The sequence below is a fragment of the Pinus tabuliformis genome, chromosome 6, assembly GCF_031772625.1.
Source record: "Pinus tabuliformis cultivar Carrire ecotype Pingquan chromosome 6, CPIR1, whole genome shotgun sequence".
NCBI classification, from domain to species: domain Eukaryota; kingdom Viridiplantae; phylum Streptophyta; class Pinopsida; order Pinales; family Pinaceae; genus Pinus; species Pinus tabuliformis.
The window spans coordinates 487,887,625-487,959,713 of NC_142292.1; the positions used below are offsets into that span (position 1 = coordinate 487,887,625).

General features: G+C 39.9%; 2 non-coding genes across 2 annotated transcripts; one reads left to right on the forward strand and one right to left on the reverse strand.

Annotated features, from left to right (window-relative positions):
• Positions 1-38,081: 38,081 nt before the first annotated feature.
• TRNAN-GUU (transfer RNA asparagine (anticodon GUU)) lies at positions 38,082-38,155 on the reverse strand. The gene has a single exon. It is a non-coding gene; the product is annotated as a tRNA-Asn (tRNA).
• Positions 38,156-39,116: 961 nt separating this feature from the next.
• TRNAE-UUC (transfer RNA glutamic acid (anticodon UUC)) lies at positions 39,117-39,190 on the forward strand. The gene has a single exon. It is a non-coding gene; the product is annotated as a tRNA-Glu (tRNA).
• The last annotated feature ends 32,899 nt before the right edge of the window (positions 39,191-72,089 follow it).

Sequence of the window (72,089 nt, forward strand, 5' to 3'; positions counted from 1 at the left end):
ATGAAAAACTAATGAAGCTACAAGAACAAAAAATCATGTTGTACCTAGGGTAGGTCATTTTCAAATGGAAGGTCTTGTCTATGATGAATGCAGAGAAGATTTGATCGATAAGTTTGCCACAACTTTGTAGATGAAAACAATTGATCAAAGGCATTATTGCATCTATTTCATTCTTGCAAAACAAAGTCTAGAAAATGCAAGAATGGGGCATCGTGTGTATATCAAGTGATGTTTGTAAGGTTTAAATATGATATACTTGGTGTAATATACTTGTTAGTGAGGTTGATTAGGTTGTGATAGCAATATAGGGAACTCACTTTTGCAAATGCATCATATTGTGTAGTCAAGAAACATTTGATTCTTTCACTACTTGACTTCATTTTATTCTTCATGCCCCTTTGGTATAGTGTTGATTAAGCAAAGGAAAATATTGATTGATTTTATTCACTAGAAGAGAAACAAAAATTTCATCTTTGACATTCTTACAAATAGTATTCAATGTGGTGTGAAGCCTATATGGCCATGGGTTTTCACTAAAAATAGGTTATCTTGATCTTAGATCCAAGACTACGTTCGAAAAATATTTCATCCTTTTATGAAAGGACACTAAAAGTTTAGACATAAATCTCCAAATAAGTTAAAACTAAATTTTTATTGATGTTACCGAAAACAAAAATGATGCAGGGACTAAAATAAAAGACAAATCAACATGGACGTACAACTAATGTGTGATAATTCATGGTTTTGTTCTTTTGGTAGCTATTCAGTGAGTTGTTTGGTTCTGTGTAACTATCTTGATTTGGTTTTTCATAGTTTATGGAGAATTCCTTTATAAATATGATTTCTTACATTAAAAGGTATAATGTTCCCAATGTTTGGATTGCTTTGTGGTGAGATTAGGAGGGATTTCCAAAGCTTATGTTAGCCAGGTCACAGGAGAAGGATTACATTATTGGAGGGTCTGAAGGTTTTGAGGATTTTTATGGGGGTTGATTGGGATCGTTTACCATTTTTTATCATTAGGATCATTTCCACACAATTTGATTTTGGTTCTGCTGCATTTTGATGATTTCAATAAAATACAGTTATTAATGAGCATATTTTAATTAATTATGCTTAAGGTGTTGTTTCAGGCTAGAGAAGCACTTCAGTGTAATAGCTCATTGGAATTGGGGCAAAAAGATATCCAAGACAAAGTGATGAAAAGGGGTTTGAGAGGTCAGTGTGATCATGGTGTAGTTTAAGCATTTTCTAGAGATCAAAGTGACTTTAATTCATAACAAAAAGTCACTTATTAAATGAAAAGTGAAAACAAATGTTTTTATCTAAGGGGTAAATAAAAGGGGGCAAAAGTCACTTCGAAAATGCACTAAGTGGATATTAATAAAATAATAAAATGATATTTCTAGAAGATTAAAGACCCGATAAAATATTATAAAAGGGGAGAAAAGGCAATTTCTCATTCATTTGGTTTATGATTATTTATTGGTGTTTGGTTTGGGAGCTCAAGCAAGTTTCTCTCGAGGATTTCAGGGGAGACTGTCAAACTAGTTTTGATGGACTTTCATTGCCACCATAGCTAGTAATTATCCAATTTCGGTGGACAACATTGTCACCCTAGTTAGCATTGTGGGGAAATTATTGAGATTTCTATTTGTGCTTAAATTGCAGGTTAATTTGTAGTTATCTCTCAAGGAGCCGAATTTATCTATATTTGCAGGTGATCGAGTTGTTGTTGTTGTGATCAAATTTATTAAGAAGGTCGAGTTTATCTCTTGTCATTATCTTCAGTGGGCCAAATTCGTCTCAACTACTAGGTCAAATTTCATTAGTTATTCAGTGGACCAAATTTGTTTGCAAATATTATTTACTGGAGTTGTGTTATTTGTTGGAGTTCTAACCATTTTGCCAGAGCTTATATTTATTTGTTGGGGACGAGATTATTTGTCAGATATCTTTATTTGTTGGCACCGAGATTATTTTTCGGAGATCTTTAATTGTTGCACCCGAGATTATTTGTCAGATATCCTTATTTTTTGGGGCCGAGACACTACAACAAAACAGGCAATTTGCGCCAGATTTCGCACCAGATTTTAGTGCATTTTTTTCTCAATTGGGATGATCAGCCTGACGCTAAATCTGGCTCTATTGTACAATTTTTAAAGTGTCCTTTTTTGCACCAAATTTTGCATCTTTTTTATGCCAAATTTTCCATCATTTTTTGCATCATATTTTGCACCAAGATTTTCATTTGATTTTATAACAGGTTTTGCTTCTAGTTTTGTGCCATTTTTGCATCTATTTTTGCATCATTTTTTGCTTCCTCTTTTGTGGCATTCTTTGCTTCTAGTTTTGTGTCATAATTTGTATCGATTTTTACACCATCTTTGGCATCTGATTTAGTGCCGTTTTTTACATCCAGTTTGTGTCAATTTTTGCATCTAGTCTTATGCCATTTTTTGCTTCTAATTTTGTACTTATTTTTACATCTATTTTTGTGCCAGTTTTTCTCCCTTTTTTTACACCATTTTTTCCATCCAATTTTCCACCATATGTTGAATCTGATTTAGTGTCAAATTTTGCATGCATTTTTGCACAATTTTTTGCATCCACTTTTGCATTTTATTTATCTCGCTTTTTTGCATCCTATTTTGCACCATATTCTGCATTTAATTTTGCATCATTTGTTTCATCCAATTTAGCATCATTTTTAACACCATTTCTTGCATCCAATTTTGCATCCTTTTTAGCATCTAAATTTGCATCCTATGTTGAACCATATGTTGCATCCACCTTTGCATCCCATTTTGTGTCTATTGTTATGTTCAATTTTCAGCCATTTTTTCATCTACTTTTGCATTTGTTTTTGTTCCAAGTTTTGAATGATTTGTTGCACCTCATTTTACATCCAATTTTGCATCTCAAATTGTCAAATTTGAGCAATTTTTATGCCCATTTTTGCACCATTTTTCTTCTTTTGTGTTCAATTTTGCACCATTTTTTATGTCCAAATTTGCATCCTTTTTGGCATCTAATTTTTCATCCTTTTTGGTTTCCAAATTTTCATCCTTTTTTCTGCCACATTTTGTGTCCACATTTGCATCTCATTTTGCACCTAGATTTTAGTTTGAATTTTCATCTAATTATGCATCATTTTTAACATCCTTGGTTTCACCCTTTTTTAGTCCCATTTTGCATCTTGTTTTGTGTCTTTTCTTACATCATTTTTTCATCCTAATTTTACACCATTCTTTGAATCCTCATTTTGGTGTCCATTTTTGCATCCTTGTTTGTGCCCAATTCAGTATCTTTTCATATGCCCTATTTTTTCCCTCCTTTGTGTCTAGTGTTGCACCAGTTTTTGATTTTACTTTAAAACCCTTTTTATGTCATTGTTTGCATCTTGTTTTGATGGCTAGTTTAACATCCAATTCTACTCCCAATTTTGCATCCATGGTTAAATTCACTTTTGGCTTCTTGTTTAGAGTTTTACTTTTATTTCTATTTATGACCCCCTCTATGGGTTCATTTTACTAAGTTCATTTACATAGTGAAATATATTAAAGTTTCTAAATATCATTTTGTTGTAGGATTAATGGCACGGTTAGATGAAAATAAAACCCTCTCAGTTTATCTCGGAAACCTAGGACAAAAAAATTAAGAGAAAAGTTGTTCTATGGCTTAAGATTCTTAGTAGATCAAGATGTAGAGTATAGATTAAGAAAAAGAGAATGAATTCTTGTAAGTCCTCGCATGCAGGTCTTCTTGGAGTTTTTAGTATAGCTAAGAGGCATTCCTAGCTAGCTCCAAAGCTTGGTGCTACACATGAGAGAGAATAAAGCAACCTTCACAGCATAATATCTTGATAATCGAAACTATCATAAACATATAAATATTATTGAATAAACAAATACAAACCAAAATTCCATACATCCATTAGTTAAATAGAAGAAGTAAAGAATGAATAGAAACATATGGAAGGAAGAACAATTGATCTATATGAATAAAGGAGTTGGAGGAAAGTTACAACAATCAGATGTAGTTGCAACAACACCTCCCCCAACTCATAGCTCCAAAACTCTCCCTCTCAAGATAGATCTCAGCAGCGTGACAATACAAGAATTCCCATCATTTTTTCAATGGCCAAGCCTCCAATATATAGGAAAGTGAAGGCTATGAAGATTTCCCAAATTCCTCATTAGTTCAATTTGGGAAAAATATTTTGGGTGAATAATGTTTCCTCATATAAAAATGGCTTTTTCCACATTTTAAATGCTTTTGTGCTTAGGAAAAAGCTTCCTGATGCTTTATGGCTCTTTCCCGCTTTTGTATGCTTTTATTTTTTAGGAAAATGCTAAAGATGAGGATAAAGAGATCACATTCCACGATATGAGTTTCCAAACGTTAACAAGAGTGTCGAATTCAAATTCTAGTTTGCTTATGTTCTAGTTTTTTTTTAATATATATTTAGTTTTAATATTCTATTATTTTCTAAAAAAATATATTTAGTTTATGGTATTTTTTTTCTATAAGAAAAATTATATTTTGTTTTTATAAAAATGGATTTTAAACATTCCATTCATGCTAAATTTGTGATTTTATGATAGGAGTTTAAATTATATATAAAAAAGTAACTCAATGCCATGTGTTGTGTTGCTGACATGGACGTTATACATCTCTTGCTTGCTAGGTTATAGAATGTGCTTGGGTTTTCTTAATGTAATAAAACTAATTATGTTCTTCATGATATCTTGAAATGTTAATCTTGAACCAAGCTAAAAAAACAATAAAGTTAAAATAGGTTTGCCTTTGTCCTTTAGATATTTGTCCCCATTAATCTTGATCTTAATAGATTAATTGTCTTATGGTGGCCTTGAGTGGTCACTTCCATTAGTTGCATGCTTTATAGTTTTCTGTTAGTGACATTTTTTAGGCTTGATAATATGTTATTCAATTTATCAAAATGTGTTATTGTCCATATTATTGTTAATATGTTGGTTTTTGAACATGTTTTAGCAAAACGTTCCCAAAATGTTTATAGATTGTATTTTATAATGCAATGATTCATTGCTTGATGAAATTGTTTTGGATATCTTTTTTAATGATTCATTGATTGATGAAATTGTTATGGATATTTTTTTAGTATATTAAATTGTATGTGATAAAGTCAAAAGTCACCTCTTTTTTAGATTTTCATTGGTCAATTTCCCTTAAGGCCATCAAGTTCACCATTTGGTCCCAGGTTAAGGAAATATAGGAGTCATGAAGTGGAATTGTCCAAGCACTTAAATCTTGAGACATGTTTTTTTTTAGTCACATTATACTTCCTTTCTATGTAAATTCTCGATGAAAATAGTCTCATGGAACATGAGGGGCCTCAATAGTAAAGGAAAACAAAGACTCCTAAAAGAAAAATGGTACGCAAAGCACCCATCAATAATGTTGATATAAGAAGCAAAAATATTAAGTGAGGTTCTACCTCATATAATTAGAAAATGGGGGAGGAATTTCCAAGTAGTAGTGATTGATGCGTAGAGATACTTGGGTGGAATGGTTATTATTTGAAATGATCAAGACATCAAGGTTACCAATATGTTTACCTCTTTTCGCATTATGACAATACAATTTTAGTTAATTGACATCGATGACTACTACCATGTATTCAATGTCTATGACTCCAATATCGCAAATGGAAAACCTCTATTTCTCAATTCTATTTCTAGCACAAGTAATTTATACTCCCGATCTCCATGGATTATTGGGAGTGACTTCAATATTATCAAGTGTCTCGAGGAAAAGAAAGGATGAATCGCAATGTTTAACAGGATATTTTGTAAGCTATACCATTAAAGCCATAAAGTAGTCTCCATTAAAGTTGTCGAGCAATGAGTCTCCAACCCACACATGTGGATCAATGAGATGTAATACATGTGTGTGTGGTGACTAACTTAATACACCACTCTAATAACTCCACAAACTTATGTATTTCACTCCATCACATAAATTGACAGTAGTGTGACATAAGTAAACCAAGAGTAGACATGAAAGCCTTAGGCAACAAACATTCCCTACATCCTCAATTAGGTGCTTAAATGATGAAGTGAAAATGCAAGGAGAAAAGAGGAATTCATGATTTAACCATCACAAACATGTGATCAAGTGTGACTAGGAGTGTATATATTCATATATTTTCCAAAGAGGGAGTGAATACATGAGTTACCATTCATTGGCCCTTATTTTTCTTTCTTTTTCATTTTCTTAAATATAGGACTTAGGGAATAAGGTTTTCATAAGTTTGGCACAACTCGTAGATATAAGATTTACATGAATTTTCACTTCAACCTTAGAGTTTAGACTTAGATAAATCAATATAGTGTATCTTTAATGATTTTGGCTTTCACTTTTTTATTTTATTTCATCAAAAATGACAAAAGGGGAAATATTTTGCCACAAATCTATGAATGCTTAATCATAAAGGCGTCATGTGATGAAAACAAATTAATGATGTTATTCTCTATGAAAATGATGGGTATTCTTGAGAAAATCTTATGCTTGTGGATGTCTCCTCTCTAGTTGAGAGGGAGTGAGGGTAGACACTATATTATCCTTGTGTCATGTACTATGGCCAGGACTAACAATCGTAAGCCTAGTAAAGACACTAGTAGGGAGAATGGAGGATTGGATAAACATCTGGGACCGATATTCTTTGAGAATTTGGACTTTGACTAGGACTAATCGCCATAAGTCAAGTACATTAATCCAAGTTAAGAATAGTCATGAGGATTGACGTTTCTTGGTGTCAAATATTATGATAGAGGACATACCTGGTGAACATCCTGGTGGGGTAAGTGCTTAGAGAGGCAATGGTGTCCAAATTTATGCGTCCCAACATTGTGCTCTGACCTAATGGAGAGATAAACTTGTTAGTCAAGGCCTTACTATTTTGACAATGTTGGGTATGATGATGTAAATCATCATTGATGCTTATCAATCCAGATCCCTTCTTATATGAATATTTCAACTTGAGAGTACTTTTTTGTCTCATTATGAGTACCTCCCTAGTTTAGAGGGAGGGTCATCATCTTCATTATCGCCATCATCACCACCATCAATGTCATCATTATTGTCATCATTTCATTATCATCATAATCACCATTCATGTCTTCATCATCATCATCATCATGATTATGGATATTGTCATCAATTGTTCATAATTATAGGCATCATAAGAAATATCATCAACCTAAAAAATGTTACGAGTGCTCAAAAAGGGTTGTTAGGACACATGATATATGCAAGAAAAATAACAATTTTACTTTTTATAGATGATCGATGATCATCATCATTACTACCATTATCATCGTCATTATAATTGTCATCATCCCCATCATCATAACTAATATAATTTTTATCATAATTGTTGTCATCTTCATCATGAACATCATAATCATCATTCATGCCATTATTGTTCTTGATGATGACCAAGATGAAAATAATGATAATGATGATCAGCTGATGATGACTTGGAAGATGACGCCAAAGATAATTATTATGATTTTGAGTCTTGACCATGACAACATTTAAAAATTGGGAAGAATGGCGAAGGTCATTAGCATCATCATCATTGTCATTGTAACTCTCATCATCTTTATCATCATTGTCATTATCATAACAATCACAATTCATGTCATCGTCATCATCTTCATTATCATCATCGTTATAATTATTGACATTGTCATCAGTGGTTCATAATTTTCAATGTCATAAGAAATATCATCAATGCAAAAAATATGATGTGTGTTGGAAAAAGGATGCAAAAGTGAACAAAAAAAATAGGGGTAAAAATAGACGTAAATTTGGATGAAGAGTGGACACAACATGAGTAGATGCAGAACAAGACAGAAAAATTGACACAAAAGTGGATGAAAAAATAGATGCAATATTTGATGCAAACTTGAACACAAAATAGGATTCAAACATGGATGAAAAAGTGGAAGAAAACATGGGCACGATAGTAGGCATAAAACTTAGCATGAATTGTGGTGAAACAAATGTGAATACTACAATGAATGTAAAAAAAAAGACACAAACTTGAATGAAAAAAGGAGGAATAATTGGATGAAAAAAGGGATGTAAACATGGGCCAAACATGGGTGCAATAGTGAACACAAAATTAGTTGCAAAATTGGACGAATCAAAAGTGGATGTAAAAGTAGATTCGAAATGGGATGCAAAAAACATGAACAATATTTGATGCAAACTTGGACACAAAAGAGGATGCAAATGTGGATGCAATAGTGGAAGAAAATGTGGGTTGCAATAATAGGCATAAGATATGGCACAAATAATAGCACCAAAAAAGTGGATGAGAAAGTGGATGTAATAATAGACACAAAAAAAGATGCAAACTTAGATGCAAGACAAGATGCTATAAGGGATGTAAAAGTGGATGCAAACATGGGTGCAACATGAGAAACAAAATTGGATGCAAAATATGGATGCAATGGAAGTACATGCAAAAGAAGATACAAAATGAGATGAAAAACCCAACACAAAAGTGGATGCAAAAATAGATGCAATGTTTTATGCAAAAGAGGATGCGAAGATGGATGCAAATTGGAAGAAAACGTGGGTACAATAGTAAGTACAAAACATGGCACAAATTGTGTCACAACAAAAGTGGATGTAATGATAGATACAAAAAAAGAAGCAAATGAAGATGAAAAATAGGATGCAAAAAGGGATGTAAAAGTGGGCGTAAACATGGGTGCAACAATGGATGTAAAATATGATGCAAAAGTTGATGCAACAAAATTCTATGCAAAAGTAGATGTGATACAAGACACAAAATTTGATGCAAATATTGACACAAAAGTGGATATAAAAAGGGATTAAAAATAGATGTAAAAGTCGATGAAAACCTAGATGTATATGAGGATGCAATCGTGGATGCAAATTTAGAAACAAAAAATGGTGCAAAGGGAGGTGTCAAACTAGGTGCAAATTATGGCACAAGAAAAATGGATGCAACAGTGGACACAAGAACAGATGAAAAAGAGGATGTAAATATGGCTGCAAAACAAGATGTAAAAGTTAATGCAACAAAAGTAGATGCAAAATTAGATGCAAAAACTAGACACAAACCTCAATTCCAAACTTGGAACAAAGGGGATGCAAAAAATATGCAAAAATGGATGCAAAAAATGATTTTAAAAATGATGCAAAAGAGGATGCAAGAGATGATGCAAAAGTTGATGCAAGCGTAGGTGCAAAAAGTGGATGGAATAGAGGATGAAAAAGATGGTGAAACAAAATTAGATGCCAAACTTGATGCAAAACATGGTGCAAAGGATGGCACAAAACTTGGCATAAAACGTGGCATAAAACTTGGTGTAAAATCTGGTGCAAAACCTATTACAATACCTAGTGCTAAACTTGATGTAAGACTTGGTGCAAAACTCAGTGAAAACTTTGCATCAAGTTTTGCACCATATTTGATAAATGGACACAAATAGCACCAAAAATGGTCTCTAGATGCAAAAAAGGAAGCAAAAAGGGATGCTAATCACAGGGTTTTGTTGTAGTGGAGATTATTTTTCGCGGATATTTAATTTGTTGGGGCTGATATTATTTGTCGAAGTTGATATTTATTTATTGCGGGTTCCATCAATTTTTCCGGATATGATATTTGTTGTAAATGCAGCAAGAAAAACTCTGCTTGACTTTGCCTTGGTTAAACTAGAGAAAATTTGAATTTCTATTTCGACAAAAATCATGGAGGTAGTTAATTGAGATGACATGGCACTTGTCACTCAATTAATTCGAGTTGGGGAAGATTGAGTTTAGTTTAGTATGATTGATTGCTAATTTATAGCAATATATTTTAGTTAATTTGAGTTATTGTCAGTTAAATTAGTTCTAACTGTCATAAGAACTAATGAAGTTCAAATTGTGAAAGTGGAACTTCAACCACACTCAGTGATCAACCAATTAACTAATCAATCAACCCAAAATAATTATTGCATGCAGAGAATTCGAGTTACCCAGTTGGCATGGAGATTCCAAGGCAGTGTACTATCAGTTGTAGCATATTCCCATGTGTACAAGTGGTGCATGTAGTCAGAGGAATGACCTAGAGTAATTTCACAATTCAATAGTGGAAAATTACTAAATAATAGGGGCTAATTTCTTGGAGGAACAATGCAAGAAAATAGGAGCTTGGAGGGCTTGAAAATTGGCTAAAATTGGCTAAGTTTTGGCTAGAGTTAGTCAGTCAGGTAGAGTGATAGACTATACACTTGCAGGTTGTGCTTAGGCTTGAGAAATCATATGTATTTCATCTCTATTATTTGATTAATGTAATACAGATAGGAAGGGGTTTTGAGCAGTTGCTTTCCCCGAGATAAAAATTGTGCATGTGTGATGTTTCCTTTTGCATGTCTATGATTTTTGTTCTAGATGATGAATTAACTTTTGCATATTAGTAGAGTAGCTTCAAGTATTGTGATTTAGTAAATTCCATGAGCAGTTCTGAATCTACACATTAATTTCTATATGGTATTGGAGTTGGATTCACTGTAGAGCAGAAATTTTGAAGTTTTCATTGTAGGAGGTTCGAATTTGAATATCAATGTAACAAGATTTCTTCGGAGCTGAGAAGATGGATTTCAATGGGCTAAGGCTAGAGTATGCCTTTGAAGGTACCTCAAATTTTGTTGCATGGAAGGACCACATGGAGGCAGTGTTGGATGACAATGGGTTGCTAGAATACATCAAGACAGATGTTGCAAAACCTCAAGCATCTTATGCCAAAAACCTTTCTCAGTGGAAGAAAGATGTGGCCAAGACAAGGATAATCATATTGGAGGGAGTACGGGATCATATTGTCTCGAATCTCCACAGAAAATAAACCTTGTTCGCGAAGTGGAAAGCACTGGAAAAATTGTTCGAGAATAGTAGTGACCACAAGAAGCTGGAAATCAAGGACAAACTTCGAAGTATTCAGATGCAGAAGAATGGCACAATTTTGTAGTATATGAGAAACATTACACAGTGTCGTGATGAACTCGGCAGGGTCGGTGTTAATGTCCCTGAAGAATACTTGGTAGCTCTAGCCCTTCTGGGTATTCCCAAGAGATGGCATAGCTATCAAGATTCAGTGAATGGGAGGGAGAAACTACCGAGTTGGGAGCAGCTATGGTCTGACCTGGTACAGGAGGAAATAAGGTGGAATAATAGAGACGGGACTTAATCCAAGGGAGAGGATGAAGATAATTGTGCTTTGGATGGAAAGGAAAAGAAGGGGAAAGGGAAGAAATCCCAATCCAAAGCAGAATCTAGTCAAGGGGGCAAGAACAAAGACTTGTCCAGAATCAAATGCTTTCACTTTCATGAATTCGGGAACTATGCCACAAAGTGTCCACATAAAAGACAAGAAAAAATACCTCATAAGGAATAGCAGGTGAAGTTTTGGCTTCACAGTTTGAGCTTGATTTTACTCTCATTGCATGCATGGCCAACACAACGATGGGGAATGTGTGGTACTTTGATAGTAGTGCCTCATTCCATATGACAGGGAATATATATTTTTTCAGTGATTTGGAGGAGAAAGATCTCTGGATGCACATCGAAATGGAAGATGACGGAAGGTACAACACGACCAGGATTAGTACAGTCACCTTCCAGAGCGTGTCGGGCTCCCCTCTCAGACTCAAGGATCTGATGTTTGTTCCGGGTCTAAAGAAGAATTGTTTTTTTTGCAGTTTTGGAAGAATGTGGTTATGATGTGATCTTCAACAAAGGAAAGGAATTATTGAGACACATAGCTATGGGACAGGTGAAGCAGATCGAGGTTCATGTGAAGAACCTCTACAAGCTAGATGTGGAGGATTGTGTTGCATTGAGCACAAAGTTGGAGAAGGTGCAGAGCCACGATGTTGGTGAACTTTTACATAGAAGACTTGGCCATTTGCATCATGGCGCTTTGAAGATCATGCACCAGATAACCATAAGCCTCCCCAAAGGAGCACTAGATCAGTAGGATAGATAGAAAGGGTGTACCTTGGGGAAGTACACAAAAGCCACTTTCCATGATCAGAACAATTGAGCACATGTATTCTTTGAAAGGATCCACTCTGATGTTTGTGGACCTTTCTCGACAACCTCTACTGTCAGGAACAAATATTTTTTCGTTTTTATTGATGAATTCTGGCGAAAATGTTGTATCTTCTTCATGTGAAAGAAGGATGATACTTTCTCCAAGTTCATAGAATTCGAAGCACTAGTCAAGAAATGGGCAAGAAGGTGAAGGCTCTCAAGAGAGATAATGGAGGTGAGTACTTGTCGAATGAGTTTAAAATTTTTTGTACAAAAGAAGGCATTCGATGAGAATTGACAACACCCACAACCCACAACAGAATGGGGTGGCTGAGAGGAAAAACCGTAGCATTGTGGGAGAAACAAGGGAGATGTTGCATGGCCAAAACCTACCTTTGCACTTATGGGCTGAAGCATTCAACACAACAGTCTATTTGCAGAACAGGAGTCCTCATCAAATTCTTGGCATGATTACGATGAAGGAGGTTTTCTTAGGAGGAAGTTGGATGTGTCACGCTTCAGGATTTTTGGAGCCTCTGTTTACTGCCATGTCTCCAAAGAATCAAGGAAGAAGCTAGAGGTGACAACATAGTAGGGGGTATTTGTGGGTTACAAAGATACTCCCCATAACTACCGTCTACACTTACCATTTCTCGAAATGACATTTGTGCAAAGGGATGTAAAATTTGATGAAGACAAAGCCATGAGGTGCTCTCTTGAGAGGGAGCTTTAGATCCCACCAGGAGAAGAGCTTTTAGCTCCAAAGGAGGAACCTTTGGATGTTGTGGAGCAGCCACAAGTTGAGGAGCAACGAGTGGAGACAACCACTCAAGAAGAACCATCCAGAGAAGGTAGGAAGAGAACCATGGAAATTGAGAGACTTTTGCATGATGCGAGGGAGATTGTGGGTGCTCCTTCAAATCAGCATAGATAAAGAAGCTAACCAAATTGGTACATTGGTTACATGGCTCTAATGACTAAGCTAGTAGAGACTGGGCCATCCTCTTTCGAGGAAGCAATAGAGAAACTTGTATGGGTTGATGCAATGGTGGAGGAGTATGAATCCATTGTAAACAATAGTGTTTCGGTAGTGGTCCCAAGACCAGCAGAAAATCAGTTGTGGGTTCGAGATGGATCTTCAAGGTGAAGCATGCAACATGCGATAGCATAGAAAAGTACAAGGCCAGATTTGTGGCCTAGGGGTACTTTCAGGTTGAGGGGAATGACTATGGCGAGACCTTTTCTCCTATAGCAAGGTACTCATCCATCAGATAAATCCTTGGTATGACTACACAGATGGGGTGGAAGATCCACCAGATGGATGTGAAAACAACATTTCTCAATGGAGTTATTGAGGAGGAGGTGTATATCGAGCAACTAGAAGGCTTTGAGACTTTTGATCGAGAGTCTGATGTGTGTAGACTCAAGCAAGTGTTGTACGGTCTCAAGCAAGCACCCCATGCTTGGTACACTAGGATCGATAGCTATCTCACAAGTTTGGGCTTCACCGAAAGTGAAGCGGATCCAAATCTTTATCACATTTTTGTAGAAGGTAAATTGTTGATTATTGTCTTATATGTTGATGACTTGATTTTGATTAGTAATGAGTAGCTGATCAGATCTTGCAAGGAGGACCTTGCAAGACAGTTTGAGATGAAGGATATGGGTCTCATGCACTACTTCCTTGGATTGGGAGTATGGCAAGGTGACGGTGAATTATTTCTCTCAGGGAGAGTATGCCAACAAGATACTTCAGAAGTTTCACAAGGACAAGTGCAAACCCATGGAGACTCCTCTAGAAACCAACTAGAGGAAAGAGGATGCCACTTCAGGTGAGGAAGTGGATGCTACTATTTATCGACAGTTGGTCGGTTCACTAATGTATCTTGTGAAAACATGACTAAACATGTGCTTTGCAGTCAACCAATTGAAACAAGCTATGGTTAGGCCAATCAAATTTTTTTGGAGGGAAGCTAAGCATGTTCTACGGTACCTCAAAGGAACTACCCAGTTTGGACTATGGTACAAACAGATAGAGGGAGTGAAATTGTGTGGCTTCTCAGATGTAGATTGGGCAGCAAGTCCATCAGACCGAAAGAGTACATCAAGTGGAATTTTCAGTGTTGGGTCTGCAATGGCTTCTTGGTACAGAGGGAAGCAAATATCTTTAGCACTCAGCTCGATAAAAGCAGAATACATGGCTACAAGTCAAGCAACACGTGAGGCTATCTGGATGATAAATATACTTGTTGGCTTGTTTAGTCAGATGATGGATCCAACTATGATTTACTCTGATAATCAAAGTTGTATCAAACTCTCTGAAAATCTTGTTTACCACAATCGATCCAAGCATATTGATATCTAGTATCACCATTTACGGATTGTGTACAAAGGCAGATTATGTTGTTTTAGTACATTCCGACAAAGGAACAAGATGATGATATTTTGACAAAGGCCTTGTCAAGAGGGAAGTTCAAGTTCCACAGGTGCAGGATAGGGGTGGTTGATAATCCCTTTCTTGTTGAGAGGGAGTGTTGAAAATGCAGTAAGAAAATCTCAGTTTGACTTTTCCTTGGTCAAACTAGAGAAAATTTGAATTTCTATTTCAGCAGAAATCTTGGAGGTAGTTAACTGAGGTGACATGGCACTTGTCACTTAGTTAACTTAGTTAATTCAAGTTGGGGAAGCTTGAGTTTATTTCAGTATGATTGATTGCTAATTTGTAGCAATCTATTTCAGTTAATTTGAGTTATTGTAAGTTAAACTAATTGTAACTGTCAAAAGAACTAGTGGAGGTCAAGTTGTGGAAGTGGAACTTCAACCACACTCAATGATCAACCAGGTAATTAATTAATCAACCCAAAATAATTGTTTCATGTAGATAATTCGAGTTACAGAGTTGAGGTGGAGATTATAGGGTAGTGTACTATCAATTGTAGCATATTCCTGTGTTTGCAAGTGGTGCATGCAGTAAGAGGAAGGACCTAGAGGAATTGTACAATTCAATAGTGGGAAATTCCTAAATAGTAGGGGCTAATTTCCTGGAGGAAAAACGTAAGGAAATGAGAGCTTGGAGGGCTTGAAAATTGGCTAAGTGTTGGCCAGAGTCAGTCAATCAGGCAGAGGGATAGACTATACACTTGCATGTTGTGCTCAGGCTTGAGCAAGCATATGTATTTCATATCTATTCTCTGATTAATGCAATACAAATATGAAGGGGTTTTGAGTAGTTTATTTCCCCTAGATAAGTCTCTATGCATGTATGATTTTCCTTTTGCATGTCTATGATATGTGTTCTAGATGGTGAATTAACTTATGCATATCATTAGAGTAGCTTCGAGCCTTTCACTTCTTATGTTTAAACTTTTTCTCGATCTTGATGGCATATCGGTATGCCATGCCGAGCGAGGAGATGTCCATGAATTCCATCTCGTCCTGGATGTACCTATGTAGGCAGCCGCGGTACTTGAGAACCAAATGCTTCTCAGAATCCTTGATACCCAACTTCATGCGAAGGGTATGAAAAACATTGGTAAACTTCAACACAACTTGGTCTCTTCCCTGTCACAGTGTTGTCCACTTTATGTATTTATCCTCATAGCTCCCAACAGGGTAGTACTGCTCCTTGATGGCATCTTGGAACGATTTTCAAGTGGGTGCAGCTGAAAACAGTGAGTTCGTACTTTCATCCTTCTGCTCACAGTAGGTTTCCCACCAGTCCTTGACGTGGGGGGCTGCTTTGAGAAGTGAAAAAGTGATATTTTCCCGGCTGGAAAAATCATGAACAGAAAAATATCCTTCTAGCAGATTTAACCATTTATCTACAGCGTCTGCATCTATTTAACCCTCAAATATGGGAATGTCAAAGTTAACTTGTACCTTAAAGGGTGTGGCGCTTCTAAAGTAGCTGGCAAAAGTATATGTGTCACCCTTGGGTAGCCGTTGAAGGATCTAGGCAAAGTTTTCCATCATTGCGTTCCTTTGTCGCTTCAGGGCTTCTTCAAGCAATATTTTGATATGATCTCCTACCCCCTCGTCTTTCTTTTCATTCTCCATGGGAGGCCGTTGGGATTTGCAAGGCTGGTCTTGCAAAGGTTCGACTAGTTCAAGCCCTAACTCCTTATATCCCGACGACATGCAAAGAAAAACAAAGAAAGAGCAGACCGCTTTGATACCATTGATCCAGATTTAAACAGGAACGCAACAAATTATTGATATAAACATAAATACAAAGATGCAGTAGAAATAACACTTCATTTCATTAATATCAAATACTGAAATATGCTTACAAACAAAATGGAAATAAGACTAGCTTGGGCGATGGTAGCTTATCTCTGAGAAGAGATGTGGTGGCTACATGCCTCTGAACTACGTTACAATGAGGCTCAAGGGCCTTTTTATTATTGAACAATAAGAGAAAACCCTAAACAACTAAAACCCTAACCCGAGGAGATGTAACATCAAGATTTTATGGGCCCCGTTGGGGTTAGTTGGACAGCCAACTTCCCAGGGTCGCGACTTGGTCATATTATCTCTGTTTAGCGCGCATGATACCCCGTAGGAAATATCTCTTTGAGGACTACGACGGAAAAGACAATTTTAGTTAGAAAATCGATGGTGGTAGATTGCCAAAAAAATGTCATTAGGGCCTCAAAAAGGATCCGAAAGTTTAGGACTCGAAAAACAACTAAAAATAGTAAATTATGCTACAATTAAGGAAACTAAAAAACTAAAAGAAACAATGGTGGGGGTCCAAGTGGAATTGGCGGGTGGTCACCAATATCCACCTGGATCATTTATCCATCGATTGAACTTCATGTAATGTCAGAGGACGTCGATGCAATCCCAGAATATTCCAATGATATGGAGTTAGATATGGATGCATTGAATTTACCATAAATAGAAAAAGCATGGAAAGATAAGGATATGTTCACCCTACCTAAACAACAAGTGTCCATGTTAGGTCAAGCATATCTTAAGTGCAAATATATAGCTACCAAAATAATCTTAGGATCTAGATCATTAGGGGTTCAAGCAAAATCACCGGAGGAATCAAGAAAACCACATAAAGAGGAAAAGAGGTGGGGCCAAAAGAGAAAATTACAAATGTTGGATGAAATAGGAAGAAACCTATTAAATTATAGGTGGGATAGGGTCATCATAGAGGTATTCCATGGTGACATCATAGAGGGACCTGAATAGCCACGACAAACAAAGGATCTAGAAAGAGAAATGGGAAGAAGGAAAACCCACTATTATGTTGATCCAGGAAACTAAGATCTCAAGGGAGGCCTTGACGAACATAACAAACATTTGGAGAAGACAATGTCAGTCAATTGCAATAGATGCTCAGGGACACCCAAGAGGAATAACGAAAGTATGGGATGAGCAAGAAGTAAGAGTGACAAATATGTTTGCTACATTATGAGTTCTAACAGTGTGGATCCAACTTATTGGATTGAGAGAGATGTTATGTTTCGAACATATATGGACTGAATATACTACATGATAAGGCCCTATTTCTTTAGTCAATCACCCAGACTAGTGCACTGATCTCCCCCAATCCATGGAGACTTGGCGGAGAATTTAACCTAATTAAGTACTTGGATGAGAAAAAAGGGGGCATTTGACAATTGGATGTAAAGACCGATGTGTTCCAAGAAACCACAAAAGGCTTAGGACTTAAAGAGATTAATACATCAAATGGTGTGTATATGTGGAATAATAGGCAGGGTGGTCAACACCAAATTGTCTCAAAGTTGGAGTGATTCCTTATCTCTGAAAACATTTTGGCCCGGGACATACTCATAGAAGCATCTATACTCCTTAGCCATGGTTCAGATCATTGGGAAATCAGTTTTAATGTATATCTAAAGGCTCACCCCTACAATCACCCTTCAAGTTTGAAAATTTGTGGGTTAGGCATCAGGAGTTTCTCCCAAATATTCAAAACTAGTGGGGGGGAATAGAAACTATTGAAGGCTCAACAATGTTCTCTCTATATAAAAAAATGAAATATATCAAATGGAAATTAAAAGGATGGAACAAAGGGTGGTTCGCGGATATTATAGAAGGAAAAAAAGAGCTAGATATTAAAATGTCAGAGATACAATAGAAGGCAATAACAAATGGTCAACTAGAGGACCTGATAAAGGCAGAGGCAGAGACTCTTCAGGCATTAGAAGAATGCAAGAAGTAGGAAGAAATACTATGGAGGAAAAAATCATGGATCCAGTGGCTAAAAGAGGGTGAGAGAACACAACCTTTTTCGACAGATCTATGTTACAACATAGAGACCATAATCAAATTGCCTCTCTAAAAGGATCAGCTGGTCAAAAGCTCGAAACACATAAGGAGATATCCTAGTAATTGATCCAATATTTTCAACATATCCTCTCGGAACCTAGAGTGGATAGACAAGAGGCCATTATGTAGGTAACCAATCACATTCCCTTAATCATAACTACTGAGAAGAATGATGCACTTCTTCAAGAAATTAACCAAGAGGAGGTTGAATCAACTATTAAGGCGGTGTCTTACAATAAGGCCCCTGGCCCAGATGGGTTCACATTGAATTATTTCAATTTTGTTGGTCGATAATCGGGGAGGAGGTCTTGAGGGTTGTGAAGGAGGCATGGTAAGCAAGAACGATACTTAAAGCATTGGATTCCACATTCTTAACCTTTATCCCAAATAAGGAGAATGTAGAAGATCCTAGTGAATATCGGTCGTTTTCCTAATGCAATGTTGTTTATAAAATAATAACCCAGGTCATAGCCAACCAGTTGAAATCTCTCCTTTCCAAACTTATTTCTCCAGAGTAGATAGGATTTGTGGAAGGAAGACATTCTAGATAGAATCATGGTGGCCCATGAGGCCATCCACTCATTGATGAGTACCAAAAACCAGGTATAATGCTCAAGATATACTTGTCTAAGGCCTATGACAAACTAAATTGGGACTTCTTATGCGGTACTTTAAGATCCTTTGAATTAAACGATTATTAGATTACCTGGGTATACAACCTGGTATCCTCGACATCCTTTTCAATTACGATCAATGGTTCACCATCCACACCTTTATATTCTTTGGGGTGGATTTGATTTCCCCTTTTCTATTTGTTTTGGAAGTGGAAGGACTGGGGCACGTTTTTAAGATATAAACTATTATGCATTGGATGAAAGGACTTTGCTTATATGGAAAATATTTGCCCCTAACCCATCAATATTTTTTTCATGACACGAAGGGTTTAGGCATACCAATGGTGCAGGTAGCGTGAACCTTCAACCAAACCCTGAAAGTTTTTTCGACAACCTCAGGTATGGAAATAAATAGAATCAAATCCTAAGTTTTGTTCTTTAATACTCATATGAATGTGTAGAGACATGTTGCTAGGGTCCTGGAAATTTAGATTAGCAACCTTCCTTCAAAATATCTTGGGGCCCCTTTAATAGGCAACTCTCTCCACAAGAGTGTGTGGGAGGAATTGATAAAAAAATTTAAGAAGAAACTAATGAGCTGGACCTTTAGATCTCTAAATATTGCAGACCCTTTAGTACTTCTCAAAGTTGTATTAGAATATCTACCTGTATATCTTTTCTCTGCATTGGTGGCTCCTATGGGGTGGATCAAGATTTGAAAATAAATGGCCCCTAGTAGCCTAGGATAAAATGTGTAGGCCAAAAATGAAGGGTGGTTTGGATTTGAGGGACCTTGCAACAAAGGCCATAATGCTTGGGGTCAAAATTTGGTGGAGATGGCTTCAAGGATAGACAGATTTGTGGAAAAATATATGTACCTGTAAATATACTCCTACAATCCCCATCAACAACTGATTAGATTGACTGATTTTGCCCCCAGATCATCAATCTAGAATCTAACAAAGAAGGGCATGGGACTTATTCAAAAGTATTTCTTCTCGGAAGTCAAGAATGGAAGCTCGACACTATTTTGGGAGGATTAATGGAAACAATTGCCTAAACTGGGAAATTAAGGGAGCTTGAACAACTCAAAATACATATGAAAGCCTAGGGCAAAGTCAAAATAGAGGATTATTGGATGGATGATACACATGATCAACACTGGTGTAAATGGATTTCCCCAAAAAATTGGAACCCTAAACCACTTGAAGAAATATAGCAAAAATTCTAGAAAGACCTACAACACAGGCGTATCCTTATCTCATTTCAAGATGATAGGCTCAGATGGGGTGATGGTTCCAACGGTACCTTCTCAGTTAAGGAAGCCTATCGGTTAAAAGCAAGTCATCATGACAAACTATAGAGGAGGTATGGTTAAAAATTTGGAAACAACATCTATGGCCCAGAGTCTGAATATTTTTATGGTTGTTAGTACAAAATAAACCCCTCACATGGGACAATATTGAGAAGTGAAATTTCTAGGGACCCTCTCATAGCCCTCTATGTCTACTAAATTGTGAAACTTTGGACCATTTATTTAGCCTCTATTCGTTCTCTAGGGGATTTTCGAAGAAGTTGGGGAATTTCCTCTCTAAATCGGATTGGATTCGAGAAAGTCCTTAGAATCTGTTGATGGTGTTGGACCCGCCAACATGTCAAGGGGATCTCCCCGATAAGAATTCTCAATCAGACCTCAGACCATTTGGTGTAGGAGTCCCAACAGTGGGTCGTAAGGTAATGCCTTGACCGCGATGTCGCACAGAGGCAAGTAAGATAACTCTGTCAATAGCAAGGGTGTGACTGGTGCAGTCAGTCAAGGTGTGTGTATGAGAGGTTCTAACACTTCGAAGGGGGAAGGAGGTGAAGGTGAGTTCCAGGTTGAAAGGGATTAGTCCCAACTCGGCTAGGAACACAACACAAAGGACATGCACAACTTCCGGCGGAGCAATCCACTCGGATGTGGCAGTCACATCATACAAGGTAGGATAACATTTACAGCATTCACGGATCAATCCGAGACGACTGTGACGGTTGTTATAGCAAGGTTCAAGTGAAAGGTCTGTCTGATGTCTGGTAGAGCAGTCGACACAGACGGTGACAACATTAACAACATATGCAACACATTAACAACAAGATTCATATAATTTCATGTGAATCAGTTCATACACAAGTACGTAAGTTAAACAACACATATCATTAAAACAACCGGAGCAGTCCAACTACAATAACAACACATGCATGAAAATGTGTTGGCTCTTATTATATAAAGAAGTGTAAGTCACAATCATACAATACGTCCATGTAAACTTGCTAGCCCCAATAGTGGAACGTTACAACCACATTCGCCTTCTCCTCCAAAGAGATGTACTAGCTCCGTGCAGTGGATAATCCAAGGCACGTTACAATACTGTCCAAGCCTTCTTCAAAATAGTCTTAGTAGAAGCTTGGTTGACCAAAATCCTATACAATGAGTTATGAGGGACTATTTATAGCAAAAGGTGGGGTGACCCTTGACATTCCTATTTGTGACAGCTCAACTACCTGGTGGGCTCCAGTATTGTAGCAATAATGCTACAACTCCTGGGGCTTCCTATCTCTAATTTTATCAACCCGGTAGTTCGTACAAACTTGGAAGCGACGGTGTTGTATGCACAAGTACTAGCTCTTGTCGCAGCTGTCACTTGGTCAGCTGGCACAAGTCCGCTAGGGCTCAAGCCAACTTCTATATGCTCTCAGAAGAAGCTTTCTAAATGATGGACGAAGGCTATCTCAAAGGAAATTAATCTACTTTGCAAAAATGAACTGAAAGCCAACCAAAACATGGAAACCCTAGTAAACCCTAACCTGAATAGCTTAATCTCTATGATGCGATGGTGGGAGTGCAAATGTCTAAGAATGATGCCATTAATTCTAGTGATATGAAATGCATGAAATTAAACTACTTTCATTGAAGAGAACATTGTTTTTATATTTTTGCTTAAGTGGTGGAAGTGATTATGACAGTGTTTCTTATTAGGGTTTGACTGTGCAGGGGTAGTGTGAAGGGAAGAAAGCTTGGGAAAGGTCAGGGAGGCTAGGAGAGGTTCCAGGGGACCTCTAACATCTTCCCACAGAAGTCTACAACGTTCAGATGCTCAGCAACCGAGTTTGCAGGCTTCTACAGGATGTCTGCAGGGGATCCTACAGGAAATCTCGGGATTTCTATAGGAAGGTCTGTGGTTGGAGTTTTGGGTGATGGAGGAGTGGAGGAAGTGTATGGGTGAATAGGTAGGATGGAAATGAGGCTTGTGATGGCTCAGGAACAGAGAACTAAAGTGGAGAAAGAGTGCATGCATGGATCTATAATTAAAATAACCATGTGGCAGCTTGCATGAAAGCATAAGACTGCGTTTTTTTTGGTGGTTGGTACAGACTGCACCCCAATCTCTAAACAGAGATGGCAGCGAGTGCACTATCAACCCTTTTTTGACTCTAATGAATTACAAACCTCCTACTCTAATCTAAACAACTAAAAACACTTGAACTGTAAACTAACTCAATCACATAAAAGAAATCAAATCAGCAGACTGTAAATTCTAAATGCATACCAAAACAAGGAAATAAAGTGCTGAAAGGACACAAGTAACAATACAAGGAAGGGGAGGTCTATTGCTCTCAGGTTGGGCCCTAACCTGAGAGCTATAGCTCCCTTAAAAACTCCGAATTGAATCCAAAGCTGCCTGCCTTTATTGAATAATCATGAGTCTAACATCATGCCAAAACTGGCTTACAAAAAGACTAACTGGCTAACCAAATTGACTAACTAGCTAACCCCAAAATGACTAACTGAAATGAGGTCTTAAGCCCTCTTATTTATACAATTTGAGGACCCAACAGTCCTCCTAAAATTTAGGGACTTGGCTGCCCAAGACTTGGAGTTAACAGCAGTCCTACTTGACTTGCTTGGCTGCCCTTGTGCTGATTGATTCGGTGGCCCTTGAACTCCGAGCTGATGGTGGAGAATTCGAGGTAAGGGCCCATAAATGAGGGGGACACCTTCCTACAAATCCTCTAGCTTGTTCTCCCACGAATTTGGCTGCCAAGTGCTCATTAAGACCTTCAAATTTGTCTCCAAGTTGACCAAAAAGGCTACACAAAGCACCCATTAGACTTGTTGGCATAATGACTAACCAAATTCACTCTATTAACATAAAAATAATCAAAAACATGCAATAAACAAATGAGAATGGTGGATTAAGTCAAACTAGGAGGTTGAATGAGCCCAAATATTTGTCCATTTTTGGGGCTCATCATCACCCCCCTACTGAAAGTGTTGCTCATCCTCTGAGCAACCAAATCTCTCCCCTCGTCTTTGATGGCCCTGGTGGCTTCCTTGGCTAGCATCTCAGCTGATTTCTCCTTTGGCTTCCCTCTTTTCAAACTTTCCTGTAGAAACTGTTTGCTGGTTTCCTGTAGAAACAGTCCTCTGTTTTCCTGTAGAAACAGTCCTTTGTCTTCCTGTAGAACAGTCTGCTAACTGTTCTCTGTCTTCCTGTAGAAGCAATCTTTGAGTCCATCACCTTGATTTGCTCTCTCTAGGTGAAGGTTTTTAGCTTCCTCATTCACAGATGATGGATCTCTTTGAAGGAGACTCTTCCTTTTGTTTAGCTGTGGTGTCCTCAATTGTAATTGGCTCCTTTGACTGTGGCTAGGGTCTGCCAGCTTTTATCCACATGCTCCTTCTTGCCTTAAAGTACATGGAAGGCTCCTTTTTTTGCTTCCCTTTTTGCTCTGGAGATGTGCTTAGGGCATCTAGCACTGCTACCGCCTCCCTGGCCAAAATCTCAGGCGATTTCTCCCTTTGCTGCTCTGTTTCCAGACTTCCTGTAGAAGGTCCTGTGTCAACTGTTTTGGTCTGCGTGGCTGAGGGTGCCTTCTTCTTGAACTGTGCTGCTAGGCATGGTGAGAATACCCGTGTGACAGTGTCACATTTTTCATCATCATTCATCACTGCTTCATTGAGATCTTGATCTTTCTAGATAGATCTGAATATAGAGCCGAGATGTAACCCTTGTTATTTCTGCACTATATACACAGTCTTCTCTGTCCATCCAGGATACTGCGTTTCAGGTATGCCGAGCTTGTAATTGCTTCAGTGATAGATTTAGAGCTACTTTTCACATTAACCATATAACAGCCACAAAAAGAAAAAAAAAGTAGTTTATATGTGCACAGGTGAGCGTTATAGTGGTTTATCATTATCATGTGGAGCATTTGTTAACAGGAACCTTGGAAGAGAATGTGATGCAGCGCTATTTGAAAGAAATTCCGTGTATCCCACAAGCAAACCACCATTCTTGACCCACAGGCAGACTGGTTTTGATTGTCCCCACTTCAACCAAGCTAGTTCACCACCCTTTAAAATCTCATGCATGGAAATGGTATTTTTGAGCCTACCTTTCTTCAAGCTTCACTGTGTCCTGCTTGGCTGTGGGTGATTTTCTTTTCAGCTGGGCTGTGGCAGCGTTCATCTTCTCCCCCTTTCTGCTCTTCTTCCTCACTGTTAGAAGGACTGATATCTTTGGCCAAAACTCTTCATTTTTGTCCAACAGTTCAGTTCACCACATGACATAATCTCAATACGTTCATCCACCAATGGTCCTGGACATCCTTGCAAGTTAGTTATCATGACATCCTTCCCAGCAGCATATTTTCCTGTGTCTTCATTGCCATTCTCATCCAATGAGGATGTTGATGGTCCTTGCATTTCTGGCAAAAAAACATCCTGCTGAGTAGCCTCTGTTACACATCTCCCTGCATGATCTTCATTTATTTCTCCCAATATTGGAATTGAAATAGGCTGTTTTGACTGTCCAGAATCAACATGTTTTCCTTGAAAAGATGCAATAACAGTTGTGTTGTGTCCAGCATCATTGTCTGACAACACCATGTCCCTTGGATTTTCATTCATCCCACCTTGTCGTGTATCCTCCATCTCTGTCAGACTGCTCCGGAAGGCTATGCTGTATTTCCTGTAGAAGACTTCACCCGTTTCCTGTAGAACGTTATTCGGCCTTTGAGTGAGCCCGATGCACTAGAGAAATTCGAAAATAGGTAGGAAACTCAGCGGAGGTCGATAGATTAAGCCGATTGTGGAAGCAGAGGATGTATACTTTGAGTGAGCATGATGCAAGTGCAAGTTGACTAACAGCTGAGCGCTTAGATTTCTGCGTGATTTTTGGAGTGAGGTGGCACATACGTGTGCTGGCTTATGCGACTGTTTTGCAATCATGAACTGCAGTGGTCACTATTTGTTCTCTGCTTGAAATCTCATCGATTCAGTTGCACTAGAGTTAGACTGCCCATACTGTCCGTTTTTTGACTTTCACGTGCATGGCTGACCCATGCATGCTGCGTGACTTGCTAGAGAACTGGACATCAAGTGAACCTTCCTAAATTCGTGGCTTAATTCCATCACTCCATTCGTTCATGCAGTTCTTGAATTAGATTCATGCAATAGAGGAATAGGTTTTGTCACGTACCTAAAGCCAAACGGCTGCTTGTGAAGCTTCTTGCTGCTGCATGCTCTGAGCCTTTGATTGCATGAGGCTTGGCTAATGATTTTTGATTGCTTTTCCTTGTGCAGGTGTCCTCTGGCCAGATCTGAGCTGCATGCAATCGTTTCCACGTTCAACTCTGCCCGTTCAAGCTGCTGCTGCTGCATGGTCACAAAACCAGAACTTCTTTTTTCCATTTCTCCCAAACGGTAGATCGGATTGATCTGAAACTCGGTGAGCATGTTCCTATCATCATTATGCATCTCCCATAGCAAAATCGTGATCAATGGATGCACGGATTTCGAGAAAAATGGAAAATGGATGAAGATTTCAGAGCTCGATTTCTTGGAAACCGTGCATCAGAATCGGCTGAAACTGCTTGGGTAGGTTACTATCACCCATGTGCATCTCCCCATGAAACAGGTTTTAAAACGGATGCACGGATATGGAGAAAATGCAAAAATGGCTGATGGTGATGGAGGCTGATTTCTTGGAAACCATGCACCGGAATTGCATGAAACTGCTCAGGCATGTTGTCATCAACCTTGTACAATTCCCCATAAAACGGTTTGTCAAATGGATGCATGGTTTTCAAGTTATGGCAAAAACAAATTCTGCTCTATGTGTTTTTGCTTCAAGGCACTTTGCATTTTGGTTGCATGGGATGACAAAATGAATTTTGGTTGTGATGCAGGTATAGAGATGATGGAGGAGGAGTTGGAAGACTGCATGAGGACTTCTGAACCCTTGAGGAAGCTACCATGTTCGCCACACCACTTTTTGAAATGCATGCCTAGTTTCCCACAATTTCTACAGGAAGTTCCTGTAGAAGCACAATGAGAAGCACAAGGAGGTGAAAAAATGATGGATGAAGGCAAGGGATGGACACACAAGTGCTTGTAGGCCTAATCAACAGATTCCCACCATCAGATTCACTTTTGAAATTGGATTTGGCTCGTCCAAAGGTTCTACAGGATGTTTCCTATAGAAATACAGAGCTTCCTGTAGAAGGCACAAGAAAGAGTCCTTTGACCTTGATTTGAGTGCTCCTCATGTCATGAAATGTCCTTCTTTAACCTGCAATGTCATTGCTGCAACATGAACTTATTCAATGGAGATTAGCTTTATTTTTCTTTTTCTTTTTTCTCTTTTTTTTTTTTTGAAAAACAACTAGGGCGCCTCATGGAGGTTTTCACCCTAATTGCCTGCCTTGGGCGCCTCCAAGGGAGGTTTTCACCCAAAGATCTTATTCTCTTTTCTCTTTTTTTCCAACCCATTGACCGCCTCATGGAGGTTTTCAATCAATGAGCCAATCTAAGGCGCCTCCAAGGAGGTTTTCACCTTAGATTTTTATTTTTCTCTTATTTTCATTTTTTTCTTTTTTCTTTTTTCTTTTTTTTCTTTTTTCTACCCTACCCTACTTGAAAAACAAAAAATCATTTTCAAGTATAAGAATACTTCCAATGGAGCCATGTGCACATCGAGATTAGAGAAAAAATGATGTGAAGGCTCGAAATGCATGCTTTGATAGGTATCCATATCTCAGGGACCAAATGATCTGACTTTGAATGGATCAAACATAGCTGAGGAAGAGAGTATTGCTGCAACTTAGTGACTGTTTGGAACCATGTCTCAATATAGCTTTGATATCCTTGGTCCTTTTGCTGATCTGGGTCATGTTTCATGTCACTTTCTACTATGACTTCCTCATCTTCCTCTTTTTGCTGATCTTTCTCTTGAATACATGGAAGATTTGATGGTAACCATGAGGGATCTTTCTTGATCTTTGATTCTGATCTCTTCTCTTCATCAAGTGCAGCCCATGGTTCTTTGATCTCCTCTTTTGAATCTTCTTTTGCTGGATGCGGTCCTTCAATGCTTGCAATATAGTCTCTGCTTTGCAACACTCTTCCTGAGCTATGGTGAAGATCATTGAGCTCAAGAGGAGTTGTTTGCATATGTTGTGCCTCAGATTTGCAATGGGGTTGAGCTGCTCCATTGGATGACTTTGGAAATGGTACGGGTAGTTGAGTGGAAGTGTGAAATTGAGATGGAGATGGATGGCATTGTGGTTGGGTAGGCATTTGGGGTTGCCTTGGTGGAGGAGGAGGCGATGGTTCTGGATGAGCAGGTGGTGGAGGAAAATGAGCGGGATGAGAGTTGTACTGGGGCCTCCACTCCTGATAAGGTGCATTCCACTGAGGCTGTGGCTGAGCATAAGAGTGAAACGAATGAGCAACTGGTTGGGCATAATATGGATCTGGGAAGGAACAAGGAGGAGGTGTGAACCAGGAAGGATGAGCAGGGGGACCCCAAGAAGGCATGAAAGTGGCTTGATAGGGGTCATAATAGGTCTCGGATGTCCCTTGCACTTCCTGCTGATAAGATCTAGGTTCATGTGGCCAACTTTGGTTCATGTAATAGAGTGATTCAGTGGCTCCTTTGGCTCTCTGATATGCAGCTTTGAATCTGGGTAAGGAAGGGCACTGATCTGTAGGATGGTATTCTTCACAGATGAAACACACTTCTAGGGAGTGCATTGGACATTCGTTCCTAGGATGCTTTCTAGTGCACCTGGGACAAAAGATGACCAAAGCCCTCTTGGCTTCTTCTTGCTTCTTTTGGATCCGCAAGGTATCCAGTTGCATGGCAAGAAACTGCCTCATATCACTCTTGAAATCTTTGATCTGATTTTCAAATTCATCTTTGGACAAGATGTTGCTCCCAACATCTCTGCTTGTAGCCATTTGCTTAGAGGAATGTTTTCTTCTTCTTCTCCCCTAGAGGTTCTTTAAATATGTCTTGATGTCCACCCAGGGGTTCTTCAATCACAACCATCGAAGAAGAGAGAAGGCTGTGTGAAGCAGTGGGGGGTGTTTTGCAATCATTTTTCTAACTTATCTCTACTCCTACAAGGCATGAAATGAAATCTTTTTGGTTGATTTTTTTCTTTTTTCTACTTCTACTTGCAAAAATGAAATAGATTTAACTGCAACTAACTATCTTGCTAAAATGAAAATGCGGAATTGAAATGAAAGCAGGAAATGACTAATCTATTTTGCTCAAATGAAATTGCAGGAATGAAATGCTAGGCTACGCTTGCAGAAATGAAATTGCAGAATTGAAATGCTAATCTATGAAAGCGAGAAATGCTAATCTATGAAAGCGGGAAATGCTAATCTACTTTTGCATAAACGAAATTGCATAATGGAAACGAAATAAACTACTTAGAAGAAGATTGTAGTGGAAAATAGAAGAAAAGCGACAATCACCAATACTCTGACGCTTCCCCGGCAACGGCGCCAAAAAGATGGTGGGCTCCAGTATTGTAGCAATAATGCTACAACTCCTGGGGCTTCCTATCTCTAATTTTATCAACCCGGTAGTTCGTACAAACTTGGAAGCGACGGTGCTGTATGCACAAGTACTAGCTCTTGTCACAGCTGTCACTTGGTCAGCTGGCACAAAAGTCTGCTATGGCTCAAGCCAACTTCTATATGCTCTCAGAAGAAGCTTTCTAAATGATGGACGAAGGCTATCTCAAAGGAAATTAATCTACTTTGCAAAAATGAACTGAAAGCCAACCAAAACATGGAAACCCTAGTAAACCCTAATCTGAATAGCTTAATCTCTATGATGCGATGGTGGGAGTGCAAATGTCTAAGAATGATGCCATTACTTCTAGTGATATGAAGTGCATGAAATTAAACTACTTTCATTGAAGAGAACATTGTTTTTATATTTTTGCTTAAGTGGTGGAAGTGATTATGACAGTGTTTCTTATTAGGGTTTGACTGTGCAGGGGTAGTGTGAAGGGAAGAAAACTTGGGAAAGGTCAGGGAGGCTAGGAGAGGTTCCAGGGGACCTCTAACATCTTCCCACAGAAGTCTACAACGTTCAGATGCTCAGCAACCGAGTTTGCAGGCTTCTACAGGATGTCTGCAGGGGATCCTACAGGAAGTCTCGGGATTTCTACAGGAAGGTCTGTGGTTGGAGTTTTGGGTGATGGAGGAGTGGAGGAAGTGTATGGGTGAATAGGTAGGATGGAAATGAGGCTTGTGATGGCTCAGGAACAGAGAACTAAAGTGGAGAAAGAGTGCATGCATGGATCTATAATTAAAATAACCATGTGGCAGCTTGCATGAAAGCATAAGACTGCGTTTTTTTTGGTGGTTGGTACAGACTGCACCCCAATCTCTAAACAGAGATGGCAGCGAGTGCACTATCAACCCTTTTTTGACTCTAATGAATTACAAACCTCCTACTCTAATCTAAACAACTAAAAACACTTGAACTGTAAACTAACTCAATCACATAAAAGAAATCAAATCAGCAGACTGTAAATTCTAAATGCATACCAAAACAAGGAAATAAAGTGTTGAAAGGACACAAGTAACAATACAAGGAAGGGGAGGTCTATTGCTCTCAGGTTGGGCCCTAACCTGAGAGCTATAGCTCCCTTAAAAACTCCGAATTGAATCCAAAGCTGCCTGCCTTTATTGAATAATCATGAGTCTAACATCATGCCAAAACTGGCTTACAAAAAGACTAACTGGCTAACCAAATTGACTAACTAGCTAACCCCAAAATGACTAACTGAAATGAGGTCTTAAGCCCTCTTATTTATACAATTTGAGGACCCAACAGTCCTCCTAAAATTTAGGGACTTGGCTGCCCAAGACTTGGAGTTAACAACAGTCCTACTTGACTTGCTTGGCTGCCCTTGTGCTGATTGATTCGGTGGCCCTTGAACTCCGAGCTGATGGTGGAGAATTCGAGGTAAGGGCCCATAAATGAGGGGGACACCTTCCTACAAATCCTCTAGCTTGTTCTCCCACGAATTTGGCTGCCAAGTGCTCATTAAGACCTTCAAATTTGTCTCCAAGTTGACCAAAAAGGCTACACAAAGCACCCATTAGACTTGTTGGCATAATGACTAACCAAATTCACTCTATTAACATAAAAATAATAAAAAACATGCAATAAACAAATGAGAATGGTGGATTAAGTCAAACTAGGAGGTTGAATGAGCCCAAATATTTGTCCATTTTTGGAGCTCATCACTACCCTCATGACTCTTCACCTACTCTATGACTGTTACATCCAACTGTTGACACTTGAATTACACTTTACATGACTCAACATTACAATGCACATGTACTCATGGGAGACAACATGGCTTGAGCAAGCCTTGCAAGACATCACTGACACTCGGTCCACTGTGGTGAGACCAAATCTTTGACATGCTTGTGATGGTGAAGCTGGTGAGTTGATGCCAAGCTTGGTCATTCGTGATGGTGTGCATGCACCTCATGGTGACATCTTGCTAGCGAACTCTTGCTTCTGTTGCAACCGGTGCATTGGTTCGACCCCTTCATTTAAATCGTCTGCTAACATGTGCATGGTCTTCTTGGGTGTGGTTGAACCGGTAGCACACTGATGCATAGTGTCTGTGCTGATCTTCAAGTGTGTGTTGGTGGTCATGCACATCAACTTACCGAAGTACCCATTCAGCTCCAATTGCTTCCTTCTTGTCTTTGCCTTGGTGAGTGTGTTGAATGGGTTGGATTGCGTGCGTGCACACGATGACACGCATGTTGTTGAATCCCTTGCATGTGATCAACCACACTACTCACCATGTGTACTTCATGTTAGCTGTTGGGATGGATATTTAACTTGTCCGGGCACAGTTTCATCTGTAAGTGCACGTTGCGCCCACTGTTGTTCCTGATCTTGCTACAACTCATTCGTTTATCTGCACAGCTTCATGTTCTTCCAGAGTTGCTACTTCAGCACATGCAACTCCTTCTTTGTTACATCTTTTGCCTTCACGCAATCTGCATGTCGCATTGTCACTCCATAGCCGGAGTCTCCAAAGTTTCTTTCATCACCAATGGACCTACTTGAGCTTGCAACCTTGTTCCGCCTCCGTGTTGTCAACAACCCTCCTCTTGCATTCGTTGCATTTGGTATGCTATCTTCAGCTGTTGTTCATGATGATGCTTGCTGTGATGTTGCCACTTGATGTCCTTGTCTATGAACAACTTGATGTCTTCGTGAGTAAACAAGCTCATACACACTTGATCGACTGCATCCCCAAGTGTGCTCTGAACGGTGTCCTCGTCTTTGCTCTCTTGGAAACCATTATACATGTACTGCTGAGAGGCAAGTGAACACCTACGATACTTAGAGACACGGAAACACTCATAGCAAGAAATCTGTCATTCGAAAATCAAAATGAACATGAGAACTGACTTGCAACATACCTAGGTGAATGATCATGAAGGTTGCGCAATTTCGGCCGGGAGGTCGGGGGACCGACTGCCAAGACTTCTCAAGGCACAGTCTGGGCTACTGGGAGACTCGCTGACTGTTGGAACTGCACAATGCACAATCCAGTCTAGCTGCTGACTGTTGGGATTGTGCAATGTGTAATTCTAGCTGGGAAGGATTACTAGCCAAGGGACAGATCTGTGTAATTTCTTGGGCCAAGCAGCCACTGTCCTCAGAAATAGGCAAAACAGTCCTAGAGGCCAGTGTCAGGCAAGAATGCGCAAATCTGGAGATGAAGATGAGCCTTCCATTCCCAGATTGTGCAATGCAGCCTTGATGAAGGTAGAGCTTGGGCCAAGGTTGGCCCGACTCGCCAACGGGCAACTGAAAACAAGTAAGTCAGTGAATGCATGGCGACACTAAGTGATAGCAGAAGTGATTGACAATGCATGCAAAACATGAATGAAAGATTCAAGAAACAAATCAACATGCATGTGGGTGAGGCAATTAATTGGTTGGGCGAACGTCTGTGCAAAACAGTTTCATGCATGTGACAACAGTGAGATAGCAACGAAAATTGAAATAGAGCTAGGACAAGCTAGTATATATGTAAAAAACAGTAAGCGTTCAAAGAAATCAAGCAAACAATATTCCTACAAGAGAAAACACAAAAATCAACAGAAATGCAGCACAAGGCATGGGAAGCAGGCTTACCCCAAAACAGTTGGGTTGAATGTGCCCACTGCTCCTAGATGTGATGTGGGATGTCAGAGCTGTAAGGTTGATGTAAGGAATGAGCTCTGCAGTGTCCGGTTGATGAGTTTTGATAAAATCAAGGTTGTGACGCGCATGCCACGAATCTAGGGGAAGCGACACTTGGTGGGAGGTTTCGGAATTGCTCCTTGCATGTAACCTCCAACTGCTAAACAATAGATCCCTGAAACAAGGGATGCTTTTGCATGCTACCTTGGGAGAAGCAGTCGATGCATGCAAGTCTATTTTTCTCAGTCCCAGAGGGAATCGGTCAACTCAGCTATACATGCAAGACACTGATCGACTGCTGGAGAAAAATGCGCATTTCTGGCTGGGAGTTGGGTTGGTTTTCTAGGAGATTTGCGCAATTCTGGGCAGAGCAGCTGACTGCTGCCCAGATTTGTGCAAATCCTGGGCTGAACATCCTGCTCCTGGGAAAACTTGCGCAAATCCTACTGGGAGGGTTGGCTGGAAAGATTGCACATTCCTGGAGCCCAGCAGGCTGTCAGAGAGGATTGCACAATTTTTGGAGGGAAGGTTGGTTTCCCTCCAAAAATGCGCAATTTTTAAGGGGAAGCTGCTCAGCCTGTAGCTAGACCAAGTCCGGGTGAGCAGCCTGTGAGGGGGATGGATCATCTGTGATCGACAAGCTGCCTTTATGCGAGGAAAACACTTGAAGCTTGAGTACTTGACAAAGCATGACAAAGTGTTGAGTAAGGTTAGTAGGGAGGCTCCAAAACAGGCTAAGGCAAAATTTCGGAGGGTGGTTGTAGCCGCTACAACAAAATACTATAAGGAGCTGGTGGATACAAACCTTTGACAACCTTATTCTCAATTGCATTTGGAATATCTTCCCCAGACTCTTCCTTTGTGTTATATGGAAGGAAAGAAACATGGGGAACTTCAAAGTTGTGCAACACTTATGGAAACCACACGGAACACTTTGGCCAATTTTTTCAAGGAAACTGTCCTTGCACTGAAATGATTAGCCCAAGATTGGCAAGTATTAGGAGTTGAATCCAGGATCATGCAAGAATGATTTCCCTCCATTTTGAAGGGTCTCTCCTCGATGGTACCCACACCTATTATTGTCTCTAGGCCAACCAGTTGGAGTCCCCCCCCCTTCCCGACACCATTTGTGAAACTTAATTTTGATGGTGAAACTAAGGGTAACCCCAACCCAATTGGCTATATAGGAATAATTAGAGAAAACACATGTATGCTCGTGTTCATCTATTTGGGGACAATTGACATCAACAAGAATAATGAAGTGGAATTGTCATGTCTAAGGATGGGATTGGAATACACACATAATCAAGGATTCCAAAACATCTTTGTAGAGGGGGACTCACAAAGTATCATTAATGTGGTCTACAAATTACAAACAGGGTCCCATATCCACAGGATTTTGAAGAGTTGGAGATTGGAATCCATGCTAGAATAGGTAATGCTTCTCATTTCTAATACCTCGACTCTTATCACAAACTATGTTAGGGGAACAACAAATAGGGTAGCCAATTTGTAGTGAATTATGGAAGCCTGGAGACATCCATTCCTTTGGCATCGATGTAGAATTATATTCAAATGTCTCCTATCAAAAAATATTGTTGGAAGATGCTTTAAGAGGATTATCCTCCCCGAATGGGGTGATGAGTATGGAGAGGAGGGGGCAGGTTGCCATTGCCCCACTAGGCTAATAGGTCGGGGGACATGGCACCACGCCCTTCGTAGGTGCCAACAAAAATATGCATTTTTTAATGTCCCACGGGTACTCTCCCATGTGAGGTGGATGAAAGCATGCAAACAAAGTCGCTACGCGTGGGAAGAATAAGGTGTCCATAATGTATAGTATGGAGTGTTTAATTCAATTGGGCAGAGAAACAATCTTGACTGATGGGTAATGTGAAGGTTTAAGTCCTCGAACTCTGAAGGCAAAGGCCTAACATGAGAATGTGAAGGGCAAGGAGGAATATGACCAGGCGAGAAATTATGGGGAGAACAATAGTGGGGAGCAAAACTGTGGGAGAATTGTTTGGTGGTTGTGCATGAGACGATAAGAGTTGGCACTCTCAATAGTGGCAGATGGGTCCTTATAGGATTAGAGAGAAGAATATTAAATTTGCACTCAACAAAGGAGGAATACATTCTAATTTTTTATGGCAGGCACAAGCAATTGAGGAGAAAAGTTGTGACTTCTTGTTTAGGTAACAATTGTCAATTCGTATGGCACCTTTCTTTTGGGTATGTGTTCTATTTGTTCAAATTGAAAGAAGTCCTGGGAAGTCCATTGTCTGCTATGGGAATTTTACTGTTGTTTGTGTTTGTATGCTTCTTTACCCACATTGTTTCTCCATTATTACGCTAGAAGTGGAGTAGGGAATGGACTTTGAAGGGGATATGGTCCAAAATTTACCCAGTGGGGTGTAGGTGTGGTGGTAATGGTCTCGATCTTTTTGTCTTTGTAGCTTGCAGGGTATGTGATAATACTGAATTCTGGTATGGCCAGTCTAGTGTGAATAATAGCACCGAGAATGGACAGACTTGGGTTTCGTGGGTGCACTGATTTTTCAGAACTTGGCTTGTGTTGGTTTGGAAGCACCCTAAAATTAAATTTTCTCCTAAAGATCTCACTATGGCACAACTTGAGAAGAAAAGGTGTCCCGGACCTATGTCTATGTGGGTTGGGTCGGGGGTTTATTTCCTCTCCCTAAACCGAGGCCTTAAGTCAGGTCGGTGGCGCCGGTGGTGTAGTGAACCAAAATTTAATTAGCACTAGGATGTTGGCAGAACCAACAACTAGAAAGATATGCCTTTTGTTGTCTATCCAACTAGAAAGTGTGTCATGTTGGACATAGAAGCTTTACCTAGACAGAGCATTACTTTTTAATCCAGGGCCCAAGAGTTGTTGGCATAATGTTGAGGGAGAGAGGTTGAGTGAAGAGAGGGGCGACCTACTATGAGGAACTAGCCCACTGAGGAAATTATCGATTACAGAACAAAGTGGTAGGCTTTGCAGCAAAGTACGGGGAGCAAATTCCAATGCGTGTGCAGGAAGAATTGAACTAGTCAGAAGGAGAGACCTCCTCACAAAGAAATTCCCTCTCTGATGCGGAAGTGATGGAAGAATGGTTAGGATGGATCCTTGACATGGGACATAAATGAGGAAGAGCCAATCATTACTAGCAAATGGTGGACTTATACTAGCAGATGAAGTTCCTCTTGGATTGTACACCATTGGACAACCAGGAGTCTAGGAGGGACCTGCTACAAACTGTGGATCATATACATGGACATCTAAAGCACCACGATTGCAGGTTGGAGATGATGTATCGAATACTAGCAAGGATTAAACAACATCTCGAAATTCCTCCAGTAATGACGAGGCCTTCAACAAACCCAACGATCCCTATCTCAGTACTAGGTTCAGATTGGTAACCACTTCCTTGATTATGTGATGGGTAGCTAATTTTGATTATGGCCAAATAGATCAATATCCTAGCATAGGTTTGTTTGGATGCAATTATGTTAGTTTTGTTTGTCTCTTATATCCCTTAAGAGGGTACAATTTTGGTTATGGTCCAGTCTCCCATGCGAGAGATTGGTTTGACTTATGGCAACTTTTGATGTAATTCATGTTTTTGAAGCAATAGAATTCACTTCACAAAAAGCAAAAAATGTTTTTCCTAACAATGTAATATTTGTTGGCAGAAACAACCCATCTTGCCACTCCATGACTATTTATGAGTTTATTGCAATGTTTTCAGTCTTGCAATTTGATTATTGTTTGGGAGGAGTTCTGATAATTAGGTTGAGGTGTTTCTTGTTTTATGCTGACATAGATTTTCAATTCTTATCTAAAAACAATTTAGAATGCAAACTTCTTTCTATCCTTTTCTTCAATGTAATCCGTTTGAAACAGAGCACATAGTTCTTTGATTGCCTCCATTTTATCCCAAATCAAAGAGTTACAATGGGGAGATGGACATTTTGTAAGACTCACTAACCACGAAAAAACATATTAATATATACAAATTTACATGAATATGCGTAATTGCATTCATAAATACTTAACATAAAAAGCAGCGACAAAGTGATATTTCTCAATGTTTTGCCCCCTTCTGCAGTTTGAAACGGAGCGCATAGTTCTTTGGTTACCTCCATTTGATCCCAAATCAAAGAATTATAGTGGGGAGATGGACATTTTGTAAGGCTCACTAACCCTGAGGAAACATATTAGTATATACAAATTGATATAAATACGCGTAATTGCATTCATAAATACTTAGCATAATTGTAGCTACAAAGTGTTATTTCTCAATGATTTGCCTCATATCACAAGCAGCTTCAGAAATTACATAACCATATTATTTTAAAATCCAACTCGAGTTAGATTCCAAACCCCCTACTGTGTTTACGTAACATTTTGTTACACTTTCTTTTTTCATTTTTATAAATAAACAGAAATGAAATGAAAGAGAATTTTTTATTTTTATAGACAATCTAGAAGAGATTTAACATTCCATTACAATTTTTTTAACATTTCATTACAATTTTTTTTAGATATATATATATAACATGTATACCAGCAATTGAGAAAAAACACAAGTGAAATGGAGGATTTTTTTCATTTTAAAAAATAACTATATAACATTCCATTATGATTTTATGATTTTTTTTCCTTATGTTATATGTATAAACCATTTAAAAGAGACACATTGGTGAAATGGAAGAGAATTTTTCACAGTTTTATAATTAATCTAAAGTGAAATAAATCAAGAAAACACATACCTGTAAATCTGTAATCTGTAAAGGAGAGATTTTTGGTTGAATTTTCAAGACATCGAGAAGAGACACCTAAGTGAAAAACCTGCCAGTCTTGAGAAATAGAAAAAGCAAATACCTGTAAATCCTTACTAACCAAGATGAGGAAAATAGATACCTGTAAGTCCTTACTAACCAAGATCGGTGAAATGGAGGATTTTTTGTTATAAATAATCTAGAAGAGACAACTGAGTGAAATATTTGAGGAAAACGCATACCTTTAAATCTGTAAAGGAGAGGATTTTGGTTCAATTGTCTTTGTAAATCTGTAAAGGAGAGGTTTTTAGTTGAAATTTCAAAGGCATCCAGAAGAGAGACATAAGTGAAAAACCTATAAGTCTTGTGAAATAGAAGAAAACAAATACCTGTAAATCCTCACTAACTATGATGAGGAAAACAGATACCTGTAAGCCCTTACTAACCAAGATCGATGAAATGGGGGAGGATAATTTTCGAGGAATCCAGAAGAGACAGATAAGAAACAGATACCTGTAAGCCCTTACTAATCAAGATCGATGAAATGGAGGAGGATAATTTTCAAGGCATCCAGAAGAGACAGATAAGTGAAAAACCTGCAAGTCTTCTGAAATAGAAGAAAACAATTACCTGTGAATCATTACTAACCAAGATGAGAAAAACAAACACCCGTAAGATGTGTTTTGCTCAACAAAACAAAAGCGCACGCTAGAAGGAGGGCTTGAACCTCCGACCTTGTGGTTAACAGCCACACGCTCTAACCAACTGAGCTATTCCAGCAATGGCGTTTTCCTGTTTACGATATTTAGCTATTGAAGTTAAATTCAGATATTGTTCTCATATCATCATGAAGTTATACCCTGATCCTAATCATGAAGTAATGCGACAACATTCAATGAAGACTCGCAGTTTTTATTCTTTCTGTGTACTGGCAGTTATCAGATTTTCGAAATGTCCATTAAAATGAATAGACAAAATGCACTTGTTTAAGAGCCACACGCTCTAACCAACTGAGCTATTCCAGCAATGGCGCTTTCCTGTTTACGATATTTAGCTATTGTAGTTAAATTCAGAGCAACATGCGCCTCTCGGCCATCTTCTCATGCTGCTTAACGGCCGGACTGTTTCGGTCTCCATCTTTAAGGTTATATGTTATATGTATGGCTATGTTTTGGCCTGTCTTGCCGGCCTGCCTCACATGCTTATGTATCCTCTCAACATTTTCCAGAATATAATATCATGTTTTTTTCCCTCTGAAAAAAAAAATTGTAGTTAAATTCAGATATTGTTCTCATATCATCATGAAGTTATACCCTGATCCTAATGATGAAGTAATGCGACAACATTCAATGAAGACTCGCAGTTTTTATTCTTTCTCTGTACTGGCAGTTATCAGATTTTCGAAATGTCCATTAAAATGAATAGACAAAATGCACTTGTTTATTCACCTCAAAACGAATCGCATTAAGGTGTCTTTGTCCAGTTATTAATGAACATGGACTTGCCACACATGAGACAGAAACAAATAAAACATTATCGAAACTTAAAACTGAAGCCATTTCGGATACAGAGCATATTAGAGCCAAGTTTCGATCCTGAGAACTCTGTGGGGCTATGAAAACGCTTTAAAATTCTACAGAATTTACAAGACTTATTATTTAGCTGCTCACTTTTTCAGGGTTATAACCGACTTGTTCATTGATTAGGAAAAGAATAGAAATATTGGTTTTATTGTTATCAATCCGTTGTCGTCTAGTCCGGTTAGGATACCTGGTTTTCACCCAGGCGACCCGGGTTCAAATCCCGGCAACGGAAGATATTTTCATCTTTTGAGGAACGGGAGTTATCGTGTTGGAGTTGGTGAGAGAGCTCAATTGGTTAGAACGTGGTTTAATGGGCGCAAAGTCTAGTTTGCGGCTAATATGGAGAGGCGGGTGTGCGTTGGCGCTAGGGTTTTGCCTGTTGGCGATGCAGGTAAAGGCGGGGGCCGCCATGAACAGTCTTACGACAGGTTCCCAAGGCGTCTTTGGCTTTGAGGCTTCTGGTCTCTGGTGGGCATGCATTGTCGATGGAGGTCATGTCGAGTTTCCTCTCACGCAAGTGGAGAAAATGTGACCGTCCGAAGAGCAGCACATAGAACCAATGTGACCGTCCGAAGAGCAGCACATAGAACCGATCGCAAGAGGAACAGATGCTTCTTTAAGGAAAGGCGTACTTTTTGGAGAGTGCCGAAAAAATCACGCTGCCAACATTGGTGGCTTTGCGGTTGATAGGTGCGGAGAAAGGGAACGCCTGCGGCCCTGAACTGCACAGCGTGTCACTGTCACGGAAACCTTCACGTCCCGGAAGTTGAAAAGGAGAAGCTGTGCGAGTGCCTTCGTACACGAAGGTCTATCCGGATTTTTCAGCCCCATGGCAGCTGTATCGGCTGCTCATAGGGAATAAAGCATGCAGCGATTATCATGGACGGGATAGGGTAAGGGAAGCTGATCTCCCACGCAAAAATGTTTTGCGGCAAATGGAAAGGTTCTTCGACTGTTTGTTACTCTTGATGTATAGATCTGGGGGATCTATTTATTGGGAGAAGGGGTAATCACAAATCTATTGTTTTTATAAAGAAATGAGCAATAATGATGGGTTTTCTGCAAATCCATTAGTAAGCTGCGAGAAAACTTATGTTTCTAGTAAGGATGTAGATTTCCAAATTTTTGCACAAACCCCAACAGGAAGATCGATTATTCTATGGACTTTAATGGATTCACTGATTATTCTATGGACTTGAATGGATTCACTGGTGAGAGATTTGAAATTGGCGATTTATAAAAAAATTGGTATCCCAATGGAACTGCAAAACCTGATCTATGCGGGCAGATCCATGCAGGACCAAAGGCGCTTACAAGACTATGGCATAGAACAAAATTCCTCGATCATCATTAATCTGAGGTTGCAGGGGGGCTCGGCAGGATCTAATATCCCCAAGGGCCCGGTTTTAGCCAAAGGACAAACCAATGGATCTACGTCATTCAAAGACGCCCTCAAAGGAAAGGCTGCAACATCAGGTAAACTTGAACAAACCCTCAATATTCTTGGGCCCTATATTGTAGAGCACATGAATGATATTCCAGAAATAACATTAGATCTAGCAAAGATCAATAATATATGTACAACATATCAATCCCAGGGAATTGTTTGCAGGTTCAACAGTTTTTGGCCAAACCCATGGATCTTTTTAAGTGGATTTTTACAATCTGGACGATACATTGTGAGATTCACTTACGCTTAAAGGGTTTCTTCATAGTAAAATTTGAATCATCGGAGATCAAAGATCAGGTTTTACGTGATGGTCCTTGGTGCTAGGGAAACGCTGGATTATTTATTACCCCATGGTTCCCAGATTTTGATGCTACTACAATGATAATTTTCGAAATACTGGTCTAATAAGATTGCATAACTTACCCCTCCACTTCTGGCATCCAAAAGTATTCGAAGGAATCGACAACACGTTAGGGAGATACATCAAGATGGATACACAAAGAACTGAAGAAACAATTTATATGTTTGTCATGATATGTGTTGAGGTAGACCTCAGTAAAAGACTACTTGATCGTATCCTTTTGACACACAACAACCAGTGTTGGACCCAGTTCTTAGATTATGAGAACATTGCATTTAGATGTTGTTTCTATCTTCAAAGTGGACATCTACAAATCACATGTCCTTTGGCAAAGAAAGATCCCAGGAGGAAAAAAAAACCCATCAAAAAGCCAAAGGGATGGATGGCACTTCCCAACACCACAACCCGACGAAGAAGAGGAAGAGGAGGAGGAGGACTTGGGACCCCCCATCACTGAGGAAATCCCAAATCCACAAACATCTCTAGCGAACAAAGAATTGATGCAACACAAAATAGGGGGACCGGTTTCGCAAAATCCAAGAGCAGAAGATCACTCAGGCCAAGAAATGTCGAAGGAGAAGGAGATAGCAGGATTCAAACATCCTTATACATTTGGGAGTTTAGACTTAGATAAGGAACATTTGAGGCAGACAGAAGAAAACCAACTAATTATTGTAACAACCACTCCTGATCAAGGAGGATGGCGAAAAGTAGAAAAGAAAAAAAGGAGAAAAGGGTGACTAAATTTTTCTACCTAGCGCCAATTTATTTTTTAGTTTTTAGTTTTTTTTTGCTCTTTATGGGCACCAACTTTTTGAGCGGTGCAATTTGGGAATGCACTATGTGCATCTACTTATGTAAGTTTTTATAATTAATAGAGCCTCTTGAAATGGTGTATTAGGTGGCAATTGTAAAACATATACGTTATGCTACTTTGGTAGGTCTCCAGAGGTTTGAGTTGTGAAACTTGGTAGTGTTATGAGCAAAGTAGGCCTCCAGAGGTTTGAGTTGTGAAACTTGCTAGTGTTATGAGCAAAGTAGGCCTCAAAGGTTTGAGCTACTGAGGAGTTGATATGTATTCAAAATCACATTAAAAAAAAATCATTATTTCATCTAAAATTGTTTATTTTGATTTCCAGAAAAACTACAAAAAATAAAATAATTAAACAAAGCCTTATTATTCCAAACTTTTTGCAAGATTTTTTAATTCTAAAACAAATTATATGTCATGTGCAAACTCCGAGAAGTAATTACACATCTTCATAGTGCATTATTAAAATGTTTGAATTATGTATATATAAAACTTTGGTTGAAGGAAAATATGAAGGTGAAGATTTGAGGGGAGAGTTCAGGGAGCGGGGTTGAGGTAGCAAACCCTAGCTGCCTCAACCCCATTTTGTGCCTCTCTATCACATTTTCGTCGTGCTGTCTGAATTTATGCAGGTGTTGCTCTAGGTTTTGCTGTGACTCAGCCAGTTGACCGCCATGGCTCGTTTTCCCTGGTCTCTCTTGGTGTTGTGGCTGCCAGGCTCTTTGATGAAGAGTCAAGGGGGAGGAGGATTGAGCAGTCTTCAGAAGCTTAGACTTCATTTCCGTGCGTTTTCAAGCTAGGGTTGTTTTTCGTCGTCCTCTGAAAGGGCTCTTTCTGTGGCAGTGGGGTGTTTTTCTCATTTGCAAAGAGGGTCCGATTTGGGTTCTTCACTAGAGTGTTTTGGAATGCCTTTGCTTCCCATTCTTGTTGCTCTTTCCAGTGACTATTTCAACTTGATGCTAAGATTTTAGTGGTTTTTCTCTTTGGCTTTTGCAGCTCATCCTTTTTCTTATGGTGCTCTTTCTTGGGGTTTTTTCGCGGGCCTGCGTGCATTGTGTATGGATATTATAACTAACTTCTAGAACATGATTGCATACACACATCATGCATTTACAAAATGTAATTTTTATTTTCATCAATAATTTTTATTTTTATTTTTCACAAAAAAAATGGTTGAAATTTTTTTTGGAACTATTTTTGAAACCAAATTAGGGAACCAACATGGTTTGTCAAGAGAGTTGAAAATATTTCCATAGCCAAATTTTCCTCACCCCCTAAATCACATGGTTGTAGCATTTCTAGGAAAAAGGTCTAATTAGCTACTTAAGAATCTGGTCACCCCCTAAAAATGATATATTGAAGCCAAAAGAATTAGCAAACTCTAATCAAAGGACAAATGCCTCATTATTTTTGTGACAATAGGTTTTATGCCTTTTTTGTTTGAAACAAAGGAAGAAAAAGACTTAATCTTCAGGAATGACCCATATTTTTTGGGATCTCAAGGGATTTACTTGAATAGTTGGACTCTAGACTCAAACCCCAAGAACCTTGTGCACTCAACAATCTCAATATGGGTGTGCCTTCCCCACATTTCACTTTATTGTTGGTGGGATGACTCTCTCAAAAGCATAGGTAATGCTATGGGGAGATACATGGACAAGGCAAAACCCATTCATTGTCCATCATTTTTTTGTAAGTAGTGATTGATTCATTTTTTAAACTTACATATATGGCCTCTCGCAAATTTGTTATAATGTAACACAATGAGAAATTAATGTTCCCAAACTATTCATTTATGGGGCTGGTTAAATTCTTGTGGAAAAGGTTGCACATTGCCATCTCTTGTGTTTGTGGGAGATGGGGACACCTAAGTGAGGAGGCTATGTGACTATAAGGAAGACATGACTTGAATGAATCTAATTTAAGAAATTCATGTTACACACTAGTTGGGATCATGAGTGCATTATATACATTTAATGTTCGCAAAAATAATGTGCTAAGTCTTGTCTATGACAACTATATGAAGTAGATACATCATATACATAAGTATTGGATTGGATTACATACTTTATCTATTGTTATGAATATGTGTGTATGTGTGTGTGGGGGTAAGGGGGTTGCGGGGTAGAGGATGGTTAAAATTCATAAATTCGAATTCATATTGAAGAAATACTTAATACATAGAAATGACTATGATATGCACGTTCACTTTGATGATTGTTGTAGGCATATAATAAAATGATAAAATTTTGGATAAATACCAAGATAATGAAGAGGATGACATTGTGAGTATAGTTGAAAAATAAAGATATAAACATTGTTATAATAAAAGAACATAGAGAATGATTTTATTCTAAGCGGAAGGGGATGTAATGTCATGGTTTCAACCCTTTGAAATGATTTGAACTTGATCTTGTTTATGTTTAAATGGTTTTACATAGATATTTTCTTACTATGCCTTATTTACACTATGAGGTAGGCATACCATGGTAATTTTGAATACTTATATTTTGTAGTTAATAAAAGAACCAAGACTAAACATGAACATATAAAGGGGCTATGATACCATAAGCGGGGAAATGTGAAGGGGTCTAAAAGAATTTTACATTCCTAGAATCCTATCTCATTTTTCTACTCATCTTATCATTAATCTTCACTCTGTTGATCCTAGACTATAGTCCAAATGGGATATAAGAGGAGTAGATGAAACCAAGCCACCACCTTCTACATTGTGGGAAATTCCCCCCAACAAAAAGATGTTGGTTTTAGACTCTTGTTGGTCGGATTTTGCTCATGCAAAGAAGAGAAAAATCAAATGGAAAGGGAGAGCCCATTTTTTGGAGAGGAAAAGGGAGATTTTGCTTGGAAAAAGAGGGCTTCCAGACTATAGGATGGAACAACCATGAAAGGAAGCCATGAGAACCTTGAGAAGTGCCAAGAACTAAGAAAATTTTTTAAGTTAATGGACAATAGCTTGGACCTTTCTATGGACACACTGAATAGCACTAGAGGAGGAACTATTGAGCAAAAAAGGAAGAAATGTCCTTGTGTTGTGTGGAGCATGTATTATGGGTGCCAAATAGTTAGTTGATTTCAAGAACTTAGTAATGATACACTTGGTTATTATTCTTCTTGTTCCTAAGATGGAGATATTTCCCTAAGAATTTTGTGTTATCCTTCTTTATCCCAATGGTATCATAGCCTTTCTAGGGGGTAGTGTCCACAAATGACTACCTATAGTTGGTTGGAAATTTGCTCCATCTTTGTTGGTTTCTTGGCACTCAATCCTTAACACATATAAGTTCTTCATCTTCATTATGGAAATCCTTTATATACATTGACTATAATATGTTATATGGTTTATGTAAATTGAAATTGATAGAAACAATCCATATTGTCGATGTCATGTTCGTTGGTAGAAACAATCCATCTTGCCACTCCATGGATTTTTATGAGTTTATTGCACTACGTTGACGATGTTGGACCTGCCAACATGTCAAGGGATCTCCCCGGTAAGAAGTCCCAAACAGACCTCAGACTGTTTGGAGTAGGAGTCCGAGCAGTGGGTAGTAAAGTAATGCCTTGACCGCGGTACCGCGCAGAGGTCGTTGAAGAAAGTGTAACTAGGTCCTGTCTTCATAAATATAATTTTGATCTTTGTGCTTGTAAGAGAAAGGAATTATTATTTTTTTCATTTGTAAAAATGAGTTTCTTTCTCATTGAATAGGTCAAGCACATACTTAAGCTTCTTGGAAAGTCAAAGAGTAAATGTAATTGTGGAAGACCTTTATGGGCTTGTTACACCCTGTAAAAATATGTATTAGAGTCAAAAGAAGACCTCTAAGCAAAGTCCCAGGCCTCCTCCACATGTCGGCATCATCAAAGGAAGAAATTCGAATCATGTAGAACAAGTCAGCCTCAAGTCGGCCTAATGGGAGGAGGCAGACTCCTATATAAAGAGCCATTCGACCTCTGTAAAGACCAATAAGCTAATCTCTGAAATCAACGAAGAAGGAGGATGATTAAAGGGTTCAAGAAGGACGAAGAAAGGTGTCTCTATTGCAGTGAAGAAGGAGGAATTGAAGATCGAGTTTCAAGGCTTGTTTTAGGGCCTATTACAGTCACATGTGCGAAGATAAGGAGGCTCTTTCTGTTGTCATAACAACCCTCCTATTGCAGTGATAAAAGAGAATTAATTGGGCTAGAAAAGAGTGCCTATTAGGTATCTTACTCAAGCGAAGAAGGAGCCTACTCAAGCAAAGGAAAGAGAAGGAATCAAGCATCATACTCTTGAAGGTATACCCCACACGTGCGAAGAAAAGAAGGACATACTACTATTGTTTCAGATCTGCAATCTTAGGGAAGAAAATAAATCTCGGTTGGGTGGTAACAAGGTTATCTTCTTGAGATAGAAAGGCTCCATCTCAAGCGAAGGAAGAAAAGGACAAGGTTCTCTCTAGGGCATACAATCTAGGTTTTTTGCAGTTGCTGGAAAGAAGTACTATCAGTTGCCGGAAGGAGGAGGACAAAGTGCTACAAAGAAGTAAAAGGAAAAAGGCTTGACCTATGCTTGGAGGATATTCTTGTCAAGGGTCTAGGGTTTGGAATTTGTCAATTGAAGCTTTAATAAGAGAAATTTGCAGAAGGGATTTCCTCTCTAGGAGAGAGAGGTCTTGCCTTCGCTGGGAGCCAATATCTTGTGTTCTTGTCTCTTGTGTTTTGGTAACTATTTGATGAAGTAGGAGAACATACAATAATAATAAGAAGAAGAAGATCGCAATAATAAGAAAAATAAAAGTAACAAACAAATTGTTATCATTGTCAAAATAATCTCACTATAACATAGATGCCCTAGATTCTTCAACATGGTACCAGAGCTAAGGTGACACATCAAGGAAGGGCATCTCAAGAACACATTCAAAAGTAAAGCATCAAATCTACAAGCTATGGTTTCAAATTCATCAAGATAAGGAGGCATGCCATCTCCTCTTCTAGATCCATCAAGAAGAGCTACAAAGAAAGAAGAAGAGCCTTTCATATAAGGGCACCTACAAGAAGATCCATTCAAACAAGAGTTTACATCAAGATTCATCATCTGCAAAAGGGAAAAGCATTTCAAATCAAACCTCATCATTGAATATCTCTAGATTCACACACTAGGAAGTCTTCACCACCAAGTAGATCTTGACGGCATCCCATAACCCACAGCAGAATGGGGTGGCCGAAAGGAAGAATAGATCAATTGTGGGAGCAGCTCGAGCGATGTTGCATGACCAAATCCTACCACTGCATTTGTGGGCTGAGGCATCCAATGCAACAGTATACTTACAGAACAGAAGCCTGCACCGTATACTGGGGATGAAGACACCTATGGAGGCCTTTTCTGGGAAGTGACCTGATGTAAGTCACTTCTGAATCTTTGGATCATCAGCTTACTGTCATGTGACCGAAGATGCCAGGAAGAATCTAGACCCAACAGCTGAGTTGGGAATACTTGTGGGGTACACAGATACACCCCACAACTATCGGGTGTACCTACCTACCACTCAGAGGATCGTGGTATGTAGGGATCTGAAGTTTGACGAGCAGAAAGCCATGCGATTATCACTTAAGAGGGAGCTCAAGTTGCATTCAGAGGAGGAACTTTCAGTTCCTAAGGAGGAGGAGCCTCAAATTGATGCGGAGCAACTGCATGCAGAGGATCCGAGAGTGGAGACATTCACTCATGCTAAGACTTCCAGAGATGGGTGGAAAAGCTCAAGGGAAGCTGACAGGTTGATGCTGGATGCGCGGGAGAATGTGTGGGACAACCATCTTCTCAGCACAGACAGAGGAGGTCACCCGAGCGATACACTAGGTATATGGCTGTTAGGGTCCAACCCTAACCCCCTTATTTATGTAACAGGGTCGAGTCATAGTTATAGTTAAGTAAAGAGTCAATAAAGCCCATATTAATAATTGTAAGTGGTTGACCCGCATTTAAAGAAGGGACCACAATTAATTGCAAATGGGCCATGGTATTAGATAAATGGTATTAATAAGAACCATGGTATTGCATGTATGAATCCTATATAAAGGATAGAGACTCCCCTTGAGGAGCATTGTGTCTTATTTTGTAATTGAGCCCAGCTCTATTGGAGGTTTCCCCCTCGAAGAGGCAAGTGAACATTGCTTTCCTTTCTGAATAATAAAATACTTACTGTTATTTCTTATTGTTCTGTGTTCTGGGTATATTTCTTTGCATATTTGGTATTCTGGTATCTTCTCGCAGGTCAAGAGCATAACAAGTGGTATCAGAGCACTTTTCAAGGCCGGTGGGATCTCCATTTTTAGCAAAAAAAAAAAAAAAATGGCTAGAGACGTGTTTCAGCGTCTTTAAACCACGGGATCTATCGTTGAGCGCATAAACTTGCGGATTTGGGGAGGCATGCACGCAGGAAATACAAGAGGTGGTCACGCTTGTTGGACTCCCTTGTAACCCCTGTGGGTACCCCTTAGAGTAGTAGCGCATTAGACAGAATCGCGCACGGACTGTCTTCCAAGTACCCTCTGGGTATATCGGAAGCCCCCTATACTCTCTTGAAACCTCACCATAGATAAACCGTCGACCATCTTGCTGCTACAGTACACCGAGAACAGTACTCGGGGAGATTACTCTCACATATGATAGGGTAGTTGGGTTGTACAGCTAAGGGTACGATTGATCCTCCATGGTTAGTGGCCTAAAAGATTGGGTCGAGTACTACTGTCAGACCCTTATGTATATTGTGATCTATAGCACCTGACACTCCTTGAGACCATAGTTCCCTTGTCTCTCTCTAGATCACACATCATCTTTGCCAGATCAGATCTAGCAGGTGGGGTTCTGTAGTAGCCGCAACAATCAGTTCCGCCATTCTGATCTATCAAATCCACCAATCAGATCTATCAGATCAGCCATTCAAATCTAACCGTTTGGGTTCTGTAACAGTCGCCACAATTAGATCCGCCATTCAGATCTAGCAGCAAGGGTTCGATCACTGCCACATTCCTACTCATACTCTGTAGTTGAGGGTTAGCTGACAGATCTGACTATTTGTGTGGGCCCCTATACCTGGGCATGATTCTCGCAGGACATTAGGTAGAATTTACTTTTCTGGGATTCGGCTATTGCAATGTTCCTAAGTGAGGAGTAAAACTCCTTTCGGAGTAAAAAAAAAAAAAAAAGAGTCTAAGACCCTCTCGGGACACTTATTGGAGACTTAGCCCATAAGAATCAGGTCGATGGGCTAAGCAAGGTGGTACCATTCACTTGTTAGTGTCAAAATTTCAGGTGGTCCCAAATTTTATTTATTTAATTTTTTTTTCGCAGTAACGACAAGTGCACCGGTTCGGTGCATGGTACAAACCAGAGCTCAAGCTATGGCTAATGAGAAGATTGACACCCTTGAACAAAAGTTGGATGCATTAATGAAGACGATCTAAACCTTAGCTGACACAATGACAAAGGGCAAGTCAGGGGAACAATCGAAGGCATATGATTTTAATGAAAACATTGAGGGCGAGTCTAGCCATTCTCTTCACCTCTTTGAAAACCACCAACAGTCCCAACGGCAACCACCCAAGCTGGACATGTATAAATTTGATGGCTCTCATCTAGCCACATGGCTAGCACAAATGGAGCAATATTTCACATTGAATCACATCAGAGATGATGCGACTCAGCTAAGTGTGGGTAGCATGTACTTGGACAACGAAAGATGGCAATGGTGGCAGTGGCATCAACATTGCTATGGAAGGCCCGTGACTTGGCAGGTATTCGCAAAAGCCCTTTCGGATCGCTTTGACCATGAATCTAATTTTTTGGGTTGTCTTACTAAGCTCCAACAGACAGGAACAGTGCAAGAATATATTACAGCCTTTGAAGCCTTAGCCTTCACAGGAGCTCTACGAGATGAGTTCTACTTGGAATGTTTTGTCAGTGGTCTCAAAGAAGCCATACAAGCCCACGTCCGACTGCAACACCCAATCTCATGGCTGGATGCTTGCAAGATAGCTCGTGAAGTAGAACGCACGTTAGCGGCCCAGTGGACTCATCCAAATTTCAGAGCCAAGGGTCGTCCCACGCAGGCTCCAAGCACCACCCAAACACTTAAAGTTCAAAATGTGTCACCAACGGAAATGGCGGAAAGAAGAAAGCAAGGATTGTGTTACTACTGTGATGAGAAATACTCCCCAGGGCATAAATAAAAAGAACCCAAATTCTTTCAAATTGATGCTACTGATCACAGTTCATCAGAGGAAACCCCATCATTTGAGGAACCAGAGGAGGAAGATGAGGACAACTAGCCGGACAATGCGCTCCTAGCTACACCTGGAGAATCAGTTATCTCGCTTCATGCGTTGGCAGGGATTTCTTCTCCCCAAACTCTCAAAATCAGAGGTTTTATTAAGCATCGCCTTGTAGTAGTCTTGATTGATAGTGGCAGTACGCATAACTTTATCCATCAAAGAGTCGTTGAAGCAGTGCATTGTTTTGTCAGAGCAGTCTCTAATTTCCAGGTCCAAATTGTTGATGGGGGGACAATGAAATGTGAAGGTCGTTGTGAAAATGTCAAACTTCAAATGGGGAATTATCAGCTAAAGACCCACATGTTTGCCATCACATGGGAGGGTGTGAAATTGTCATGGGTGCTGAATGGCTCTGCACACTTGGCCCAATCACAATGGATTTCCGGGAGTTATATATGAGCTTTAAGCAGAACAACCACACACATACCATCCACGGACTCCAGGCAGGGGCTCCCTCTATCATCAGCTCGCATAGGATGGAAAAATTGTTAAAAAAGGGCCACCATGGAGTTATAGCCCAATTTAATGCTATCCAGGCCTTCGAACCCACTTCTCTTCATATTCATCCTGAGATGCAACAGATCTTAAACAACCATCTGTCGATCTTTGACAAGCCTCATGAGCTTCCACCCACAAGAGGGGAACATGATCATAGCATTACTTTGGTCCTAGGGGCCCAACCACCAAATGTGCGCCCATATAGATATCTGTTCGCCCAAAAGAATGAAATTGAAAAAATCTTCAAGGAGCTCCTGGAAGCAGGCGTCATTCATCCTAGCATTAGTCCTTATTCATCACCTGTGGTCATGGTGCTCAAGAAAGATGGGGAATGGCATATGTGTCCAGACTTCAGGGCCCTCAACAAGCTGACGGTCAAAGATAAATTTCCCATCCCGATTGTCGATGATTTGTTGGATGAACTAAATGGGGCCCAATTCTTTACTAAGCTTGACCTTTGCTCGGGCTATCACCAAATTCGCATGAAAGAAGTAGACATTCCAAAGACTGCTTTCCGAACTCATGAAGGCCATTATGAATTCCTAGTCATGCCATTTGGTCTTTGTAATGCCCCATTCACTTTTCAGATCCTCATGAACCACCTGCTCAAACCATATCTCAGAAAATTTGTCCTTGTTTTCTTTGATGACATCCTCATCTATAGCCGCACCTGGGCCACACATCTTCAGCATGTAGATCTGCTCTTGTGACTACTCCGGAAGCATAAATTATTTGTCAAGATGTCCAAGTGCTCTTTTGGCATGGAAGAAGTTGAGTATTTGGGCCACATTGTGGGGCGTGAAGGTGTCAGGGTGGACCCCAAAAATATCCAGGCAATGCAGGATTGGCCTCAACCAAAGACCTTGAAGAGCTTGAGAGGATTTTTGCGTCTCTGTTGTGGTCACCAACAACCCCCCTTTCTTCATTTGACATTAGCAATAAGGTCAAGCGAAGAGGGGACCCTGAATGAAAATCCCAAAAAAATACTTTTTCTAAAGTTTTTGTATTTCTCTCCCTAAGGCTCAAATCGCATCGCAAAGAAAGGCCGAAGCATAACTCGAGCGCAAAAAACAAATACTGCGAAATTGCGATGCGAAGTTCATCGCATCGCATACCTCACACGCGCCCCTTAAAAGAAAAACCTTCGAGTAATGCGATTGCCGATATGCGATATCGCAAATCGCAAGCATTACGCTATACGACGTGACCATTAAACAAGAACTTGCGATATTTGCGATTTGCGATTTGCGATTTGCGATCTGCGATGGCGGCGATCTGCAATCTGCGACCTGCGATCTGAAAAGACTTACCACACGATAGACCCATGCATTAAGCGCGCGCCTTGAAAGAATTTAATGACCGCATGCTTAAGTATCTAGGAATGATTGCGTTACATTTATCGAAGAGTCAAGTGATGATGGATGTCAGAATTATGCATTCATTAGAGATTAATGCTTTCACGTCAAGTCTTTTCATTTCACTTCTCCTTTGCGTAGACTGCAAGACACGCAACTGATATAAGTTTATATGCAGGAAACATCTGAAGGAAAGAGGAAAGCGCCAATCAGCAAAGAGAGGATGCTTTCGCAAAATGGATGCCACATGCAGCAGAACCGCAGATTCCAGGCTATCAGCCAACCGGCACTGATGAAATTAGACTATCCAGGACTCAGAGTCAAAGGCGCACAAAAGCAGCGTATTCAGAAAAGATCCTGAAGCTAAGACTTAGTGAAGCAGAGAAAGAAGCGCATGAGAAGGAGAACGCTTCAGGGAAACCTGGAACAAAGAACGGAAGAAATTCTCGACACAGGGAGTTGCCCATGCAGCACGACTCTTAACCCACTCAGTCATTCGCACGACCGGAAACCGAAAACGGCAACAGCAAAATCAGTTCGAGAAGAAACTGGGACACGCTAAGTATACACACGGCGAATACACCCAGCTAGAGAAAGGTTTTCGAAAATATCTTCTGGTCTGCCGGAAGGAAGTGCCAGCTCCTGCTATTTCCACTTTTATCTCCTGAGTGAAACAAGAAGGCGGCTAGCCGACTCTTCCCAGGAAAGCATTACACTGTTGACATCACTAAAGAGAATATACAGAAACGGTCAGGAATTAGATTTTAAGTTTAGAAATAAAGTTGCTTTTAGTAAAAGGGCGGTCATTTGAGGCCGATTCCCTAATTTCATGTAATTAATATTGATTAGTTAGTAGTATTTAACCCTTCTCATGGTTTTTGGAGAAGGGTCCGGAAATCTGTCAAAAAACTTATCCTCAGAACATGCACTTCTGCACCCTCAGAGGAGGTTTTTGATGAATGGATCGATCGATATTTATTTATGTTTGCATTTTAATATCTGTTACTGATGTTGCACTTCTGTACTCTTAGCAGATGTTAGAACAAGTAGAAATAAATCATTGTTACTTGAAGTTTATTAGTGAACTTAGTCATAAATGGTACTTTTATCTCTTGGCTAGATTCTGCTAGTATTCCTAAAGTGATATGTGGCTGAGTTCTTTGTATGTTATTGCATGAATGTCTGTATTACCATTTGGCACTTCTGTACGGTGGGGTCATTTATTTATGTTTAACATATAGAAAACTGATTATGCGATATGTTGTTCACAACTACTCTGCCTAACTTCTTATGCAGAATGGTTTATCTTTATTGATTTATATTCTGATATCAGTTGAATGATCTTTACTACTGGCTGCTGTTAGAAATATTTCTAGATCGCATAACAAAAAGAAAAACACCCCGGGTTAGCGTAGGTTAGATGTATTTTTCTTCATTAGATTACATTAGCATAGAGTTAATTTAGCAGTTAGAATTAAAACTAGATTAGAAGAATCCTTCCCCCCCTTCCTTAGATTAATACCATCAGACTCTACGCACACACACACACCCATCACATTGGGAAACTGGTCCCATTACCCCCAGTCGGACCCGCTACTCCAAATGGGCAAGGAGCCGCCAACCAGGTTCCGGACCGGGTGGGTATCCCCCTTGTTGTTGACCCGACCTCGGGGCCCTCAACATTTCTGGCGCTAGAAGGAGGGCCACAGCTATGAATGGCACATAATTCAAAACCCAAATACCATTCTAAGAGCAAATCACCCTCACCAACTTCCCCGACTTCCCCAATACGACTAAACTCGGAACTGGAAGTCGCTCGGACATCCACCGCTGCTATACATCCCGATACATCAGAACAACTTATTGTCGATCCCCCTGAAGTTCAAACCTTGATCCGTAAACTCCAGGGATTCTCTATTTTTAACCAGAAATCTGATAAATCTAAAAGCAGCTTGACTTCGCAATACAACCCTGCTCATCCCCTGACCCGATTGAAGAGTGAAAAGTTTGGCATTCAGCCAACTGAAATCCCTCTCCCCACTAGGAAAAGAGAAAGGAAAACATTTCAAGAGTCTGACAAAGAGACTCTTTCATCCACCTCATCCATTTCAACTCCCTCTCCGCGAAGTCGACCACCCACATCTCCACCTCAAATCACTCATCCATCTTCCGCAACTCTTCCTCCACAATCGTCAAAGATCATAACATCTCTATCTTCTCAACCTCAAAGATCATCTTCTACACTTTTACTAACCAGTAACTCAGCGATGGCACAATCTCCATGGAACAACCCTGGGGCGGTTCTAATGCCTCCACCCCTGAGTCCAATACCTGCCCATCCCGAGAAGTGGTTACCAAAGTTCAATCCAGAAACTGGAATGCTAGCTGAAGAACATATCAATAATTTCATGCTTTCTGTTAATCTCAACGGAGTTACCAACGAAGACGCCGTGGTCCAACTCTTCCCCTATACGATGCAAGGGACGGCCGGGTCATGGTACTTCTCGTTACCCTCCGGATCTATCACCAGCTGGGATATTTTTCAAAATCAATTTCTCACTAAATTCGGCGATGATAGATCGACAGTGACACTGATCAATGATCTGTCCAATCTTAAAGCTGAGGCTCGGGAACCCATTAAAGATTTTAACTTACGGTTCAACAAGATCCTCAATAAAATCCCCGCTGCTTCCCAACCCAGCGAGGAAGTAAGATGCGAATGGTACATCACCGCCTTACCTTCAAACTTGGCCATCTTCGTAGATAGGGCAAGCAAGACAACCTTAGTCGAAAATTTGGCTGAGGCATTAGCAGTCGAAAGACGAGTAGTAGCCCTAGAAAAGAGATCTACAATCGAAGAGCGTAAATCTAAGAAAATCTCTTTCAAAGAAGAAACCAAGAAGAAGCAAACGAAAGATCCTTTCGACATGGAAGGATTACAAAAGGTATTAAAGGCCATGTCAAATGAGATGATTGATATCAGGAAACAAGTAGCAGAATCGTCCCCAAGAAAGCCTTTTAGGAGTTTTAAGAGAAATCCTCCTATGGAGACGAAGCCACCCAGCGTGGTCTCTAACGTGGAATCTGAAGAAGAAGAAGAAGAGAACACCGTTGAAACACATACCGACGATGAAGAAGTGGTGGAACTGCAAGGAATGTGGGATTTCATCCTCCCACAAGAGGAAGATCAAGAAGCACTTCCGATTAGTACAAGAAGCAGAAATCAACTTGATCCTCCCCAGACTACCCCAAAACAGAAGGGCGCAAGCCCTCCAGCAAAAGAAAAGATCGCAACAAAGAAGACAACCCCTAAAGCGACCTCATTTAGCCCAGTCCAATCAGAGCAATCGCCTCCATCAAAGACACTAATAGTGTCGGATGAAATGGAGTATAACATCATCGACGACATGAAGAAGACTAGGGCCAATATCACCCTGTACGAGCTGAGCAAATTGAAACACCAACAGAAGATCATGATGAAAGAGTTACACGCCGTACCTACTGCGCCTCTACCTACAGCTATAGCTTCTCATAACATAGGGAGACCCCCAATCAACGCGGTCAATAAAATCGATCCAAATGACATCGCCTTGATTGGAGGGAGGTCTAGATCTCACACTCCCCCTTTCCTCCTCACTTACGAGATCTTTAACAGAAACGTGCATAACTGCTTGGTTGATTCTGGTGCTTCAACCAATATTCTACCCAAGTCAATATGTGCCAAACTTAATGTTCAACCGCAAAAATCCGCAGTACGCATAGTTCAACTTGATCGATCACAAGTCGAAGTGATAGGCGAACTAAATCAAGTGAACATAAGACTATCGTCCAACCCCAAGGTGTGCCAGGTCATCGATATTCTAGTTGCTGACATCCCTGAATTTTATGGTCTAATTCTTAGCAGGGATTGGTCCGAGAAGCTCCACGGATATTTTTCGACTGACTGGTCGCACATGTGGTTACCCTTCAACGGGAAGCCAAATCAAATAAAGGTTGAACGAGAACTGCACCAAAAGTACATAGTGACGGACCTGGAGGGAGAGAACGAAGCCATAGCATACAACAGCAGCATCATAGGCAACTATTCGGTAGACTCTTTCCTTGGAAATTTCAATGCTCACATATCACCATATTTAGAAAATTCAGTCGTGTCCCAAGTAGAAAACTTTTCCCAGACCGATGATTCAAAATGTGTTAGTTTCTTAGATAACCCTGTAAATACTTCTTTATTTTGGAAATTATATTTTGATGGCTCTAAGTCCAACGAGGGAGCGGGAGCAGGATGCGTCTTGATTAGCCCAGACGGAAATAAGACCATGCTCACATGCAGACTGGAGTTCGATTGCACGAACAACACAGCGGAATACGAAGCCTTGGTGCAAGGCCTATACAAAGCAATCGGCTCCAACGTCAAATATCTTCAAGTCTTTGGAGATTCCGAGATCGTCGTTAAATAGGTACGTAACACCATACATTGCCTGTCTAGTCATTTAAAGCACTACCAATCTTTAGTGCAAGATCTCACTGCGCATTTTACAGCATTTAATATTTCATCAATCCCAAGACTTCACAATGCAAGCGCAGACCTGCTAGCAAACGTAGCCTCCAGACTCATTCCCTCCGAAGACTTTAGTCCAGATAGGTTTTCGATAGAATTAATTTTTAAACCGTCTATTCCTGACAACATCACTAACTGGAGAGTATTCAACGACGACCCAGCCATCGTAAGTTTCCTTACGTCCGAAGGATCCTACTCAAACCAGATAATCGACGAGGACTGTCACGACCACCAAATACAACAAAGTGGCACTGATAACGCTATACCCAAATCAGTGGTCAAATTAGAAGATTTGTATGACTTAAAAAGTCGGTTCAAAAGGTCAGCTAACGCCAAACTTTACAGTTCAACTCTGAACTACGAATCAGTGAACTTAGGAACCGACGAGAAACCCCAAAACGTCAATCTAGGCCAAGGCCTAGCTCCTGAAGAAAAATCAGCATACATCCGTCTTCTACGACAGTACAAAAACGTCTTTGCCTGGAACTACGATGAGCTGAAAACTTATAACACTTCTATCATTCAGCACACTATCCCTATGATCGACAACGAGAAACCCGTCCAACAAAAGCTCAGAAAAATCCACCCCAACCTGGAAAATCAGATAAAAACGGAGCTGAATAAGTTGTTGAGAGCCAGAATAATTTTCCCGGTCAGACATTCCAAATGGGTATCCAATATGGTACCTGTTAGGAAGAAAAACGGAGATATTAGAATCTGCATTGACTTCCGGAATCTCAACAAAGCCTGTCAAAAGGACAATTTTCCCCTCCCACCTATGGAGCAAATATTACAGGCTGTAGCAGGCTCAGAATTGATGTCTTTCCTGGATGGATTTTCAGGATATAATCAAGTGCTGGTGCACCCAGACGATCAGCTAAAAACCACCTTCCGAACTAAGTGGGGTACCTACGCGTATCGAAAGATGCCGTTCGGTCTGATCAACGCCGGCGCTACTTTTCAAAGAGCTATGGATATTGCGTTCAAAGGGTTAATCAATAAATCAGTAGTGATTTACCTGGATGATATAACTGTGTACTCCAAAAAACGAAGCGACCATCTCAGAGATTTGAAGCAAATCTTTCAAAGATGTTTAAGGTATGGAATCTCGCTTAACCCGAAGAAATCTTTTTTCGCGTTGAGTGAAGGAAAATTGCTAGGATTCATAGTGTCCAAATCGGGCATTCACATCGAATCTGCCAGAATCAAAGAAATTTCCGAGATATCCATGCCCCATAACAAAAAGACCATGCAATCTTTCCTAGGACAGATCAATTTTGTGAAAAGATTTGTCCCAGATTTTTCACGTATTATTTCTCCTTTACAAAAAATGACAAAAAAGAATTCAAACTTTAAATGGGGTCTAGACGAGCACGAAGCGTTTAACTTAATCAAACAAGCCATCATCGACGCTCCATCCCTAGCAACCCCAAATTTTTCAGAACCATTTGTCTTATACACGTTTGCCTCAGAGCATTCTTATGCTGCGATCTTGACCCAGGCAAACAAAGAAAAGGCAGAAGCCCCAATCGCATTCTTTAGCTCAAACTTACAAGGTGCTGAGCTGAAATATTCGGACGTAGAAAAACAGACATATGCCGTCTTTAAAGCAGTCAAATATTTCAGACCCTTCTTGCTAAAGGCCCATACCAAGGTCATAGTACCATTCCCGGCGGTAAGAAACCTCCTGATTCAGAAAGACGTGGGCGAAAAGAGAGCGAATTGGATCACCGCCTTGCAAGAATACGACCTGGAAATCAAGCCGGCACACATCGTAAGAGGCCAAGGCTTCTGCAAGATGTTAGCTGGAGCATCGCAAATCCCCGAAGAGTCACCTGAAGAGGTACACGCGTATGAGGTAAGCCTAAACGACGCAGAATCATTTTATGCCGACATCATTTATTTCCTAAAGAACGGATATGCTCCATTTCACCTGGATCACATAAAAAAGAGAGCCCTGAGGTTAAAAGCTAAACAATACCAGCTCGTAAATGATGTCTTATTTAAAAGAAACTATGATTCTGTGCTTCTTAGATGTCTTGAGAAAATTGAAGCCGAAAAGGTTTTGCAGGAACTCCACGATGGACCAGCAGGTGGACACTATGCTGGAGAAGCCACCGCACACAAGATCTTACGTGCAGGATACTACTGGCCCACGCTGTTCAAAGACTCGTACAATCACGTGAGAAAATGCCAAGTCTGCCAAACTGCTGCAGGAAAACAAAAGAAGTCATCCATGCCACTGCAGCCGGTTAACATCGAACAGCCGTTCAGCCAATGGGGCCTGGACATAATAGGTGAGATCGTTCCTCACTCCTCTAAACAGCATAGGTATATCCTCACTGCAACCGACTATTTTACTAAATGGGTAGAGGCAGTTCCGCTCAAGACAGCTAATTCTGAAAACATTGTTGAATTCATAGATCAGTTTATCATTACTAGGTTTGGATTGCCGACGGCCTTAATATTTGATAATGCTTCATATTTTTCTGGAAATACCATGACTGAGTTCGCGCTCAAAAGAGGGTTCAAACTGAAGTATTCTGCCAACTACTACCCGCAAGGTAATGGGTTGGCTGAATCAACGAACAAGAACCTAATCAGGATTATCAAAAAGACAGTTGACCAAAACCAAAAGAATTGGCACAAAACGCTGGTAAACGCCTTATGGGCAGACAGAATCACCAAGAAAGCCTCTATCGGGACTTCTCCCTTTAATTTGGTTTACGGGAGAGAAGCAGTTCTTCCTACTCACTTACTCATCCCTTCTTTGTCCTTAGTACAATACATTGATGAAGTACCTACTTCTCCCTTACAACTAAGGCAAATGGAGGTAATCAAGTTAGAAGAACGACGAGAACAGGCCAAGAAAACCCATGCTCATCACCAAGCGCTGATAAAATCCTCTTTTGACTCGAACATAAAGACCAGAAAAAACTTCCAGATGGGTGATCTAGTTTTGAAGTGGGATAAGGCTCACGAAGAGAAGGGAAAACATACGAAATTCCAGAAGCTATGGCTTGGTCCTTTTCAAATCGTAGAAGTCATAGGCCCGTTGACTTTTGTGTTGCAGGACTTGACAGGCAGGAGAGATTCTCTGCCTGTAAACGGACAAATCCTCAAAATGTATTTCCCATAGAAGGTCATCCTTCTGTTTTTGTAGGATAGTTTTAAATTTTCATGTTAGTTTTCATTTTTTTTTTTTTTTTTTTATATAGATAGGGCTGGTTGTGAATGATCATAAATAGTATTCATGAAGAAACATACCATTTCTGTATCAAATTTTGATTTCACTTGTATAAATAGCAAAACTTTTCGAAAAATCTGATTTTTATTATTGACAAATAGAGTTGACTTTAACCTGAATATGATGTTAGTTTCAAACTTCACAAAGAAACCTGGGATGAGAGTAACTTTTGGCAAAAAATTGTTTTATGCCAATGCTATGAAAGGTATCATCGATAGCAAAATAGGTATTCTCTGCAAAACTGCTGTTCTTAAAACTCTATTATTGTCGTCCAGAGCTTTCTTAAGGAAAAACAATGACTTCCTCCCTGCTAAGGAAAATCGCAGCATCCAGAGAGACAATCCAAGAAAACACTATATCTCAAAGAATAATAGGTCTCATCACGAGCCGACTTATGATGATCACAGATATTATAACTTGCTGACTTTGCCACTACTGTCTACCAAAACAGGGCAACGACTCAAGATTGTGCAATCGAGAGACAAGGGGTCTCATCACGAGCCAACTTGTTCAGCAAGAAGTATAAATCAAGTGAATGACTGTGTCATAATTTGGCCACCAAACCAAGACATTGTTCTTTAGAGAATAAAAAATCAAAAAAAGAAAGAAAAAGTGTCAAAAGGATTTTTCTCTGGAATGTTGTAAATAACCTCAAGCAGGAAAAAGGATCATTGCTGGATAACATGGTAACCCCGTCGAGGCTATGGACGCTTGCGGGCAGCAGAGGCTCTACCTGCGACAAATGAGCATACTTTACAAAGCCAGTGCGTAGAGAAGACCTTATTTTGTCTTTGAGGAGACTGAGTAATGACTAGGTATGAATACAAAAAATAACCCAGGGGAAACAAACAATCAGAATCAAATAAGAAGTTGTGACGAAGCATCATTAACAGGATAAAAGGTAATACTCTATCTGTCCATAACAAAATTTAGGCATAAGAAAACTTTTCTGTTTTGGAAGTGAAAATGCAATAGAACAAGCAGAGATAACTGGTTCTTCACAGTGAATCGCCATTGTTGTGGTCACAAACAACCCCCCTTTCTTCATTTGACATTAGCAATAAGGTCAAGCGAAGAGGGGACCCTGAACGAAAATCCCAAAAAAATACTTTTTCTAAAGTTTTTGTATTTCTCTCCCTAAGGCTCAAATCGCATCGCAAAGAAAGGCCGAAGCATAACTCGAGCGCAAAAAACAAATACTGCGAAATTGCGATGCGAAGTTCATCGCATCGCATACCTCACACGTGCCCCTTAAAAGAAAAACCTTCGAGCAATGCGATCGCCGATATGCGATATCGCAAATCGCAAGCATTATGCTATACGACGTGACCATTAAACAAGAACTTGCGATATTTGCGATTTGCGATTTGCGATCTGCGATGGCGGCGATCTGCGATCTGCGACCTGCGATCTGAAAAGACTTACCACACGATAGACCCATGCATTAAGCGCGCGCCTTGAAAGAATTTAATGACCGCATGCTTAAGTATCTAGGAATGATTGCGTTACATTTATCGAAGAGTCAAGTGATGATGGATGTCAGAATTATGCATTCATTAGAGATTAATGCTTTCACGTCAAGTCTTTTCATTTCACTTCTCCTTTGCGTAGACTGCAAGACACGCAACTGATATAAGTTTATATGCAGGAAACATCTGAAGGAAAGAGGAAAGCGCCAATCATCAAAGAGAGGATGCTTTCGCAAAATGGATGCCACATGCAGTAGAACCACGGATTCCAGGCTATCAGCCAACCGGCACTGATGAAATTAGACTATCCAGGACTCAGAGTCAAAGGCGCACAAAAGCAGCGTATTCAGAAAAGATCCTGAAGCTAAGACTTAGTGAATCAGAGAAAGAAGCGCATGAGAAGGAGAACGCTTCAGGGAAACCTGGAACAAAGAACGGAAGAAATTCTCGACACAGGGAGTTGCCCATGCAGCACGACTCTTAACCCACTCAGTCATTCGCACGACCGGAAACCGAAAACGGCAACAGCAAAATCAGTTCGAGAAGAAACTGGGACACGCTAAGTATACACACGGCGAATACACCCAGCTAGAGAAAGGTTTTCGAAAATATCTTCTGGTCTGCCGGAAGGAAGTGCCAGCTCCTGCTATTTCCACTTTTATCTCCCGAGTGAAACAAGAAGGCGGCTAGCCGACTCTTCCCAGGAAAGCATTACACTGTTGACAGCACTAAAGAGAATATACAGAAACGGTCAGGAATTAGATTTTAAGTTTAGAAATAAAGTTGCTTTTAGTAAAAGGGCGGTCATTTGAGGCCGATTCCCTAATTTCATGTAATTAATATTGATTAGTTAGTAGTATTTAACCCTTCTCATGGTTTTTGGAGAAGGGTCCGGAAATCTGTCAAAAGACTTATCCTCAGAACATGCACTTCTGCACCCTCAGAGGAGGTTTTTGATGAATGGATGGATCGAGATTTATTTATGTTTGCATTTTAATATCTGTTACTGATGTTGCACTTCTGTACTCTTAGCAGATGTTAGAACAAGTAGAAATAAATCATTGTTACTTGAAGTTTATTAGTGAACTTAGTCATAAATGGTACTTTTATCTCTTGGCTAGATTCTGCTAGTATTCCTAAAGTGATATGTGGCTGAGTTCTTTGTATGTTATTGCATGAATGTCTGTATTACCATTTGGCACTTCTGTACGGTGGGGTCATTTATTTATGTTTAACATATAGAAAACTGATTATGCGATATGCTGTTCACAACTACTCTGCCTAACTTCTTATGCAGAATAGTTTATCTTTATTGATTTATATTCTGATATCAGTTGAATGATCTTTATTACCGGCTGCTGTTAGAAATCTTTCTAGATCGCATAACAAAAAGAAAAACACCCCGGGTTAGCGTAGGTTAGATGTATTTTTCTTCATTAGATTACATTAGCATAAAGTTAATTTAGCAGTTAGAATTAAAACTAGATTAGAAGAATCCTTCCCCCCCTTCCTTAGATTAATACCATCAGACTCTACGCACACACACACACCCATCACATTGGGAAATTGGTCCCATTACCCCCAGTCGGACCCGCTACTCCAAACGGGCAAGGAGCCGCCAACCAGGTTCCGGACCGGGTGGGTATCCCCCTTGTTGTTGACCCGACCTCGGGGCCCTCAACAGTCTCATGGACTACTATTGCAAATTTGTCCGCAATTATGGTCGCATTGCTAGACCCCTCACTCACCTTCTCAAGAAAAATTCATTTCTCTAGAATGATGAAGTGCAATAGGCATTTATAGCTCTCAAACATGTCATGTGTTCCACTCTCGTATTAGCACTACCCGACTTCACCAAATCTTTTGTGATTGAATGTGATGCTTCAGGTATGGGTATTGGGGCGGTCTTAATGCAGGAAGGTCGACCCTTGGCCTTCACTAACCAACAACTAAGTGGGACAAATTTGGGACAATCTACCTATGAGAAGGAGATGATGGCCATCTTACAAGCAGTAGATACCTATCAACCATACTTATTGGAGCAGCGTTTCCAAATCCGCACAGACCATCAAAGCCTTAAATGTTTTTTGGAGCAATGCCTATCCTCGCCACAACAAAATAAATGGCTCGCCAAAATGTTGGGATATGATTATGAGATAATTTACAAGAAAAGGCGCGAAAATGTCGTAGCAGATGCTTTATCACGCCAATTTGAGGAGGAAAGCACCCTGCTGGCAATCTCCCTTCCCATTCCAAAATGGATTGAAGAGGCTCGCAAGGAATGGTTTTCACATCCTTTGCTCTCCCAACTCATTAATAAATTGTAGGCGGATCCAAATTCCACAGTGGGCTACTCTTGGCAGGATGAGATTCTTCGCTACAAGGACAGAGTCGTGATATCACCAACATCCACCCTCAAAAGTCACATTTTGGCAGAGTTGCACTCATCTCCCACTGCAGGCCATTCCAGCTTTCAGAAGACTTATGCTCGCACTCGACATTCATTCTTTTGGACAGGCATGAAAAAGTACATTTGTACTTTTGTAGGTGAGTGTGATGTATGTCAGCGCCACAAAGGAAAAACAGTCAAATCCCCAGAAAAATTACAGCCATTGCCCATCCCAGCCTCAATTTGGATGGAGGTTTCTATGGACTTCATTACAGGTCTTCCAAGGTTAGGCAACAAGTCAATCATCATGGTGGTTGTGGACAGACTTTCTAAGTATGCTCATTTTTGCGCCCGACCCCACTCTTTACACCAGCTTTGGTGGCTCAATCTTTCATGGACTAGATCTTCAAATTGCATGGCATGCCCACTTCCATTGTGTCTGATCGTGACTCGATCTTCACCAATAACTTTTGGCAGGAACTCTTCAAGCTACAAGGTACCCAACTATAACTCAGTACTTCCTATCATCCCCAAACTGATGGTCAAACTGAAGCAGTCAACAAATGTCTGGAGACCTACCTTAGGCGTTTCACTTCATAAAAGCAACATCTATGGGTACAGTGGTTACCTCTAGTCGAATGGTGGTATAACACTAACTATCATGCCACCCCAAAATGACTCCATATGAAACAGTTTATGGTCAACTCCCTCCTTCACCTACTTCTTATATCTAGGGATGCTCGAAGTTACAATCAGTGGATCAACTTCTACAGAACCGCACAACCACGCTGGCCCACCTCAGAAAAAATCTCCATCAAGCTCAAAACCGCATGAAGCAACAGGCAGATCAACATCGTTCAGAACACAAATTTCAAGAAGGGAACCAAGTATTTTTGAGGCTACAACCATATAAGCAAACATCACTCAAAGACAAGGGTTGTCAGAAATTATCTCCAAAATTCTACGGACCGTATCAAGTACTTCAGCACATCAGAGAAGTAGCCTACAAGCTAGCTTTGCCACCCACGGCAAAAATCCATCCAGTCTTCTATGTCCCATGCCTCAAGAAAGTGATTGGGAACCATTTCTGAATTCAAACCAGTGTATCGGAATTGGATGAAGAAGGTTCAATTGGACTCCAACCTGAACAGGTTCTTGACACACGATAACGGCACCTGCGTGGCCGCACGATCAAGGAAGTCCTCGTCAAGTGGAAAGACGCCTCTCTAGAAGATGCGACCTGGGAACCAACCACTGTCCTTTAGCAGTTTCCGCAGCTTCAGCCTTGAGAACAAGGCTATTTTTATGGGGAAGGACATGTTAGGGTCCAACCCTAACCCCCTTATTTATGTAATAGGGTCGAGTCATAGTTAGAGTTAAATAAAGAGTCAATAAAGCCCATATTAATAATTGTAAGTGGTTGACCCAAATTTAAAGAAGGGACCACAGTTAGTTGCAAATGGGCCATGGTATTAGATAAATGGTATTAATAAGAACCATGGTATTGACCCATGGTATTGCATGTATGAATCCTATATAAAGGATAGAGACTCCCCTCGAGGAGCATCATGTCTTATTTTGTAATTGAGCCCAACTCTATTGGAGGCCCCCTCGAAGAGGCAAGTGAACATTGCTTTCCTTTCTGAATAATAAAATACTTGTTGTTATTTCTTATTGTTCTGTGTTTTGGGTATATTTCTTCACATATTTGGTATTTTGGTATCTTCTCGTAGGTCAAGAGCATAACAATGGCCCTAGTTGGGGAGTGTGTAGATACCGAACCTTCTTCATTCGAGGAGGCAATGCAACAACTAGTCTAGGTTGATGCAATGGTAGAGGAGTATGACTTTATCATTCGGAACAGTGTGTGGGATGTTGTCCCAAGATGTTGGGTCCCTATAATACTAGTGATTACCCCATTACTATTGTAGTTATACCCCTTATTTATATTGTTGTGCCCCTATTACCCCCATATTGTTATTTCTGTGCCCCATAGAATCCCTCTATTGTTATTTTTGTGGCTTTATATTATTATTGTTAGGTCGGCTGGATTATATTGTGGCTCCTTAGACTCCTATATATAGAAAGGAGGTTGTGTCATTTGTATCATCCAAGAATTGTTCATTTATGTAATGTAAAGGAGGTTGCCCCCTCGAAGAGGCTGAATTCTAAGGCGTTGATCTATCTTTTCTTGAGCTGGTTTCATAACATTTGGTATCAGAGCTTTGGATTCTAGGGTTTCGCTGCTCCAAATAGGTCATCGTGGAATTTTCGCTATAACATTTTTTCTGTGATGTTTCAGAAGTCGCAAAAAAAACCCATTTGAGAAGAATTGGCGCTGAACCTTGGGTCCGAATTTCAGAGCTTTTCGCGCGAAATTTGCGGAGATATGATCTGAGGAAGTTGGCCTTTTTGCAGACTCCTGAATTACATTCAAAACAGGTGACCTGGGGAAAATCGTCATAACTCTCTCTCTGAGGATCGGATTGAAATTTCGTAAAAAGGTACAGAAAGAGGACGGACTGTAGTTTCTTGTATGTGTGTTTCAGATTCAAAGGTTGAAACAGTGACTCGTGGCACGTCGTACAATTTCGCTCTACTGAACCAGTCCAAAAGCAAGTCACTGTGGGAGATTTCACATAAATCTTACTTGGAGAATCCAATTTGGCTCAGACTTGTGGCATTGGAAAGAGGACGCATAAGGCTACTACAGGTAGCAATTTCAGAACTGGATGATCCGAAATTACAGAGATACATCAGATTCAATATCAGGCTTCTATAAAGTGAAAAAAGGTGTGTAGTTTTTTTTAATTTTTTATCTAAGCTTGGTTTAACGGAATTCAAAGGGCATAGTAAAGCATTATTATTGGTAACTGATGCCCCGAGGAAAGAAAATTCAAACACCTAGTAAGGAACCTGAAAGCTCTAGCATGACTCATGAAGAAGAGGAAGAAATGCTACATGATATATCAAAATTACAAGAACAAGTGCAACAAATGTCACGCTCACAAAAGCTAACAGAAGCTAAGATAAGTGGCGTGGAATCTAAGATAAATGGCGTGGAATCTAAGATAAATGGCGTGGAATCTAAGATAAAGGGCATGGAAGCTAAGATGGAGGATTCGATGGTAAATTTGAAGATAGTTTTGAAGACAGACATGAAAGAATTGAAGAACTTGCTACAAGAAAGGGTCACTAATGGTGAAAAGGTAGTAAAGGAAACTCATGATGAGAACAAAAGAAATGTTAATCATGATTCCATAGACTCTAATGTTGGATCGAAGACTCACCATGTTCCAAAAATCGATATGAGGAAGTTTGATGGCAAGGATTCCACCACATGGATATTACAGATGGAGCAATTCTTCGATCTCAATAATGTGCAAAACACACAAAAGGTACGTATGGCAACTTTATATTTGGAACCAAATCAGTTTGTATGGTATCAATGGCTTTGTTCTCGTAAACAATTTATCACTTGGGCAATTTTTACGGAAGAATTGATAGCACATTATGAGGATACAAAAAGCAACACTTTTTTTAGCCAATTGATAAGTCTCAAACAAAAGGGTTCAATAATGGAGCACATTGAGGAGTTCCAAAAATTGAACATAAGGGTAAAAGATATTCCAGAGGAGCATAGGATTGATGTGTTCATAGGGTCTTTAAAGGATAATATCCAACATGATGTGCGCCTTTGGGAACCTGATTCATTAGAGAAGGCATTCAGGTTAGCAAGAAAAATGGAAAGCAAAATTATGGCAACTAGGAAGCATACCATTCACAACTATAAAGATGGAAGTGTTGTTTCCCATAGTCTTCCACAACCTACAAGGTTGACACCACAACAATTGGAAGAAAAAAGAGCAAAAGGGCTTTGTTACAATTGTGATAGCAAATACACAAAAGGTCATAAGTGTGCTGAGAAGAAATTATTCTACATAGATTGTGAAGAGGAAGAAGAAAAGGAGCAAGAAAGGTCAAAAGAAGAGGATATATTCCAGGAACAAAGCCTAGATGAAGAACAAATAAATCCGACCATATCTTGTAATGCATTGGCGGGAATTACCACTCCTCAAACCATCAAGATAGAAGGACAAATCAAGAAGAAAAAGGTAATAGTGTTGATTGATTCAGGAAGCACCCACAATTTTATTCATTGTAGGGTAGCAAAAGAATTGAATTGCTTCCTATATCCAGCACCAGAGTGTCAAGTGATGATTGCAAATGGAGGAACAATAAATTGCTCTGGAAAGTGCCATAATATCAAGCTATCCATGGGAGAATATGTATTGACTAGCCCAATGCTTTCCATTCCAATGGGAGGTGCGGATGTTGTACTAGGAGTCCAATGGCTACAATCCTTGGGTACAATAGCTTTTAATTTTCAAGAACTTTTCATCAAATTTTCTTCGGAAGGAAAGGAAGTTGAATTAAGGGGTATTGCAGGGAAACCAAGAAAGATAATCAGCTCTCATGGTATGACAAAGCTTCTAAAAAAGGAGCAAAGAGGTGTAATTGCACAATTATGTTCGCTAGATGTTTCCACATTGGAATCATCTATTTCTCCAGATCTCCAAAAAGTCTTGGACAATCATTCCAAGGTATTTGAGACTCCCAAGGGTCTCCCACCTATGCGTGATCATGATCATGCTATTCATCTGATTCCAGGAAGTGTTCCTCCAAACATCAGGCCGTACAGATATCCCTATGTCCAAAAAAGTGAAATTGAACGTATGGTTGCAGAAATGCTAGAGGCTGGTATAATTCAACCGAGTCAAAGTTCTTTCTCAGCTCCAGTAGTATTGGTGCACAAGAAGGATGGATCATGGCGCATGTGTCCAGATTATAGGGAGCTCAACAAGCTCACTATTAAAGATAAGTTCCCCATTCCTGTTATTGATGAATTACTGGATGAATTGCATGGATCAATTTACTTCACCAAGTTGGATCTTCGTTCGGGATATCATCAAATCAGAATGAAGATTGAAGACATTCCAAAAACGGCATTTAGAACTCATGAGGGTCATTATGAATTTTTGGTCATGCCTTTTGGCCTTACCAATGCACCTTCAACATTTCAAGGTTTGATGAATTCAATTTTCAAACCATTCCTTAGAAAATTTGTGTTAGTATTTTTTGATGATATACTAATCTACAGCAAGTCTTGGAAGGATCATGTTGAACATGTTGACAGGGTGCTACAACTATTGGAGGAGAAACAATTATATGCAAAAAGATCCAAATGTTTCTTTGGAGTCCAGGAGGTGGAATATTTGGGTCATATTGTATCTCATGAAGGAGTTAAGGTAGACCCTAGCAAAATTAAAGCCATTAAGGAATGGAAAATCCCCACATCCATAAAGCATCTGCGAGGATTTCTTGGGTTGACAGGGTATTATCGCAAGTTTGTTAAGAATTATGGGAGAATAGCAGCACCTCTAACAACATTATTGAAGAAAGATTCATTTTCATGGACTTCGGAAGCAACAAAGGCCTTTGAACATCTTAAAGAGGCAATGTGCCAAGCACCGGTCTTAGCTACACCGGACTTCACAAAAACCTTTATTGTGGAATGTGATGCTTCAGGAAATGGAATTGGTGCTGTTCTAATGCAAGATGAAAGACCCATTGCTTTTGAAAGTCGTCCAATCAAGGGAAAGTTTTTAAGCAAAGCTATTTATGAGAAGGAAATGTTGGCAATACTCCATGCACTTAAGAAATGGCGACCCTACCTAATGGGAAGACACTTCAAGGTAAAAACGGATCATGATAGCCTTAAATACTTTTTAGAACAAAGATTATCCTCTGAAGAGCAACAAAAGTGGGTCACAAAGATGTTGGGTTATGACTTTGAAATCATCTACAAAAAAGGGAAGCAAAATGTGGTGGCAGATGCACTCTCAAGAAAGGATGAGGATGTGGAAGCATTGTTGTGTGCCATTTCTATTATCCAACCAGATTGGATAAACGAAGCAAGGGAGGAATGGAAGAATGACGAAGAAGTGTGGGCACTTATTCGAAAGCTACAACAAGATTCCAGTACTTCTGATACATTTAGCTGGAAAAATGATTCGTTATGGTACAAAGATCGCTTATACCTCTGTAAGAATTCCCAGCTAAAACAAAAGATTCTTATGGAATTGCACACTTCTCCCTTAGGAGGGCACTCAGGATTTTTAAAAACTTACCACAGGGTTAAGAAGGAATTTTTTTGGGATGGCCTTAAATCAGATATTCAAAAGTTTGTGGCGGAATGTTTGGTTTGCCAGCAAAATAAAGTTGAAACAATTAAGACACCGGGTCTATTACAACCTTTATCCATTCCAAGCCAACGTTGGGAGGAGGTTTCAATGGATTTTATCACAGGTTTACCCAAGTCTGAGGGAAAGAGTGTCATCATGGTGGTAGTTGACAGACTTACCAAGTATGCACACTTTTGTGCATTATCACATCCATTTAAAGCCAGTACAGTTTCTACTGCATTTATGGAAACAGTTCAAAAGCTACATGGAAACCCAAAGATTATTGTAAGTGACAGAGATCCCATTTTCACTGGAAATTTTTGGACAGAATTATTTTCTTGTCTTGGTACTCAGTTAGCTCATAGCTCATCTTATCATCCTCAATCTGATGGGCAAAATGAGATAGTAAACAAATGTTTGGAAGGATATCTTCGTTGCTTTGTATCTGATAAACAGACACAATGGGTCAAATGGTTGCCTCTGGCTGAATGGTGGTATAACACTTCCTTCCATACAGCAACAAAAATGACCCCATTTATGGCACTTTATGGGTATCAACCACCATCCATCACATCATATTTAAGAGAAAATTCTAAGGTTCAGGCAGTGGAACATCACATCGAACATCAACAACAAGTCCTCCAACTCTTAAAGGATAACCTCGTGTTGGCACAAAATAGAATGAAACAACAGGCAGATCAACATCGCAGTGAAAGAAGTTTTGATGTAGGTGATTGGGTATTCCTACGGCTACAACCATATAAGCAAATGTCCCTAAAGCAAGCTAAGAAGGATAATAAATTATCACCAAAGTATTATGGTCCATACAAGGTGTTGCAAAAGATTGGTACTATGGCATACAAATTGGAGCTTCCTGCAGCTTCTCGATTGCACCCAGTCTTCCATGTTTCATGTTTAAAGAAGGTTATAGGTGACAAGCTCCCAATTCAAACAATATTGCCAGAACTTGATGAGGAAGGAAAAATTATATTGGAACCGGAAGCAGTCACAGAAACAAGAACTCGACAGCTACGAAATCGATCAATTTCAGAGTATCTTATCAAGTGGAAGAACTTATCCGCTGAAGATTCCACATGGGAGGATGAGAATTTTATGCAGAAGTATCCATAACTACTCAAGCGTTGAGGACAATACTTTTTTGAAGGAGAGGGGCATGTTGGGTCCCTATAATACTAGTGATTACCCCATTACTATTGTAGTTATACCCCTTATTTATATTGTTGTGCCCCTATTACCCCCATATTGTTATTTCTGTGCCCCATAGAATCCCTCTATTGTTATTTTTGTGGCTTTATATTATTATTGTTAGGTCGGCTGGATTATATTGTGGCTCCTTAGACTCCTATATATAGAAAGGAGGTTGTGTCATTTGTATCATCCAAGAATTGTTCATTTATGTAATGTAAAGGAGGTTTCCCCCTCGAAGAGGCTGAATTCTAAGGCGTTGATCTATCTTTTCTATCTTTTCTTGAGCTGGTTTCATAACACAAGACCTCAGGGTAAGTTAGTGCTGAGTTCCAGATGGCTTTACAAGGTAAAGCAGGCAGCTGATGGTAGTGTTGAGAAACATAAGGCAAGGTTTATTGCTCGAGGTTTCTCACAGGTCGAGGGGATCGACTACGATGAGACTTTTGCTCCCGTAGCAAGGAATCATCGATTAGATTGATGTTGGCACTATCAGCTCAGATGGGGTCGAAGATCCACCAAATGGACGTGAAGACAACATTCCTCAATGGGAAGATTGAGGAGGAGGTGTACATTGAGCAGCCGGAGGGTTTCGAGACCTTCAATCGTGAGTTGCATGTGTGCCGACTCAAGAGGGCTTTGTATGGGCTGAAGCAAGCACCCCGTGCTTGGTACACCAGGATCGACATTTATTTCACCAGGTTGGGCTTCACCAAGAGTGAAGTAGATGTGAACCTTTACCACATCATGGTAGAAGGTAAACCATTGATCATTGTTCTTTATGTCGATGATCTGATTTTGGCAGGTGATGATCAGCTAATATAGTCTTGTAAGGAGGACCTTGCAAGAGAATTCGAAATGAAAGACATGGATCTTATGCACTACTTTTTAGGCATGGAGGTGTGGCAGAAAGATGGTGAAGTATTTGTGTCTCAACGCAAGTATGCCAATGAGATACTCAAGCGCTTTCACATGGAGAAGTGCAAGCCCACGCAGAGTCCTCTAGCTGGGAACTGGAGGAAGGAGGATGCTACTTCAGGTGAGGTAGTAGCTGCTACTGTTTATCGGCAGCTGGTGGGTTCACTTATGTATTTGGTGAACACACGACCCGACTTATGCTTTGTGGTGAACCAGCTGAGTCAAGCTATGGTTTAGCCTACCAAGCTGTTTTGGAAGGCAGCGAAGCATGTGCTGAGATACCTCAAAGGCAC